Here is a 72,089-nt window from a genome sequence, read left to right on the forward strand (position 1 = left end):
TGTATCTAGGATGAAAATCTCTATGCCTTTGACGATGAAAGAATACAACTTCGGCATAGCTTGAGTGAACTCCTGAAATAGAAAGTAATTGATAGTAGAGGAACGAAATAATTCACTCATAATTGTTGGTTATCATCAATCTTTGCCCTACCTCAACATTTTAAACATGGAAGCAGCATCTATAAAAGCAGGACGAACAAAGGAATACAGAGATATTTATGCCGGTTACTTGGGATTTCGATATTCCAAATTGTAGAGGCGGGATTTCGATATTCCAAATTCCAAAGTTTTTGATTTGAAAGAATACAATCAGATATCCAACATATCCCTCGAAAGAGGTATACCATTTGAAAGAGGTATACCAGTTGAAAGGAAAATAGAATGGTTTTTTCAAAGTAGTGGAAATATGTATTTAGTGATATATTTTGATGGAGGATTCCCAAGAAATACGAGCAATGATAGAATAAAGTAATTGATATATCTGGTGAGGTCCCTCAAGTAATACAAACAAATTTAGAAGCAGTGGTGGAACCTTAGTTATATCCACCTAAATTCAACCATTTCTTTTGCTACACCAGAAGTCGAAGCCTTCACCTATGTAATATGCGTGGTGACATTTTGACCACATTTGAAGGCCATCCGATCCGTCTGCCCGTCTCTGACAAGTTTCAGAGACGATGTAGTGAATTTGTTTGATTATTGTACGATCAATATTAGCAGCATTGTTATGTGATAATGTCTGGCCAAGATTACGACTGAGGGTCGTTCTCAGATCAGAGGAAGTTCTTCTCTTTATTTTGGCAAGGGAAAAAGGAGAGAGGGAGTCAGACGAATGAGGGAAGAGGGAAATGGTATACAGACATAGGATTTTATGCATGTGAACAATGTATTGTTGTTATGAGGATATTCCCAAGCTGGACTTGGCCCAGTGACACTATGCATGTGAACAATGTACCGTTGTTACGAGGATATTCCCAAACTGGAATTGGGCTAGTGGAATCCTCAATACATCCTCACAAGTTGGGTCTCTCAACTGGACTGGGGCTCTTGAGGTTTGGCGATTAGATGAATTGAGAGTTGAATCTATACTTTTGGAAGAGTGAAATATTGGGGGACACTCGGACGTCATTGTCGATCTGAAGGTTGGGACGAGAGACTTCCAGTTCTGGTTGGTATAGTTGATGCACTTACGTTACCATAATTTTCCTTACTGCATTATTGTGTTTTTGTATTATAGACTGATGCTTCTAACTGAAAACAGAAGAAATAAAAAGAAATAGTTGTGCATATTTCTTGTTAGGAATATATAGAAGTACCCATTTCTGTAATGGTGTCACAAAAATATGTACGTTCTTTTAAAATAAACTTAGAAATATAGATTATAAATAGTAAGCTTTTTTTCATTAAAATACCTGAGAAGGAGCAATGCAAGATGATAATAACCCAAGTGAACACATAAAATAATAATAAGTAAATAGCATACATTTCATTGTGAACAGTCAATAGTTTGAAAAAAATTGGAAATTCAGACATGTAGATAACATGTGAAGGAACAACAATGTTGGAACAAGAGCTTCAATGGTGTTTAATCAAATTGAATCTGGTCCCCACACATTATGACCTCCTCCCAAGGTATCAATAGAGGGCTCCTCAAGACCTTATGTCGGTGTCTACTAAACTAAGCAGTAATTCGGAAGGCCAACAGAGTCAGGGGACTCTATTTTCCACGACCATATTTGCATTAAACCCAAAAGGAAAATTAAAATTAAAATTGTACATTTGAACCCAAAAGGAAAATTAAAATTGTACATTTGAACGAAAAAATGATTGTACCAAATTAATTATTAAAGAAAATAAATCTGTGTGTGTAAAGCTATAAAACATAGCAGTCCTGTGATTTAACAATAAATAGAGCCATCGCTGGAAGTAATTCACTCATAAATTAGAACAGAGAATCACTACTGTAAGAAACAATAGACATTTTCTCCAAGAACTTAGATGAACTACAAGGGGTTTGTATGGTCCTGGTAGTAAGGACCCCATTTAGAAAATACAAAAGAAAAAATGGTAGGGTAATGTGATCGAGTTGTCTCTTTAAAAAAAATAATAACAGAGCATAAGGAGGTTTGTAGAGTAATTTTGCACCGTACATTGGTAGGATAATTTACATCTCTCGTGCTACAGAGAAAACCTAGCAGCAAGAGGATGACAAGGCTTAGACAAATCCGCTAGTAAACAAACATTTAAAAACCTTGGTAGAAAAAAAGCATTAGAGGGGAAACAAAAGATTTGGAATTCTTAATTGTTGCAGAATTAGTTTGAACCCATCACCTAGGTGAGTTAAATGGTTGGAACCGGTGGAGGAAGAGAACCTTCAGATTCAATGAGAAACAGAATTAGCAACAAGAGGAGTATCATGACGATTTACGAAAAACACATAAGGAAAAATATTATGAGTGCTGGAATGGAAAGACGAATCTGGGGAATAATCGTTGAGCAAAAGATGACTGGGTTGTAGGGATCATGCCTAAGGAATTAAGGTAGCCATATTGCGAGGAAATAAAGATCGAGAGAAGAAGTATGGAGGTTATTTTTCCATGCTAACCAAACATGAATGGATCCCCCTAGATCCAAAAACACCCATGACCAATCACCATTGCCCACACCCCATGGCTCTATGTTTTCCCTTTCTCTGTTCATAAACATTGCTCCACCAAACGAATACCAACTCATCACCTCTCTCAAATCCAACCTTGGCATAAACTAAGTTCAATCCTATTATGTTGATGTTGTGCTCAAATTTTGATGAGTGGAAAACCTACACCCTGTTGCCAACTGGATCATGTAGTATCCCAAACATATAAGGGCTCCTGAAGTACTATGCTCTTCTCTAAAATTGATGCACCATCAATATGATACCAACTCATGATATTCCACCAATATTTCCCGTGAGAAGAATCGAATGCATGAACACCTATATATGGAACACGAATATTATGTTTTCATTGGTTCAAGCTCAAATCATGCTACTATTTTTGGTGCCTTAGTTGGATTTGTCTAAGAAATCCTGCCCCTCTTCCTATAATGGGCCTAAGTGGGAAATTTGTGTTGCAAGCCCTGTCTATGTACCCCTAGAGGGAGCTGCTCCCTTAAAGTACTTAAACTTTGTCAACTTCCAGTGTGTCCACTTGCACCTCATGATAAGGTAGGCCCAAATATAGATGCATCAACATCTCAAAAATATCCTCCCTCATCTGACTGGAAACTCCAAGCTCCTTTGATCTACTAACCTTCTATGGAACTATGATGTCACGCTCTAACACCTCATGATGACAAGTGTCTGCAAATACTACCACCCCACTAGTTATCTATACAACTATATGCTTCTTGGCAATGGTTGAGCTAATGGACTGTTGCTCATCCTCCCTCAGCATCAGCTCATCATGGGTCACAAAATGGCTCTCCAAAAATGCCCAATAATTCATATTGTGCATATCATCCTCCTAGTATGACTCATGCCCCACCATTTTCTATTGACGTTGAATCCTCACTAGTGACTCATTCACTTGAATGTCTCCCATAGGGTCCGCTAGCTACTCACCATACACACTGCAATATATATCCAACTTGCTATCAAGAACTCCTCATAACTTCTGATGCTCCTCAAAGGCATCCTCATATGAACCTATGGACTCATACAAAGAAGAATCCCCGTATTGTAAGTTAGAAGGAACTTCCTCCTACTCCAACTCTCCCATCTCCTTTGAATTGCTCAATATTTAGTGGTTTAGGTCCCCAAGATTCCTTGTAAATTAAGTAAATACCCTTCCTCCTCAAATCATTCTTTTTGTGTGGGTGGTCACCACTAATCCCTTGTAAATCCTCTTGGGTAAAGTATCGCATGAATAGACCAATGTTTTTTCTTAAACAACCTTTAATCTAATTCATAAGAAAAATGTGAGACCAATTTGTCTCTCCTCTAAATGGCCAACAATCTAGATTTCAACTTCCTCGAAATGGTGTCATGGCCTCCCATACATGAAGACAAAAGGGATTGCATGTGTGTTATGACTATGTTATAATGATGTTTCCTAATATTGAATAAGCGTTGGAACATCTCTAGCATCAAGTCATCGCACTCACACTCAAACATGAACTCATAAGGTCTGACTAAGGAAGTGACATCTAGAATATCTAACTTCTTCTAAAAGGTAGGGACCTCAATGTTATCGAAATCCTAAAAGGTCTCCATTATCAATATGAAGGCTCTCCTCATAATCTAGTCACTATAAAGGGGTATATATAAAGTCAACATCATGACACTACTGAGACATGAGGAAACTATAAGTTTGACTCCTATACAAGGGTTCTTCAAATACTTGTGTTGTGCTAAGGAAATCATGACTAGTTTTAAATCCCAAATCTAACTCTTCCAATCTAATTGATCCACCTTAGAGAGGAGTGAAGAATTATTTTCTAAGTTTAAAATGGATTTTACTGTAACAGCCATGTATTGAAAATTTGTTGCAAGTGAAACAATTTTCAGTCCCAAATCATGCTCTTCTTAAGGTTGCTCTTGTTTTAGCATAGAAAGTATTCCCTTGCAAAGTGATCTATTAATTTTTGTTGTTATTTTAATAAGGGAGTTGATGAATGTTTCATCCATGTTTTACATCAATTTGTTTTTACTATCACTCTCCCTACTTACAACATAACAATGCAATGATTAGGGATAATCATGAAAACTCAAAACTCTAACTCATTCAAGACTTGATAAAAAAAATATCACATACCTCTTCTTATGCATTAACCAACACTAGGATACAAGATATGGACCGTTTTACAAAGAAGCAACAAGTGAACACCGCTAAAGTTGATTTGAAGGAGCAAATGTAAATCATTCCTATGAACAGACCATTTATAATAGTATCATATTCCTATAGGAAACATTGTATAGAAGAGAGGCTCTATACGCCCTACTGTAAGAAACTTTACCTCGGCAACTCTGTATAAATATCTATTTGTGCCAAACACTTCGACCACATATAGTTTATATTTTCCCCATAAATACATACTTTCTCTACGCGAATCTTCATAATGATTGTAGAGGATATGTTATGGTAATAATAAGGTGTTCTTTATATATCTTCAAAATGTTCAAAAAGGAATTAAACTATTACATTGAGTTTCATTTCACATAATAAGTGGGTGCACGGTCTGTTGTATGTGCATTCTTTAAAACATATGATAGCACAGAAACCGAAATTTCAACTAGTTCATGATATGATTCACAAACACAATATGATATTTAAGAAAAACATAATAGTAGTGGAAATTGGAATAGAGACATAACATCAAGCTCGAGATGTGTGACAAATGGATTAATAAATATGCCAAGAGTGACAAGCCTTTCATTTTACTACATAAATTGAAAATCTTAAGTTGACATTGATTCATTCTTTGGCAAACAAAATTCATGATCAACTAAGAATGAAGGAAAACTAAGTCGAAGGTTTTGTCAAACACTTGTTAGCATAATCCTCTCTTTTACCTTTGGAATACATTCACATTTAGTTTTTAGATAACCTCAACACCAAATATATAATGGAATGATTTGGCCTACTTATTCACTATCACTTCGATATGAAAACGTTTCTTAATACCCCACTCTCCTAGTTGAGAAAATAGCAGAGAAAATTACAAACTCAAGTTGTAAGAATTAGCGAACATTCTAGGAAATATTTTATCTCTAGATGGTGATTGAAGTTTGATCTGATTTATTTATATTGGTTCAAGAAATAAACTACTCTACCCACATCCACCCTGAATGACAATTTCAACTCCTTTTTGGCACATAAATTTTGACTTCTATACCCTCTAGATCCCACATAGAATTCATCTTCCTTTAGGACAGAGATAAAGTTCGACCCTCGTACACCAATGTTACTTCAATAGAATTCTAATTTTTCTTACACTTCTACAATTAAAATCCTATTGGGTTCAACCTATTATTGCTCCATATTTCTACCTCTGTCCCAACTACAACAATGCCATAATGATAAGCTTAACTCAAGGTGTGGATGCACAATTAACCGAATTATTTGATTCTCATTTGGAACTCATACTTCAATTACTAGAACGAATTACACGGTAACCATAGGATGAATGGAATTAGTTTGATGCAAGTTAGCTTAGTCTCACTTCAAAGAGTACCTAACAACACACAGTGACTTCATAAAGGAGTAATCAATCTTCCAGAGAATAATTGGATTCAATCTCTAGGTCTGAAATATAGATGGATACTCAGCCTCAATAATAGATAAGAGCATGCACCAAAAAAATAAAGAGATAAGCTCAACCTGAGACTGATTGTATTTCTTCCTCTCAGCTCGCAATATACGATGGTATCCACAAACGAAAAAATGGACAATTTTAATCTCGTGAAGGTTAAATTTATAACATTGAACACCCACGACCTTCACAAATAAATATTGGGTCATAATTTCTTCCTCCCAAGATTATTTGACTCCTTTTGTTATTTATTTTCCCCTGGCCTTACAAAATAATTTGGGTTTGAAGCAATATTTACATCCTCAACAAATAATTTGGCCCCTTTTTTCAAATTGATTTTTAATTCTTCTCAGGACTTTTAACAATAAATTATTCTAAGGCTTTTGAATGGATACAAAACATGCTAAAGAGAATGTGACATCTCTATTGATATAATAAAAGAATATTTTTTTTATTTTGTTCCTAGAGAATTAACATGACCTTGCCCCCCCCGCTGCCCCCTTATAATATTCCTTTAGTTTTAGGTCCCATATGAACAATGAATAAGTGTAGGGGAATCACCCATTTAAGTAGCTAAAGTTTATATGCTAGTAATGCTTGCAATGTCATAATTATTCCATTTGTTGAGTTCTGACTTAAACGCACTTCTTAATAGCTATATAATACCTTATGATGTATTATCTTTATGGACTTTACGATGCACTACCATTCCAATCAATGCCTGAATTCTACGAAGGCGCAATTCTTATACCACTTCACCAACTCATATGTTGTCTTTGCGGCCAAACTAGTGCATGATTTCTACTTTTCCAGTTTATACCATACTAATACACGTATTTTTATTCAATACTTACCTTTGGTGTAAGTATGGTATATCTTAGATTATCATTTGGGTAAAGCTATAGAATAAGGGTATAAGCAAGGCTCTCTATCGAACTCTATTGTAAATTTATTGAACTTTACATCTATGTCACACTATTTGTACAAATTAGTAAGAATATGCCCTTACCTATCATTGCTCACATTTAAACTATCTTTGGATGTTCATCTTACTATAAAATTTTGTGGCTTGATGTTGACAGTTGGTAGTTTATTTCTCTAATGTAAAAATACATAAGCATTTATAAAGTATGTTACTCTTTTGAATTATCCATGTACTTTCCACACTGTGCTAAAATCACGGTACTGAGGCATTAATTCATGTATTTATGATATCTAAATCAATTCCTAATCTCCATTAAGCTTTCTCGAGTTTGGTGTAACTTTCGACTAGTAGGATCGTGTGGCATTAAATTACTTTTAAATTGCACCTATTTAGGTGTTGGGTGCCCCTTGTAGAGGGTAATGTTATTAATTATTGTTTGGCCTTTCAATAAAGCTTCAGGCATCCTAGACTTACGAGAGAGGTGATATTACAATATTTGTGCATTTCCTTTGGTGCTATTGATGCTCTCCATCTTGAACTTTGAAGGTCCATTCTACTGTTGCCACACTTGCATTCTTCACGTGAGAGCATGTGATCACTTGTCATTTCCAACAGTGGCAATGCGCTCTAGATAATCAAGGTTGCGATACTTGCTTAACCCTGACCCTTCAATACAATGAACTTGTGATCATTGTGCCACTTTTCCATGATTCCTTCCATGTATACTATCCCTATAACTCTTTTCCGGGATCGCCCCTAGATACAGAGCCTCTCGATGACATACAGAGGCGATGGAGGCAATGAAAATTTCACCTCCCTCTAACTCGACATTTTTCTTTACCTTCTTGTACATAGATGTTCAGGGTATTTTCGTGACATGCACCTTATGAGGTGTCTTCAAAAAGTGTCCATCAATTTTCTTACGACACTTTGTTTCTAATTCATATTCTAGTTCATTAATTTTCACTACCTATGGCACTGTATTTTCGCTAGTCATTGGTAGCCTAGTCCTTTATTCAACAATGCAAGGGTTACATATTCCAATGGAATCTTCTTGATCATTTCTAGTAATGGTCTTCACTATGATAAAGTTAATTTATCTTTATATCTTCGCACTTTATCTTGTCCCTTATTCGACCGAATTGCTATGTTTTTTTATCAAAGCTTCATCTACTTACAAGATTCCTTCAATTGTGTAGAAATTTGGAAGATGGTCAATATCGAATCGCTGAACTCTTTGTATGTTTACCCTCAGCACCATAGTCTCTTAGGTAATACGTAAATAGGTTTTTTGGTGATAGATTAAGGGATTTCCCTGATTCATTTCTCATACAATTTTTGTCTAACATTTGGTTCTTTTTTTTGCTTAAATGGATCTAATGATTCTAGTTTTATTATTGGGATAGGTTATACGAACAACTCTTGGCCTCTCTAACTCCTATGTCAAAAGCTAGATTCGGCACACTCCATGGTGATCTCTTTTGCATCATGATTCTTAGGTGAAAGTCATGTTTCCGTGGCGACGTTTCTTCATACTCGGGCGGCACCAGTATTGGACCACCATTGTTAAATATTTGCGAATCATACGTATAGTCTTTCTTAAGTGAGAAGGTTGACTAACAAGCCCATGAATCAGAGGAAATTAACTGTAGGAACTAAGAAATATTATTTATACAATAATTTTCTAGTGAGCAATGCATAAAGTCAACAACCATATAATGCGGGTTAAATTCTATGGTAAATGTAGGCAAGCCAAGGACTATTACATCTAACACAAAGATCAAATAGTAATTATTTATTGGTTGGATAATGGATAGGAGTTAGAAAAAGAAAGGTGTGAGCATAATACTTGTCTCATGAACAAATATATATATATAACTAAATTTATTAAACAAAATTATAAAAACTAACTAAGCTATATATTTATTTTAAATTATTATTGAATAATAAATTAATACAGGAGTTAAACATATATGCATTTTAAAAAATCATGGAGAAAATTTTTAACGTTGAACATTCACTCCAGCTTACCATAGACATGTTGAACTTGTAAATAGCTTTTGTTACAATATGTTATATGTCATTTTCTTTAATTAATCAATTTGAAATAAACCAGCATAGATCTATTTCAAATAAAGATATATCATGAGCCCATCACGATCCAATTTCTTCACCTACAATTTTTTTTATGAGCAAACATTATTTAAATGTTTTGTATAGTTATTTAATATTTCTTAGTTTTGAGATTTTCAAAATTTTTATTTTAGCCGACATGAGCAAAATTTCACCTTTGATGAGGGTCGACAGACTTACAGATCATACTCAGGTGTAGAATGAGGCTGTGGGCTCAATTAATTAAAAGACCATAATTAACTTGGAGACAAATCCAAAATATTTATTTGTGAATACAGCTGTGGATATCATGCCATATTCCATAGAGGTTTAATATCTGGCATTTACCTAATAATTAATTATAAATAAATTATAACAATAGAAATTCTATCTCTAGAAAAATAGTAGAAAAGTAATGTCGACTCAATTAACAATAATAATAACAACATATATCCATATGTCTAGTTATATTATATTACCCGGATTCATTTGGTAAAGTATGAATGTAAGATGAAAATCTCTCTACCTTCGATGAGCAAAGAATAAAACAACTTTGTTATAACTTGTAGGAACATATGAAATAAAAAGTGATTGAGAGTGAAAGAAAGAAATATACTTTATTGTTTACATCTACATTAACGCTCAGGCATCCACATCAATACATAGCAGGGTGAAGAGTAGATACCCACCATCAGATATCCACCATATCACTCGAAAGAGGTATACCATTTGAAGGAGGTATACAAGTTGAAAGGAAAATAGAATGGTTTTTTCAAAGTCGTGGAAATATGTACGTAGCAATATATTTCGATGGAGGATTCCCAAGAAATACGGGCGATGTATCATTCAAAATTTATTCGAAACGGGATGGAGAACTGTGTCAGGAAGGTATCCTCCATCTCAACCATGAAACTATGTTACAGTTCGCTACGCTCTGCGGCGATGATAGAATATGTCTGTAGCAACATGGCCGGAATATGCAAGTGATTGATATATCTGGTGAGGTCCCTCAAGTAATACCAACAAATTTAGAAGCAATGGTGTGTTGAAAATTAATTTCACCTGTCGTACAACCCGCATTAACTCCAACAAAACCACTTCCGAAAACCACCTATCTTTATCGCACCGCCTTTTGGCAAAGGTTGTTTTTCCCTGGAGGCCTCCGACACAATCCGCTGCTGCCATGCGTCTGCTGTACGAACCCATTACTGCCCTTCTCCCGAACGTTAAAAATAGTTTGGTTTGTGTGATTTAGGTGTGTGAAAATCGTCCGATCAGGTCAACGCATATGGATTCGCTCCAACCTACTAGAATGTTATTTTTACTTTTACCGCCGGCTTTTATTTAATGCATTTAATGCATAGTCATAGTTTTAGGTAGAAACTTTAAATTTTAATGTTTTTATTGCTTACGGAGGTATGGGTAAGTACTTTTTATTTATTATTTGGTTGCATATTTATCATACACGATATATATGTTTTGGTGTGTGTTGACTTCATTTTTTTTTTGGGAAAAAGCACACGGGAAGAAGAAAAGAGGGCTCGCGGCAGCGAATGAAAAACAGGGGATTCACACAACAGTGAAAACAACGAGGATTGTTCAAAGAATATGTAATGCAAAGTGGAATGCACAACAGTGCTAATGTATGTGAGGTGCAGTAAATGTTTTTTTTGTAATTTCAATATATGAAATGTAAAATGTAATATGCCCAGCAGCACAAGAAGAAGAAGTTTTTTTTTAGAGTGAAAAATATTGGCCGTGAATGAAAAGAGTAGAAAATATTTTTATAGCAGTAAACCCAAGTAAGGAATTTTTATTCTTACAGCAGTAAATGTAAAAGCCCTTTTTACAGCAGTAAATGTGAATGAAGATTTTACACAACAGTTTAAAAATCATTTGTAAAAAAGACAAAGTATTTAGTTTTGGTGAATCCCTCTGAGAGAGAGGAAGAAAATTGTATTAAGCAGTTTATAAATTAATACAATTTTGTTTTTGCTGAGAAACTCTGCCTTGCTCAGAAATTTTTTTTTGGGGCTTCCCTGTGCAAAAGATCTTGTGGCAGAAACAAAGCATTTCCTCTGTTCAATATTTGTTTGAAATTACCAGAAATTTCCAACATAGTACCGGAGCTGATCCAGGCTCTTTGAAGGTGTCAAAGAAGCTAAAGGAAGGTCCTTTTGTTGTAGCAGTAAATCCTCTCCAGCAAAGTGAAGTCTCAGGCAAAAGGATCCAGGTATTTCTCAGAACAGTTTTTGTGTTACTGCTGAAGAAACAGTCAGTTTTTTTTAATATACAGTCAAGGATTTAGAAGCATAGCTGAGAATGCAAGGAATGGATAGCACAAGCATTAGCATGGGCATGTTTAATACTCAACTCCTACTGTTTAATGGGAAAAACTATGACTACTGGGCTATAACCATGAGAGCCCTGTTTGTCTCACAAGATCTATGGGAACTGGTTGAGGATGGTTTTGAAGAACCAACAGATGAAGAAGAGTTTAACAGTTTGACATAGGCAGAGAAGGATCTATTGAAGAGTAATAGGAAGAAGGATTCAAAAGCCCGTGTGTTTTTGTATCAAGCAGTGGACCAAAGTGTGTTTCCAAGGATAGCAGCACCTAAGACATCCAAAGAAGCATGGCAAACCCTCAAGACAGCCTATCAAGGCACGGAGAAAGTGAAGAAAACAAAACCACAGTTGCTGAGGAAAGATTTTGAGAACCTGTGCATGAAGGAGTCAGACAATATTGACTCATTCTTCACACATGTGATTGGTCTAGTCACACAGATACGGACTCGTGGAGAAACTCTTGAAGAAAGGAGGATTGTGGAGAAAATATTGAGGGTCCTACCCTCAAAGTTTGATGTGATTGTCACCACCATAGAAGAGACAAAGGATCTCTCAAACTTTTCAGTGGATGAGCTACATGCATCACTGATAACACATGAGCAGAGGTTGAGTAGAAATGAAAACTCATCTCTAGAGCAAGCCTTCAAGACCTAGATGTCTTTTGGAAGAGGAAGAGGTCAAGGCAGAGGAAACAAGAGAGGAAGAGGAAGAAGCCAAAACAGAGGTGGAAGAAACAATCCAGCAAATGCTCAAGGAAGGGGTAGCAATCCAAATCAGAACCAAGGCCAAGGCAGTGGCCAACAAAGAGGACAACATCATGCTCAAGGACAAAGGTATTAAAAATCCAATGTCCAATGTTATTACTGTAAAAAATATGGGCATTATGCAAATGAATGTAGGAAGAAGCAGCACGATATGAGTAATAAACCAAATGCAAATGTCACTAGAGAAAACATCAGTCAAGATAATGTGTTGTTAGCTTGTAACATGGCTGAAACAAACAGTGAAGACATATGGTTTTTAGACTCAGGTTGCAGCAACCATATGACAGGAAACTTAGCCCTGTTTTCTGCCCTAGATAAAAATGTGAAATCAGAAGTCACACTTGGGATTGATAGCAAAATTTCTGTTATGGGAAAAGAAGAGGTAAAAATATTTACAAAGAAAGGTGAGAAGAAAACCATAGCAGATGTCTACTATGTTCTTGGAATGAGATGTAACCTCTTGAGTATTGGACAACTTGTCCATAAGGGTTACAATGTTTTCTTTGAGAATGATGTATGCACCATCATGGATAGAGCACCTAGCAAAAGATGTATTGCTGAAGTAAAGATGACAAGGAATAGGATGTTCCCTCTCAGAATAAGGGCAGATTTGAAAAACAAAGAAGTAATTGCAGCAGTTACCCAAGAGGCTTTCCAAAGCGCACCAAAGGATGAAAATTGGTTGTGGCATTTGAGATTTGGACATCTCAACTTTGGAGGTCTTAACTTGTTGAGCAGAAAAGGAATGGTAAGAGGATTACCATTGATAGAGAAACCAGACAGCCTTTGTGAAGGTTGCATATTGGGTAAACAACACAGAGAAAGTTTTCCATCAGGGAAAAGCATAAGGGCAAAGGCACCCTTAGAGATTGTCCACTCAGATTTATGTGGACCGATGCAAACTCCATCACTAGTAGGCAACCAATATTTTCTAACATTCATTGATGATTTTACAAGAAAAACTTGGGTTTATTTCCAAAAGAACAAAAGTGAAGTGTTTGAAAAATTCCGAACCTTCAAGGCACCTGTAGAAAATCAAAGTGGGCTGCATATCAAAGTTTTGAGAACTGACAGAGGAGGTGAGTATATCTCCAAGGAATTCCTATGGTTTTGTAGAGAAAATGGAATACACAAACAATTTACAGCTAGGTACACCCGCAACAAAATGGAGTTGCTGAAAGGAAGAACAGGACCATCATGGATATGGCGAGGAGCATGTTGAAGGCAAAGCATTTGCCAAATGATTATTGGGCTGAAGCTGTACACTGTGCAGTTTATATTTTAAACAAGTATCCTACAAAAGCAGTGATGAACAAAGTGCCGGAAGTGTTAGCGCTTGAAATTTCACCTCAGGCTGAGAAAGGTAAACCTCAAGGCAACATCAAACCATTTAGCCTCGTAGCTAGCTCTACGGGGCAGGAGAAGGCTCTCTCCGGTCTATCTCGTAAAATCTTTAATAGATGAGATGACCAATAAGGTAACACTGATATTAGGCTAGTAAACTGATCAAAGAGTTTGGTTTTGGTTTTTTGGGGTTTTTGGTGGCAAATTGAGGAGAGGGAAATTTTGGGTGCAGGGATTGGACACAGTTTCTGCAGGGGGTTCCTTGGGGCGAGGTAGAAGATAGTGTTGATGCCTTTAACTGAAGTGGATGGTCAGGAAAGAAAGATGAAGAGCTAAAGAGAGCAAAAAATAACTTTGAATTCTCTTTAGACAGTAGAAAACATTGAAATTAAACAAACTTAAAAGCAGAGCATGGCAGGCATGAATTCTTACTTTAACACTTCATTTGTTTAATGTGCAGAAGTAAAAGAAAGGAAATGAGTCACATAACAAGCTTACAAGTACATTGGGAAACACACCATCAACACATGAGTCCACAAGAATCCCAAAGAAGACTGCAAAACCCTGGTCTTCCTTAGCCAAAAATTGCAGAGATACAGTGAATAATACAATGATAGCTTCTCCCTCAAGAGTCCAACCTTCCAACCCTCTGAAAATGATTAAGAAAATACATAATATAGGCAAGAAAACCTCTTCCCTTGCCTCTAGGGGTCGAGCTCATCCTTCTAGGATTTGTTTCAACTAATTCTAAACTGAGCACTAAAATCTAGGCAGTCAAAACAACTTGCCTCTATAAGCTAGGAAACCAATTCATTCATTTAATTTTCACCTTTATCATGAATGAATCTTCTAGAAGAGGTACATAAGAGTAAAAGTGTCATAAAAGAAAATTAATTACATCAAAGAGAATCACATTTCATCCCAAAAAGTCAAATTGAGTCAAATCTGCGTTTTCTGGGCTGTACAGTGCATTTCTGGACAAAACTGCCTGACAAGTCGCGCGCCCCTGCCTGACGTGTCGCGCGCCTTTGGAGCCATGTTTGGGGCACTTTTAGGTGGCCAAATTGAGCAAAAGTGGGCTTGTTAGAAAGGTCTGTGAGTCTACTTTCCAACCCAACTGGAAGTTTTAAATTTCGAGTTCATTTGCCCTGTCAAAAATCAAATCTCCCAAGACTGCTTTCTGCAATTCAAAAATGTGGCAGAAAGTCATTTTTTGCTCCTTTTTTGACTTTCTGGAGGCCCAAAACGTCATAAAATCTCAAGTCCATTGATGAGCATATGTAAATTCTCATGAAAAATCTGGAAATGCTGAGTTTTTGCAAAATGGAGTTGCCGAGATGAAGGGTCGCGCGGGGGGTGAGACCCGTTAATGGAGAAAACCTGTAAATTGCACAAAAAATTCACAAATGACAAACGTTTCTCCAAATTTCTTGAAATTTGGGCTGGGAGTCCCCAATCAAGTACCATGCTCAGTCAAAGAGGCTTTGACCAAAATTTGGAGTGGATCGGGCCTTTTCCGTCGTTTTAGTGCCTTGGCCAACCTCCTTGGATCCTACGATTGTAATTTTGACATTTCTCTAAAACCATGACACCTATGCAAAAAATGAAGGAGGTTTTTCTTCTTTGGCATGTTTTGGAAAAAAACCTCTCTCAGGTTTGCAAGATTCATCTTTGATTGCTCTGGAACATCATTTGAGTGCAACATGTCCCGATGTGTGAAACAAGGAATTTTGTCGAAATGGAGCGAAATGAAGGGAATAGGGGGTGTCTAAATTCTTGGGGAAATTTTTGGAAGTAGGGAGGGATGTTAGGAAGCAGGGGAAAGTGGAATCTCAGAGATTGAGTGAGGGGAAGGGGTCCAAAAGGGAAAAACACAGGCCCAACCTAGAAAATTGCCAGGTTGTAGCTAGAAACTAGGGTTTGTGCAAAAATGAGGAATTTGGCGGATCTAAGGGATGGGAAGTGTTTGATAAGGTACTTTAAGGATAGGGGAAGGTGTACGAACATCAGGAAACAAGTTTTTCCGGTGATTTGACCATCCAAGAGAAATTGCCTTCAAAACCCTAGGAGAGGGAAATGACCTTGCCTAGGCACAAGTGAAGCATGAATAAGGTGTAACATGACCCAATGGAACCTAATATGATGATGACAACCCTCTGAATGATGATACACTCAGCTGAATGATGACATGAATTGGAATTTTGACAACTTTAAGCCCAAAAGCACAATGGAGACTTTTACTTGCAAATGAAGACCTTTAAAAATACAATCATGATCTTCTTGAACTGTAGCAAGCAATAATTTTTCATGATGGAGGGCCTACCTTGCAAAATTTGGCAATTTGTGGCTCCTTGGCGAGTTTGCAGGCGGCTTTACAAAGAGGGCGCTGACGGGTCGCGTGCCCCACCCAACGGGTCGCGCGCCTCTGACGGGTCGCGCCCGTTATAATTTTGCACTGGCGGAGGGCGCCTGACGGGTCGCGCGCCTCTGACGGGTCGCGCGCCTGGTTCAACGGGTCGCGCGCCTGTTCAGCTCACAAATTTCACTCAAACTCTCTTGCAATCAGTTGCTCTATCACTTGGATGCATAATGAGGCTTGATAGAGGGAGATTAGGGCTTTTATAGCCTTGTTTGAATTAATTTCATGTCACAACCCACATGGTTTCCTTTTATCCTGAAATTGGTTGATTTGATGCTTTTCTTTGATAATTTTTGCAGGGACATCATCTGAGGGATCTTGGCAAGGGAGCGAGGGTTTCATACTGTCCTTGGAAGCTTTTTGAAATTTCATCACTTTTTACAAAAATTTGAAAAATGACCTTGGCTTTAAAAACAGAGTTTTTAAATCCAAGGTGAAAATTTACTGTACAAGATAGAAGTTTGTGAAGAAACACTTTGAAAAACATCCCTCTGGCTTGCTAGGCACCATTTGACCTTCAGAGACATGACCTTGTAAACCATTTTGACCAAAACCCTAGACCTAGGAATTTGACCTCAAGACGAGACAAGATAAGCTTGAAAGTGACTAAGGACTGAAATGACATGATCCAGCAATGCCAATAGGGGGACAAAGACACCAGCTCCTCCATCAGGGTTATGGCATGCAAAAATTGACACTGATGAGACACCTACTAATGCAAATGCAAAGAGCTTTGATCGCTGATGGAGGGCAACAAGACCGACTCTAACAGGAAGAAGCATGGAGTGGGAGAAGGCAAGGAGTCACCCACATGAAAATTTTTGGATGTGTGGCCTATGCACACATTCTAGATCAGCTAAGGAGGAAGTTGAACAACAAAGGGGAGAAATGTATTTTCATTGGATACAGTGAGGAATCCAAAGCTTACAGGTTGTATATCTCATCCACCAAGAAGTTTTTTGTCAGTAGAGATGTTCAGTTCATTGAGGAGGAAGCTTGGGATGAAAGCATAGAGAAAACAATGAATGTTAAAAATTGTTTCTCTCATGATGAAGATGATGAGGAGGTGGCTGAAATATATCCCCAAACAGCAGCGCCAACACAAGGACAGCAAGGAACACCCTTGAGGATAAATGAAAGTGCTTCTCCAAGCACACCACAAGGAGGAAATTCAAGTGCATCTTCAAGCACTTGCACACCAAATGAAAGAGGTAAGAAATTCAGAAACTTAAGTGATATTTATGATGAAGAAATGAATTCCTTGTTTGCTTTGTATTGTCATGTTGATGACCTTATTCATTTTGAAGATGCAATTAAGGATAAGAAATGGATAGAAGCTATGGATGAGGAGATCAATGCCATAGAGAAAAACAAGACATGGGATTTGGTAGAACTACCAAAAGGTAAAGAGGTCATAGGAGTTAAATGGGTCTACAAGACCAACTGTAATGCTGAAGGCAAGATAGAAAGGCACAAGTCAAGGCTTGTTGTCAAAGGATACAAGCAGCAGTATGGGAGAGATTATGAGGAGACTTTCACACCGGTTGCAAGAATGGAAACCGTGAGAGCAGTGCTATCCATAGCAGCTCAAAACAAGTGGAAAGTTTATCAAATGGACGTGAAGTCAACATTCCTAAATGGAGTGTTAAAGGAGGAGGTTTACATTGAACAACCTCTAGGCTATGAGAAGAAAGGCCAAGAGCACAAAGTGTGCCGATTGAAGAAAGCTCTTTATGGGCTGAAGCAAGCGCCAAGAGCATGGTACAGTAGGATAGATTCCTATCTATTGGAGAATGGATTTGACAAATGTGAGGGAGAACCCACTGTCTACATCAAAGAAAAGGATGGTAAATTGCTAATTGTTGTGTTATATGTTGATGATGTGATTTTTACAGGTAATGATGACTACCTCATTGAACAGTTCAAAACAGTCATGAAAGAAGAATTTGAAATGACTGACATGGGTTTGTTGAGATACTTCTTAGGAATAGAAGTAGATCAAAATGAAAATGGAATTTTTATCTCACAGGAAAAATATGTAAATGAAGTGTTGGAAAGATTCCATATGCAAGAGTGCAAGGCAGCAATCACTCCCACAATAATGCGATTAAAACCTAGCAAAGAGGACAACAGCAAGGACTTTGATCCTAGTTTGTACAAGAGTATAGTTGGCAGCCTAATGTATTTGACTGCAACTAGGCCTAACATAATGTTTGCTGTTAGTTTAATTTCCAGATTCATGGAGAGGCCAAAGGAAGCACATTGGCAGGCAACAAAAAGAATTTTGAGGTATGTTAAAGGTACTAAAAGTTTTGGCATCTTATATAATGTCTCAGAACATTCAGATTTGGTTGGATACACTGATAGTGATTGGGCTGGAAGTGTAGATGATCAGAAAAGCACTTCCGGTTATGTTTTTCACATGGGTTCAGGTGCCATTTCATGGGCTTCTAGGAAGCAGTCCATTGTGGCATTGTCTACAACAAAGGCTGAATATGTGGCAGCTACAGCAGCAACATGTCAAGTAGTTTGGATGAGAAGGATGTTGAGGAGCTTAGGCCAAGAGTAGGAAAAAGAAACGGTGATTTTTTGTGACAATAGCTCAGCTATTGCATTATCCAAGAATTCGGTGTTTCATAAGAGAACGAAACACATCGACACAAGGTTTCACTACATCAGAGAATTGGTGAGCAATGGAGAAATTGTTCTACAACATTGCAGGACTCAGGAACAGGTTGCAGACATTTTGACAAAGCCACTGGATCAGAAAAGCTTCGAATTTTTGAGGAAGTGTTTGGGTATGACTAAATGCCCATCAGCTGAAATTAAAGGGGAGTGTTGAAACATTAATTTCACCTGTCGTACAGCCCGCATTAACTCCAGCGAAACCACTTCCGAAAACCACCTATCTTTATCGCACCGCCTTTTGGCAAAGGCTGTTTTTCCTTGGAGGCCTCCGACATAATCCGCTGTTGCCACTGTTGGGTCTCAGGACACCACATATCTCCACAATGGTATGATATTGTCCAATTTGGGCCTAAGCCCTTATGGGTTTGTTTTTGGGCTTTACCCCAAAAGGCCTCATTCCAATGGAGATATTTGTTCATCCTTATATACCCATGATCCTTCCCACTTCTACCACTTCTAATAAATGTGGGACTTTGTTCGTATACCCAACAATCCTCCCCTCGAACAAAGGACCATCGAGCCTCCCCTCAAACCATACGCAGGATTCTCTCCTCTCTACCAACCAGGATTCTCCGCTCCAATGCGTTGGTGGCTCACGCCTTACATGGTAGCACCACCTGTCTCGAGAGCTTGCTCCATCCCAGGTCAACTCCTCTTCACCGTGTGTTCCCCAACACGTCCATGAAGAATCCGGAGCACACCGCCTGTTTAACCGAGCTCATCCTCAAGCTTACGGGGGCTCACCATCTTTGTTTTGGCATTCCGAGGATTCATCCACTTTGGTAACCTCGAACTTGGCTCTGATACCACTTGTTGGGTTCAAGAGAAATAAAGATAACAATCAAGAAATACACATTCAAACCAAGTACACCATGAGGGGAAAAAACCAACCAACAATAGATCTATTATTGTCCTTGGCTACAACATAGCCAAGCCGGCCAACAACCTGAGCTTTCACCGCTCAAAAAACAAGAAGTGGTATCGGAGCAAGAATCCACAGTGGAAGCGTGTGTGGACCAAGAACGAGAGGGTTGGTATGAGCTCCAGCGGGGCCACGAAGACGAGGAGTACCCTTTGCTGCGTGAAGGTGCAGTGTATTCTATGAAGGAAGGCCAAACCCCATCTCTGCGTGAAGTGCTGCATGAGCAGAGCATAAAGAGTTTGCTAAATCTCTGTTGAAGGTGAAAATTTCCATGTAAATGGGTATACGACTGTAAGACCTGGTAAGGCATGCGTACCCCAGTAAATCACTGGTAAAGTCTTGGGTGATATGGGGATGCATGTGGTGGTATGATGAAGCATACTGAACTAGGACAGTGTGTGAGATTATCAAATACCTTAACATTGACTGGGTAGGGCCTGGAGGTGAGAGGTTGCTGGCTCACTTGGCAGATTTGGCTAGATTTGGTCAAGGAAAACCCAAAGTCAAGTTTAAAGGGGGGATTGTTAGATAAACTTGACCCTAAGGTGGAGTTGAGGTTATGTCAACAGTTATGGTTAACAGTTGTGGTTTTGGGCACCAAGTATTGGTGACTCATGGTATTGAGCCCATGGTATTACATGTAGTTGAAGCCCTTAAAAGGCTTGTGTACTGGCCATTGTGGATAGCCATGGTTGAGCGGTGAAAGCTCAGGTTGTTGGCCGGCTTGGCTATGTTGTAGCCAAGGACAATAATAGATCTATTGTTGGTTGGTTTTTTCCCCTCATGGTGTACTTGGTTTGAATGTGTATTTCTTGATTGTTATCTTTATTTCTCTTGAACCCAACACCACATATCTCCACAATGGTATGATATTGTCCACTTTGGGCCTAAGACCTTATGGGTTTGTTTTTGCTGATACCACTTGTTGGGACTCAGGACACCACATATCTCCACAATGGTATGATATTGTCCAATTTGGGCCTAAGCCCTTATGGGTTTGTTTTTGGGCTTTACCCCAAAAGGCCTCATACCAATGGAGATATTTGTTCATCCTTATATACCCATGATCCTTCCCACTTCTACCACTTCTAATAAATGTGGGACTTTGTTCGTATACCCAACAGCCACGCGTCTGCTGTACGAACCCAATACTGCCCTTCTCCCGGACGTTAAAAATCGTTTGGTTTGTGTGATTTAGGTGTGCGAAAATCGTCCGATCAAGTCAACGCATATGGATTCGCTCCAACCTACCAGAACGTTATTTTTACTTTTACCGCCGGCTTTTATTTAATGCATTTAATGCATAGTCATAGTTTTAGGTAGAAACTTTAAATTTTAATGTTTTTATTGCTTACGGAGGTATGGGTAAGTCCTTTTTATTTATTATTTGGTTGCATATTTATCATACACGATATATATGTTTTGGTGTGTGTTGACTTCATTTTTTTTTTGGGAAAAAGCACACGGGAAGAAGAAAAGAGGGCTGGCAGCAGCGAATGAAAAACAGGGGATTCACACAGTAGTGAAAACCGCGAGGATTGTTCAAAGAATATGTAATGCAAAGTGGAATGCACAGCAATGCTAATGTATGTGAGGTGCAGTAAATGTTTTTTTTTTGTAATTTCAATATATGAAATGTAAAATGTAATATGCCTAGCAGCACAAGAAGAAGAAGTTTTTTTTTGAGAGTGAAAAATATTGGCCGTGAATGAAAAGAGTAGAAAATATTTTTAAAGCAGTAAACCCAAGTAAGGAATTTTTATTCTTACAGCAGTAAATGTAAAAGCCCTTTTCTTTTTTTGGGTTCCTAGAGAATTTCCATCACCTCCCCCTCCCCATAATATTCACTTATTTTTTGGTCCCATCTAAACAATGAACAAGTGTAGGGGAATCACCCATTTAACTAGCTAAAGTTTATATGCTAGTAATGCTTGCAATGTCATCATTATTCCATCTATTGAGTTCTGAATTAAATGCACTTCTTAATAGCTGTATAATACCTTATGATGTATTATCTTTATGGACTTTATGATGCACTACCATTCCAATCAATTCTTGAATTCTACGAAGGCGCAATTCTTATACCCCTTCACCAAATCATATGTTGTCTTTGCTACCCAACAAGTGCATCAATTCTACTTTTCCAGTTTATACCATATTAATACATGTATTCTTATTCAATACTTACCTTTGGTGTAAGTATGGTATATCTTGGATTATCATGTGGGTAAAACTATAGAATAGGGGTATAAGCAAGGCTCTGTATCAAACTCTATTGTAAATTTATTGAACTTTACATCTATGTCACACTATGTGTACAAATTAGTAAGAACATGCCCTTACCTATCATTGCTCACATTTAAACTATCTTTGGACCTTCATCCTACTATAACATTTTGTGGCTTGATGTTGACAGTTGGTGGTTTATTTCTCTAATGTAAAAATCCATAAACATTTATATAGTATGTTACTCGTTTGAATTATCAATGTACTTTCCCCACTACGCTAAAATCGTGGTACTTAGGCATTACTTCGTGTATTTATGATATCTAAATCAATTCCTAATCTCCATTAAGATTTCTTGGGTCTGGTCTAACATTCGACTAGTAGGAGCGTGTGGCATTAATTTATTTTTAAATTGTGCCTATTTAGGTGTTGGGTGCCACATTATAGAGGGTAAGGTTATTAATTATTGTTTGGCCTTTCAATAAAGCTTCAGGCATCCTAGACTTACGAGATAGGTGACATTACGAGCTCTGTGCATTTCCTTTCGTGCTATTTGATGTGCTGCACCTTGAACTTTGAAGGTCCATTCTATTGTTGCCACACTTGCATTCTTCACGTGAGCGCATGTGATCACTTGTCGTTTCCAACAGTGGCAATGCGCTCTAGATAATCAAGGATGCAATACTTGGCTTAACCCTGACCCTTCAATATAATGAACCTATGATCATTGTGCCACTTTGCCATGATTCCTTCCATGTATACTATCACTGTAACTGTTTTCCGGAATCGTCCCTAGATACACGGCCTCCCAATGACATACCGAGATGATGGAGGCAATGAAAATTTCACCTCCCTCTAACTCGACATTTTTCTTTACATTATTGTACATAGATGTTCAGGGTATTGTCATGACATGCACCTTATGAGGCGTCTTCAAAAAATGTCCATCAATTCTCTTAAGACACTTTGTTTCTAATTCATATTCTGGTTCATTAATTTTCACTATCTATGGCACTGTATTCTCATTAGTCGTTGGTAGCCTAGTTCTTTATTCGACAATGAAAGGGTTACATATTCCAATGGAATCTTCTTTCTCATTTCTGGTAATGGTCTTCACTACGATAATGTTAATTTATCTTTATATCTTCGCACTTTATCTTGTCCCTTATTCATTTGAATTGCTGCGTTTTTTAATCAAAGCTTCATCTCCTTACAAGATTCCTTCAATTGCGTAGAAATTTGAAAGATGGTCAATATCCAATCATTGAGCTCTTTCTATGTTTACCCTCAACACCATAGTCTCTCAGGTAATATGTAAGTAGGTGTTTTGGTGATAGATTAGGGGATTTCCCACCCATTACGACGATTTATTTCTCTTACAATTTTTGTCTAACATTTGGCGCTATTGCTTTTTTTCTTAAATGGATCTAATGTTTATAGTTTTATTATTGGGATAAGTTATACGAACAACTCTTGGCCTCTCTGACTCCTAAGTCGAAAGCTAGATTCGGCACACTCAACGGTGATCTCTTTTGCATCATGATCCTTAGGTGAAAGTCCATATTTTGGTAATGGTTTTGAATACTAACATTATATTCCATTGTAACCTTACATTCTCCTCTAATTTCTTTGGTTGGGTTTCTTGTTTTTTCATTTTTGGCTTACAGGTGTAGGGAAAACACAATTTCACCAAATTGAGAGGTATATTCTGTCTCTGTTTTGTCGAATTTTATGTTTACATCCTTCTTTCAAAAACCTAGTCCCAATCTGATTCTCATTCCTTTACTATTACACTATGCAGGTATTATTGTCATTCCCCCATCGCTACTGTTAATTGAGCTCCAATTTAATTTTGACATTGTTCATAATGTTTCTCATCTGTTCAAGGTGGGTACTTCAGGTACCTCCCTACAAGGGTTATTATTGATTGTGTGTTTGGTGACACTAAGTGCAAGGGTATCAAATTTGAATTGAATGATGCATTGGAAGAGTATTTCTGGTTTAAATTTACCACATGGTTTTTCCCTATGGATAATATTCTGTGTGAAGATATAAGAATTATGTATCTTCTTTTCTATGGCTTGTAGCATCAACTTTCGTATGGGGTGTGCAACCTCAACTTGCAAAGTTGGTTGCGGTTTTAGCTATTTCTGCTAGGAAATCATATTATTCTCATTTGTAATGTAGTCCTCCTCGAGACATACTGTGATATATTTTATTTTCTATTGATTTTTCTGGTTTGTTCTATAGTTTGGTGTATATTCATGTCTCATGACACACTTTATTCATTTATCCATGGTAAAGAATTTGCTTTATTTGCTTGCGTATGTAAATGATTATTCTGCCTTGTTTATGGTTGGACATCCTATTGCCTTCTGCCAGTCATGACATGGTTACCACCAAAACCTCTCCGCGAGGATTTCTTATTCTAAGATGACCAAAGAGTGAAACCATCAAAGTGAAAGACCCTAGATTCATGATGCTCCCAAGTTTCAACTAAAATAATAATATGAATATCACTAGGGATCCAACTTAAGATAGGACCTTTACACTATGGGAAACCATGACTATTCCAAACGAGGATCTAGAGTGATGCAAGTCCCTATTTATCACTCATCATTGAGACTTTATTTCTAATAATAGTTTTCCTATTCCTAATGATTGCCCATTTCGCTACCTTTCTTTCCTTCTTGACCTTTTGGACATCTTTCTTAAGTTCACCTTGGTCCTCTCGGATAAGATCTTCATTTACAAAGATTCTTGTTCATTTATATATATACTTTTGAAATATAAAATGAAAATTAATTATATTAATGTCTTTTTATTATGTTTAATATTTGATATATTATTTTTATTACTTTATTAAATTTATTTCGATTAATTTCAATTTCAAATTTATTAAATATTGAGAAAGATTGAATTTTTCAAATGATTTTTTTTATGCAAAACTAGAAAAGAGCTTTATAGTTGGAGATATTTGATTTTGATATGAAACTAATGAATCTAAAGCTACATTAAATCCATATTAGTTTTTAATAATATTTATATTTATATGAATTTAGTATGTCTATTTTTAGTTTAATTATATATATATATATATATGAAATATGAAATATAATGATTATAAATGTGAATTATTATTTTAATTTGTATAGTAATATGAGTATACAATTTGTTTATTGATTAAATTTATTAAACTCTATATATTTATTAATAGCATATTTGTTGTAAGTTCTTATGATATGTGTATTGTGATATTTCTTATAACAGTTTGTTTATAATTTTATTAATAAAAAAATACAATATAATGAACGAAATCAAATTAATTTATTACTTTTATATTCTATTGTATTTTTTAACTAAACTGACAAGAAGTTTTTTATATTATTGTACCATTATAACATTTCATTGTATTAGATTAGATGGTGTATTGTCTAAATACAAATGCTATCTACAATTATAGTTATTCGGAAAAGAAGGCTCTACTACCCAACATGAAAGAGGTATTGTCACTTCAATGTTAGTGTTGGTGTTATCTAAAGTTACACTAGACGGCCATATAAATGAAATGGTGATCAATATCAATTCATGATAAGAAGCATAATACCTGTCTCGTTAAGATATATATAACTAACTTTATTAAAAAAACTATAAAAACTAACTAAGCTATATTTTTATTTTAAATTATTATTAAATAAAAAATTAATATAGGAGTTAAACATATATACATTTTAAAAAAACATAGACAAATTTTTTAACCCTGAACATTTACTCTAGCTTACCATAGACATGTCGAACTTGTAAATAGCTTTTGTTACAATATGTTATATGATATTTTCTTTAATTAATCAATTTGAAATAAACTAGCATAGATCTATTTCAAATAAAGATATACCATGAGCCCATTAGGATCCAATTTCTTCACCTACAATTTTTTTTATGAGCCTATCATGCCACATTCCCTAAAAGTTTAATCTCTAGCATTTACCTAATAATTAATTATACTTAAATTATAACAATGGAGAATCTATCTCTAGACAAATGATAGAAAAATAATGTCGAACAATAAAAAAGTAAGGATCCAATTTCTTCACCTACAATTTTTTTTATGAGCCTATCATGCTATATTCCATAAAGGTTTAATCTCTAGCATTTACCTAATAATTAATTATAATTAAATTATAACAATAAAGAATCTATCTCTAGACAAATGATAGAAAAATAATGTCGAACAATAGAAAAATAATGTCGACTCAACTAAAAATAAAATAATAACATATATCCATATTTGTACTTATATTATATTACCTGGATTCATTTAGTAAAGTATGAATCTAAGATGAAAATCTCTCTACCTTTGACGAAGAAAGAATAAAACAACTTTGTTATAACTTGCATGAACCTATGAAATAAAAAGCGATTGAGAGTGAAAGAACGAAATATACATTATTGTTTGAATACTATTTAAGTATATAGGTTACATCTACATTGAGGCTCCGACATCAACATCAATACATAGCAGGGTGAATAGTGGATACCCAAAGTGACTTTTCACAGAAGATCGAAAATGTCAAGGCACCGGGATAAGTGTTTGTCTAGGAATTCCTTCCACCGCCCCCAGAGTTGAACAGAAAACTGCTGACACAAAAGGGACACACAATTGGTTATAGATGACATAATATGCCTTTTTTACAATGGCCATCTCATTCCATTTGCACGAGAGGGGAAAATCTTGCCTTTGAAGGACGAATATGGTAGACCCATAATATTGAATTGTCAGATGGTGCCTACTACAATTCTAACAAGGAGCCAGGAGCCACTGCCATGGCAGTAGTAGTCCCTGCCGGGTCTGCAGGGGACTGAAATGTAGAATTTGGAAAAAAAGTTGTTGTTGCTGTTGTGATTCAGCATTTATCTTAGAGCTGTCAAATCAACGGTGATGTACGGATTTTGATATGCAATTGGGTTTTATTCGAAACCTATGGTTTTGTTTTAGTTATAGACCCACTGATTAGTTGAAACAGAGATTATGAAGGGTGCAATTTTTCCTTTTCCTTTTGCTTTTGCGGTCACAGATTGTATTTCCATTAATATGCATGTACTGCAATATAAGCTTAGGGTTGTTATTGGAAAGAAGTGGTGATCATTTTTGGAAATCATGCACTGTTTTAGTTAGACCTAATGATTAGTTGAAATAGAGCTTATGAAGGATGCAGTTTTTTCTTTTCCTTTTCCTTTTGCTTTTGCCATCACAGATTGTATTTCCATTAATATGCACATACTGCAATATAAGCTTAGGGTTGCTTATTGAAAAGAAGCGGTAACCATTTTTGAAAATCATGCACTAAAAGATATAGCACCCATTTTTTGAAAATTGAAAATTTTACTATTACAAACAAAACTGAATACAGCTGAATACAGTAATGGCCGTGCAAGGAATGATCCAGAATTGAAGCATTCGGGATCAAAAACAATAATTCCTTACTCATAGCAAAAACGCTGGCATGGAGTAATGCTTAACAGACACCAAAAGTAACTTGTAATTGAGTGTGTATATTGAGGAAAAGTCAAGTGGAAAAATAGAGATGGGGTTTTTACCACTCTGAATATACAGGAAAGAATTGGATGCATCTTCTTTAGAGCAACCTGTGCCAACAAGTAATAGGGGATTTTACCATTCTGTACCAGCCGAGGTCACTCTCACCATACACTAGCATAGGTCTTGAAATTGTTGATACACAAACTAAAGAGCACATTTTAATGATTGAGATCACAGAAAAAGTCAAGAGTGAAACCTTGGTAAACATAATATTTAAATGTCCAGTAAAAATCCAGTAACCAGTTGCTAAATAACAGTCATTGAACAATGTGAGGTTAAAAAATAAAACCAAATGGACCTTTTATTAGGCGTTTTCAAACTATAAATGAGAAGAAAGAGCAAATAAATTTATAACAGGAAACTGGAAAGAGTTCTCACATTTGGAAGGACATGACAAAAAGTGGTACATGTAAAATCCTGTTTTCTTTCTTAGTCAAGCTACTTGATAGCCATCGTGAAACACTCCTTTACACATAGCCAAAGTATCACGAAATAACTGTCAACAATAATATTATCAGGACTGAGTTTCTTGTTGGTGCTAGTAGTAATGTAAAGCATAATTACTGAGAACGGTAGGCAGATGATAAGTTGAAGAAGAGAAGGTTCCTCTGGCATATTGCCCAAGAAGTGAAGTGGTTCCGGTTGATATCAAAAACCTGACTTCTGACATTAAACAGAAGAACAAAGTTTCAACCTGCCTTCGTCGAAGAAACTTGGTACGTTCCTTGAAAAGAAGAAACTTGGTACGTTCCATGAAAGATCTTGCTGCCTTCATGGTGCATAATATCTATTAGTTATGACTTAGATGTATATTGGAAGTTTTTGGATCTCGAGGATTACCCTTTTGCATTTTGAGATTTGAAATGAAGAAATTTGAGGATTGGAGGTTAAAACTACAACAAGTTTGAAACTGTAGATGCAAAAATTAATATGGTTGCAACCAAAATCCTAAAATCATTCCCCAAATCAAAAATGACATTATGAATAAACTGCTTTTAGTTTTTTAGAGTTATAAATAGAACTTATTTGAAACCTTATACTTAATTCTCGTCGCTGATCAAATTGTATTATTAAAGTCACATAGATAATTACTTTACATCAGGCTAATTTGTCTCACAAAATGAAGTGCAATCGGTCTGTTTAATTCCCACGAATAACTCTCCCACGAATAACTCTCAGTTGATAATTAATAGATTTATAACACTTTCAAGAAATGTGGTAAATTAAGAAAAACTACATGATGCTGTTTCAAAGTAGGTAAATTTAGGAAATCTACATGATATTGGTTTCTGTGCTGGTTTGTGAATACTGTGTAATTGAGTTGAGTTGTCTTGACACAAAATAATTTCATAATAATATCTCACTAATACTTAAAACAAGAATATAATAGTTAAAAATTAAAATATTATAATAACAATTTACTACTAATAATTATTAATTTTGAAAAGATATGATTAGGGTAAATGACAACTTTAATGATTTTTATACTCAAATAAAAAATTACATAAGTGAAAATTAATAAAAGTATTGAGAAAATTGGAGTTAGGGAAGGTGTAACCGTTAATGACTGAAAAAAAAATAAAAATAATGTAGGAAAAATTGTTAATATTAATGAAATAATGATTAATTTACTATATTAAAAGAATATCACTAAATTATTAAATTAATTAAAAAAATTACAATAATAATTAAGCAATTATTATTAATAATTAAAATTTAATAAAATTTAGAAAGGGGGAAGTTCAACCAATTTTAACTCGAATTCGGTTGATCAATAAGGAGAAAAAGGAAATTGTAAATGATTTAAATAATAAAGGTGAATGGTTAAATATTGGGGTATAAATGTGCTCAAATAGAATGAGATAGTAATAATTAGAATTTAACTAATATGAATTTCAATTATAGAATTAATAATCAACTTAAATTCATCATAATTTTAAGAGATCAAATCTTTTTTGAATTGCATTTTAATAGATTTGATCCTCCTTGATGTTTGGTAAATTAAAAATTAAAATTGATCTAGGACTACTTTATTATTATTTATAATAAATTATAATTAAATAATTATCATTATTATTATAAATATAAATATAATTATCCATTTTTTATTTTCTTTTCTTTTTAGTTTAAGTTTTATATAAAACATCCCATCATATTGAAATAAAAATCACTACTCCATAAATAATTTTTAGCTTTTTATTATTCTTCATTCCATACATTCAACATCTCCTAATATCAGAAAATTCCTTGGCGTTCATAAAAAGTAATAATATTTACTTATACCATCATTAATCCAGAATTGGTTGCGAAAAGTAATGCTTTCAGTTGGTTATGAATTAGGAAATTAGTTGCAAAACTAGTTTAAAACTTTAAACATCGAAGAAACTGGAAAGACGAGAAAAGAGAAGATTCGGAGGAAAATTTTCTTCGTCTTTTGAAAAAAAGAAATGCGATTAAGAGAGAGATGGGCTAACTGTTTTACATGCCCTAGTTTTCTGGCCAGAACGCAATGAGGATGGTTGATCTTTTTAAATGGAAGGACGGGCTAGGTGCATAAAAACTGGCCGAAACCAAATCAAAGAAATGGCATGAACAAAAACAACCACTGTGCTGTAATCGTGGAAAGTAATTTAAGTCATTGTAAAATGGAATTTACAAGTTGTAAAGGTGAAACTTTGCTCGACGCTTTCTGTTTCTCAAACTAGGTGCTCGACACTCTCTTCTCTGAACTTACTCCGGACAAGGCGGCAATATTATCTCCGAAAACTTTGGCTATCTTGTTTTTACCTCGAACATAATGTCTTGAAACCCCCAACTTTGTTGTCCAATAAAAAATTACATGAAAAATTTTATATTATTTTCTAATATGAAAATTTTGGTTAAAGTTGTGATCCACAACAATATTTTTTGATCAAACAAGAGATTAATACGCCGTCAACACACAATCGATCGCTAAAAATCCCACACCAGAAATATGAATTATAATTAAATATTATTATTATAAATATAAATATAATTTTCAATTTTTTATTTTATTTTCTTTCTAGTTTAAGTTTTATGTATCTATAAAATATTAAAACATCCCATCATATGAAAATAAAAATCACCACTCCATAAATAACTTTTAACTTTTTATTATTGCTTCATTCCTTACATTCAACATCTCATAATATCAGAGAATTCCTTGGCGTTCATAAAAAGTAATAATATTTACTTATAACATTATCAATCCAGAATTGGTTGCGAAAAGTAATGCCTTCAGTTGGTTACGAATTAGGAAATTAGTTGCAAAACTGTTTAAAACTTTAAACATTGATGAAACTGGAAAGACGAGAAAACAGAAGATTCGGAGGAAAATTTTCTTCGTCTTTTGAAGAAAAGAAATGCGATTAAGAGAGAGATAGGCTAACTGTTATACATGCCTTAGTTTTCTGGCCAGAACGCAATGAGGATGGTTGATCTTTTTAAATGGAAGGACGGGCTAGCTCCACAAAGGACGGGCTAGCTGCACAAAAACTGGCGAAAGCCAAACCAAAGAAATGACATGAACAAAAACAATTATTGTAATAGTGGAACTGCTGTAATTGTGAAAAGTAATATTAAGTCATTGTAAAATGGAACTTACAAGTTCTAAAGGTCTGCTACTCAAACTAGCTGCTTCACACTCTTTACTCTGAACTTACTTCGGAGAATTAGCTGCTCGACCTCTGAACTTACTCCGGACTCCGGACAAGGCACTCTTTACTCTGAACTTACTCCGAAGAATTAGCTGCCCGACCTCTAAACTTATTCCGGACTCCGGACAAGGCATTTGTACACCAACGTGGACGCATATGCAAACAGCTGGCACTTTGCAGGACACTGCATGCAGGACACGTTGATAAAATGTTCAACTCGGCAATATGAAGAACATTTGGATAACAAAAACTTTTCATCTCCGAAAACTTCAAAAACTCTTCATCTTCGAAAACTTTGGCTATCTTATTTTTACCCCGAACATAATGTCTCGAACATAATGTCTTGAAAGCTGCTAAGCCCGCAATAAGACCCCAACTTTGTTGTCCAATAAAAAATTACATAATAAATTTTATATTATTTTCTAATATGAAAACTTTGGTTAAAGTTGTGATGCACAACAATATTTTTTGGTCAAACAAGAGATTAATAAGCCGTCAACACACAATCAATCGCTAAGAGTCCATGTAATTATGAAATTTATTTTTTGCATCCTTGGATGCCATTTAAAATATGCTTGGTTATTTATAATTATTTATTTCACATATTCACATTGATGTTAAAATAGGAAATAAATTTCCTAAACCTTGAGGATCAACCATATTTCTTCCGCTTACTAATGGTAAAAATAATGGATAGAAAAAGATCAACTATTATCATCAAATGTATACATATACAATAAATTCTCATTTTGCATAATAATTGAGAGATATATTAGTTTGGTCCTATAGCACCAAAAATATATTGAGATTTAAGTGATTCTTGAAAATCACCACAATTTATAAAAGTGATGCTCCAAACATAAAATTATGTCAATTAGAGAAGAACAACACCTAAAAATAAAATAATAATGAATGGTATTTTAATTTACTTCAAGACTTGATTTGCAATTAAACACTATAGAATAACATGGCATATATGTTAAATCACACTATCTTAAAATTTATGTAATTATAGAATTTGCCATTTAAAGCATGTTTGGTTATTTATAATTGTTTATTTCACATATACACATTAATATTAAATTAGGGAAAAATGGAAAAGTTTATTACTAAAGAAATAATGAATAAGAAAAATTCAACTATTATCATCAAATATACTTATATACAATAAATTTTCATTTTTAATAAAAAGGAATAAAACACATTTTCAAAATTTTATAATTATTAAAGACATAGTTTAACAAATATATAACAACAATGTAAAACTAGAACTTGACACTACGAATTTTCTTACGTTTATATAACTTTCATTATCTTCGTCTATAAAATACTTATTAGCAAACTACTTATATAAATTACTCCATCTTTATCTGTAAATTACTTATTGGTAAACTACTCATTTATGACACGCACCCTAAATAATTGGACCTCAAATTTAAAGTAATTTTTTTTCACTCTCAAATACGTTTGAGAATAAAAAATTGTTCTACAAAACGTCAAATTTCCGCAACCCGGACTCCAATTTTCACCCACACTCCAATTTTCATATTCCACCGAGTATTCCGGTCCACCGATATGGCTCTGATGTACATTGCGCATTGCCTCAATAAGTCTATACCCGTATATGATTTTCATGGAAAACGTTTTTTCTTCCACTATTGATATTGATAGCACGAAGCACAATGTATGTAAAATTTTGGATAACAAAAACTTTTCATCTATGAAAACTTTGGATATCTTATATTTACCCCGAACATAATGTCTTGAAATCTGCGAAGCGCGCAATAAGACCCCCAACATTATTATCCAATAAAAAATTACATAAAAATTTTTATATTATTTTGTAATATGAAAACTTTGGTTAAAGTTGTGATGTACATCAATATTTTTTGGTCAAACAAGAGATTAATATGCAGTCAACGCACAATCGATTGCTAAAAGTCCCAGGCAGGGACTAATAATAATTCAGTCATAATAGTTGGTTATCATCAATCTTTGCCCTCTAAAAACATCTATAAAAGCAGGACGAACAAACGAATATGGTAGACCCATAACATTGAATTGTGAGATGGAGATTTCATCTGCCTGCCTACTACAATTCTAATAATAATTCAGTCATAATAGTTGGTTATCATCAATCGTTGCCCTACCTCAATATTTTAAGCGTGGACATAGTTACTTGGGATTTCGATATTCCAAATTGCGGAGGCGTGATTTACAATAAAAGGGAGAGAGTGTTCAAAGATTTTGATTTGAAAGAATACAATCAGATATCCACCATATCACTCGAAAGAGGTATACCAGTTGAAAGGAAAATAGAATGTTTTTTTTAAAGTCGTGGAAATATGTACGTAGTGATATATTTCGATGGAGGATTCCCAAGAAATACGAGCGATGTACCGTTCAAAATTTATTCGAAAGGTCAGGAAGGTATCCTCCATCTCAACCATGAAACTATGTTCGCTACGCTCTGCGGCAACGATAGAATATGTCTGCAACAACATGGTCGGAATATGCAAGTGATTATATTTGGTGAGGTCCCTCAAGTAATACCAACAAATTTAGAAGCAATGGTGGAACCTTACTACCTACCTAAATTGGACCGTTTCTTGTGCTACACCAGAAGTCGAAGCCATCACCTGTGTGATATGCGAGGTGACATTTTGATCAAATTTGAAGACCATCCGATCTGTATGCCCGTCTTTGACAAGTTTCAGAGGGGAACATACATTTTAAACGAGCAGGATATTATCATTTCCGTCTGCGATGGAGTGAAGCTGTTTGATTATTGTACGATCAATATTAGCGGCATTATTACAGGAGAATGTCTCGCAAAGATTACCACTGAGATTCGTTCTCATATCAGAGACGCTGCATTGTCAGATCAAATCGTGGCACTTGCATACGACGAAAGAACTAGAGAAATTTTCACAGCTAATGAAGAGGGAATTTGTTGTGTGTGGTCAAAGAATTTTCTCTCTGATATGAGTGAATAGAGTTTAATCAATATTAGCAGCATTATTACATGAGAATGTCTCGCAAAGATTAAGACTGAGGGTCGTTCTCAGATCAGAGAGGCTGCATTGTCAGAGGGAATTTGTTGTGTGTGGTCAAAGAATTTTCTCTCTGATAGTATGAGGATATGAGTGAATACAGTTTAATGCATCGTCAAAAAAACATTTACCTCTTACAGTATCACACATCGTTTGGTTATTTGTCACACTGTTATTGTCCATTCTCGATGATCACATTATAATTCTAATTCTTATTTCTTGTTCTTATCAATCTGCAATCGTTACATTGTAATATTCTTTTGTTTATTAGACTCTCTTATTATTTATTGTTTGTCATCACTGGTTGTCAGCCACATTATCACACCATTTCTTTGTTGGGATTGTAAGGTTATCACACCATTTCTTTGTTGGTATTGTAACGTTATTTGTTATTTAACACATGGTTAATTATAACTGCCTGAGTTTATTTTAACTCTGGATTTAATCAGAATGAAGAATAATCAAATCTGTGTGTCTCAAGAATTAGACCTGATCTAAGCTTGTTTAATTATTATTTATTAATTATGATTATAAGTATAAATATAATTGTTAATTTTTTATTTTTATTTTTTTACTAAGTTAGAACGTTACTAATAAAATGTAAATAGGTGAGGGAAATTTTTGGATAAAATAATATCATAATATTATATGTTACCAAGTATTTATTGTCACCCCACCCATTAAAAGCAAAGAGAGTAGGGAGATATAAATTTAAATGTAATATTATTATGTTTTACATAATATTTCCCATCACATTTCAATCTAAATATTACATTTTACTCTATATTTCTCAATCCTTGTTAATTCCATATTTGGGTTTGTTTGCTTTCAAACTTTAAATATAAAGAAATATTGCAATACCAAACTGACCAATTGAGAGGAAATATAGGGTAAAACATAATAGTATAGTATTATATTTTACCTAATATAATCTAATAAAACATGGATGGAGGTCAGCAAAAATATTAGATACAATATATCAATTACATCTTCCCTTCTATTTACAACTAATTATGTATCTAAATGTAAAATTGTGACACCCACAACATTGTTCATGAATTTATGTTTTAACTTTTATAAACTTTGAAACTGATTTCAGTCTAAATTGAAGAACTAAAAAGTTAAGTCCACGAGTATTAAGAGAAAATTTTATATATGCTTAACTGAATAAAAGAAAAAACTCTCTAGATAGTTAGGTCAGTTGAGTCTCTTTTCCTCCTACAAAAAGGTAGTTCCAAGGAAGGTTTTGTTAGGTCAGTTGAGTCTCTTTTCCTCCTACAAAAAGGTAGTTCCAAGGAAGGTTTTCTCTTATTTTTGCTGAGGGAAAAAGGAAAGAGGGAGATGGAGGGACGAGGGAATATCAAAAAGATACGTAGACCTAACACAAGAGGATCCACAAGTGAACAATGTATTCTTGTTCTAAGGAGGTTCCCGAGCTAGACTTGGGCGAGTGGAATCCTCAGTAGATCCTTACAGGTTGGGACTCTAAACTAGACAAGGGGTCTTGAGGTTTGGAGAATAGACGAATTGATAATTGAATCTATATTGTTTGGACGAGTGGAAGCTTGGGTGTAGACCTCGACGTCATTGTCAGTTTGAAGGATGGGAGGAGAGACTTACAATTCTGGTTGGTATGGTTAATGCATTTACGTTAGTCCATATTTCTTGTTAGGAATATATAGAAGTACCCAATGTCAAGAAATGAATTAGATGACCAGGAAAGAACTGTGTAATGGTGTCACAACAGTATGTACATTCTTTTAAAATAAATTCAGAAATACAGATTATAAACAGTAAGATTTTGTTCATTAAAAAACCAAAGAAGGCGCATAAATTCCATGGAAACAACTCAGTTTATTTTCCCTAATAAGAAAATAACGAATTTGTAGTGTAATAAGTAGAGAAATGCAAGATGATACTAACCCAAGTAAACGAATAAAAGAATAATAAGTAAATTGCATATATCTCCTTGTGAACAGTCAATAGTTTGCAAAAAAATGGAAATTCACACATGCAGATAACTGGCAAAAGGAACAATAAAGCTGGAACAAGAGCTTCAACAATTTTTAATCAAACTAAATTGGGTCCCCAGACATTATGACCCTGTCCCAAGGTATCAACAGAGGGCTCCTCAAGACCTTGGGTCGGTGTCTACTAAAATAAGCCGCAATTCGCAAGGCGAACAAAGTGTCGCAACTCTATTTTCCATGACCATATTTTCTAGGCTATTGGGTAACCAATTAGCCTAGAACACCTACAGACATTAGCAGAGACCATGAAGATCCTGGTCAAATGGAAAAAAAGAAGGAAATAAAACCCAAAAGGAAAAAGAAAATTTTACATTCGAATGAAAGAATGACTGTACCAAATTAATTATTAAAGAAAATCAATCTGTGTGTGTAAATCTATGAAAACGTTGTAGTCCTATGATTTAACAATAAATAGAGCCATCGTTGGAAGCAATTCACTCATAAATCAGAATAGAGAAACGCTATTGTAAGAAACAAGAGACATTTTTCTAAGAAATTAGATGAAATGCAAGGGGTTTGGTATGGTCTTGGTAGCAGGAACCCCATTTCAAAAACATAAAAGAAAAATGTAGTAGGGAAATGTGACATATTTGTCTCTTTAAAAAAAATAATAAAGGCATTATCCAAACGACTAGTAAGTCATCCCTTCTATTACCAGGTGTACTATGAAAGAAATTCCTAGACTAATTTACAAGGCAAACCCTTTTTCTATATAAACCAACTAATAAACCATGTGAACCCTGAGCCAGCATAAGGAGGTTTGTAGAGTAGCCTCACACCGTATATCAGAAGGAGAATTGGCATCTCTATGGCTACAAAGAAAACCTGGAAGTAAGAGGATAACAAGGGTTACATTAACCCGCTAGTAAACAAACTTTTAAAAACCTTTGTAAACAAAAATCATTGGAGGGGAAAAAAAGATTTGGAATACTTAACTGTTGCAGATTCAGGTCGAACTCGTCACTTAGGTGAGTTAAATGACTGGAATCTATGGAGGAAAAGAACCTACAGATTCAATGAACAACGTAATTAGCAACCGTCAGAGTATCATGAAGATTTACGAAAAACACAAGGAAAAATATTATGAATGCTGGAAGGGAAAGATGAATCTGGTTAATAATCGTGGAGCAAGAGATGGCTGGGTAGGAGGGATCGTGCCCAAGGAACGAAGTTGGCCCTACTACCCCGAGATAAAACTCGAGAGAAGACATATGGTGGCCAGCCATGGTGGTGGATTGGATAACTTACCCTTGAAGCAGTCTCCTCCTTGAATTTTCCATAAACCCTAACTACATCAGAGTTGCAAAGTAGCAAAACTCTAGAATGATCTCTAATGTTTGTGACGACCTTTCGAGATTGTTATTCTAGATCTTGGCACAATAACCTAGCAAAGAATTCGGGAGAGTTCGTCATGTTTCTGTGACGACGTTTCTTCATACTCAGGCGGCACCAATATCAAACCACCATTGTTAAATATTTGTGAATCATACCTATAGTCTTGCTTAAGTGAGAAAGTTTACTAACAAGCCCATGAATCAGAGGAAATTAACTATAGGAACTAAGAAATATTATATATACAATAATTTTCTAGTGAGAAATGCATAAAGTCAACAACCATATAATGCAGGTTAAATTCTATGGTAAATGTAGGCAGGCCAAGGACTATTATGTCTAACATAAAGATCAAATAGTAATTATTTATTGGTTAGATAATTGATAGGAGTTAAAAAAAATGTGTGAGTGACATGTTGTTTGCACGTTACAAGTGGTATCAGAACCAAGTGTTCAACACTGTGGCCAAGCAAGGTAAACTAATTATCAACATTTCTATTATGCACAAAAAACAAGAGACAAGATGCGGAGTGGAACCAAACCATGAGGAGAATGTCACGTACTGTGTATAGAAACCAACCCAAAAATGTGGGTGTAGTTGGGACAAGAGTCTCGACATGAAAATGTAACATTTTTGGAGATGGTGCGACAACTATGAGCAGAAATGATGAACCTTAGAGTTGAGGATTCTAAAATGTCTATCAAATCGACAAAATCATTGCGTACCAAACACTAGTGCAGGAAATGGGGAATGCACAGAGACATTTCGTCAGGGGAGTGTCATGAGGAGTACCATGAGGAAAGAAAAGGGGGACATAATGATGAGGAAAGAAGTTCTGATAATGCCACCTTTGGCAGAGGTCCCAAGAAGCAGAAAATTGAGCTACAAGGCAAATTTAAGAAGATAGGACTTCCGGTAGAATGAGCCTCTTGGCTCAATTAATTAGAAGACCACAATTAACTTGGGGACAAATCCAAAAAATTTATTTGTGGATACAACTATGAATATTATGCCATATTCCATGTAAGTTAAATCTCGAGCATCTATGTAATAAATAATTATAATTAATTTATAATTATAGAGAGTCTATCTCTAGACAAATAATAGAAAAGTAATGTCAGCTCAATTAAAAAATAATAATAATAACACATATCCCTATGTGCACTTATATTAACTGACTTCATTTAGTAAAGTATGAATCTAAGATGAGAATCTATTTGCCTTTGACGATGAAAAAATAGAACAACTTTGGTATAACTTGCGTGAACCCATGAAATATTAAGCAATTGAAACTAGAGGAACGAAATATAGTTTTATATATATTGACCTAATTGTTTGAATGTTATCTAAGTATATGTCTTACATATACTTTACACCCGTTAACTCTCTCACATAGTAAAGAGCACCTAGGCTCAGATATCAACATCAATACATAGTAGGGTGAGGGAGGGCTGCCAAGATGGATTGTGAAATTATGGAGCCCAGTAGGATTACACAATTTCTTGAGGGAAGGTGGGTTCCCTTCTAGAATTGCGCACATTTTCAAGGGGTGCAACTCAACAATAAAATTTCCTATGTCTGGAGTGATAGCCTGCAGGTGAATGGCAAACAAGTTGACATCCACAGGCTGTCGGGCCACTAAAACTCAGCTAAATCCTATGCACTTGATAGTGCAAGACATGCTACTAAAGATGGTTGATAGGGAGGCTCCAAAACAAAGCTTAGGAAAAATTTTGGAGGCTGGTTGTAGCCGCTACAACACATCCCTATCTGGTATCCTTGTAACTCAGTTCTAGAATCACCCAAGATACATGTCATCTTGACAACATACTGAGGTGATGTAGGAAATGATACATTCTCCTCCCTCTGACTTGAGATTCCTCTTTACCTTACTGTACATATATATTCAAGGTATAGTCATGACATGCAAATTATGAGGCATCTCCAAAAAGTATCCATCACTTTTCTTAAGAGACTTTCTTTGTTATTCATATTATGGTTCATTTCTTTTCACTATCTATGGCACTCTCTTCTCACTAGCCATTGGTAGCCTAGTTCTCTATTCGATGGTGCAAGGGTTACATCTTCCGATGGAATATTCTTGTTAATTTTAGGTAATGGTATAAACTATGAGAATGTAAACATATCTTTATATACTCTCACTTTATCTTTATATAATCTTTGCCCTACCTCAACATTTTAAACGTGGAAGCAGCATCTATAAAAGCAGGACGAACAAAGGAATACAGAGATATATATGCCGGTTACTTGGGATTTCGATATTCCAAATTGCAGAGGCGAGATTTCGATATTCCAAATTCCAACATTTTTGATTTGAAAGAATACAATCAGATATCCAACATATCCCTCGAAAGAGGTATACCATTTGAAAGAGGTATACCAGTTGAAAGGAAAATCGAATGGTTTTTTCAAAGTAGTGGAAATACGTATTTAGTGATATATTTCGATGGAGGATTCCCAAGAAATACGAGCGATGATAGAATAAAGTGATTGATATATCTGGTGAGGTCCCTCAAGTAATACAAACAAATTTAGAAGCAGTGGTGGAACCTTAGTTATATCCACCTAAATTCAACCATTTCTTTTGCTACACCAGAAGTCAAAGCCTTCACCTGTGTAATATGCAGTGGTGGAACCTTAGTTATATGCGTGGTGAAATTTTGACCACATTTGAAGGCCATCCGATCTGTCTGCCCGTCTCTGACAAGTTTCAGAGACGATGCAGTGAAGTTGTTTGATTATTGTACGATCAGTATTAGCAGCATTGTTATGTGATAATGTCTGGCCAAGATTACGACTGAGGATCATTCTCAGACCAGAGGAGCTGCACTGTCACATCAAAATCGTGGCACTTGCATATGATGGACACTTGCATATAAAGAACTTTTTTTTTTAGTAAAAAGTAAATTAGGTGAGGCAAAATCTTGGATAAAATATAATTTACAATATTATATGTTACCAGGTATCTATTATCACCCCACCAATAAAAGGGAGGAGTAGAGGGAAATACTAATTTAAATGTAATATTATTACATTTTACTGGGTATTTCCCAACCTTAGTTAATTTTATAGTTCGGTTGGTTTACTTTCAAACTTTAAACATAAAAATATATTAAAATAAGAAATGGACCAATTGAGGGGAAATATATTGTTAAACATAATATTATAGTATCATATTTTAGCTAATATAATCTAATAAAACATGGATAAAGGTCGACGAAAATATCAGATACAATGTAATAATTACATTTTCCCTTATATTTAAAACTAATTATGTATCTAAATATAACATTGTGACACTCATAAGATTGTTCATGAAGTTATGTTTTAACTTTGACGTTATTTACTTTTACAAACTTTGGAACTGATTTGGGTCTAAGTTGAAGACCAAATAAATGTAGTGACTCAGACTTGGTTAAGTCTTTGAGTATTAAAAGAAAATTTTATATATGATTAACTGAATAAAAAAAAATCTCTCGAGACAATTAGGTCACTTGATTCTCTTTTCCTCCATAGAAAAGGGTAGTTCCAAGGAAGTTTTTCTCTTTATTTTGGCAAGGGAAAAAGGAGAGAGGGAGTCGGACGAACGAGGGAAGAGGGAAATGGTATACAGACATAGGACGGTATGCATGTGAACAATGTATTGTTGTTATGAGGATATTCCCAAGCTGGACTTGGGCCAGTGACGCTATGCATGTGAACAATGTACTGTTGTTATGATGATATTCCCAAACTGGAATTGGGCTAGTGGAATCCTCAGTACATCCTCACAAGTTGGGTCTCTAAACTGGACCGGGGGTCTTGAGGTTTGGCGATTAGAGGAATTGAGAGTTGAATCTATACTTTTTGGAAGAGTGAAATCTTGGGGGACACTCGGACGTCATTGTCGATCTGAAGGTTGGGACGAGAGACTTCCAGTCTTGGTTGGTATAGTTGATGCACTTATGTTACCATAATTTTCCTTAGTGCATTATTGTGTTTTTGTTTTATAGACTGGTGCTTCTAACTGAAAACAGAAGAAATAAAAAGATAAATTGTGCATATTTCTTATTAGGAATATATAGAAGTACCCATTTCTGTAATTCAATCAAGAACCGAATTAGTTAAGCAGGAAAGAAATGTGTAATGGTGTCACAAAAATATGTACGTTCTTTTAAAATGAACTTAGAAATATAGATTATAAACAGTAAGATTTTTTTCATTAAAACACCTAATAAGGAGCAATGCAAGATGATACTAACCCAAGTGAACACATAAAAGAATAATAAGTAAATTGCGTACATTTCGTTGTGAACAGTCAATAGTTTGAAAAAAAATTGGAAATTCACACATGTAGATAACAGGCGAAGGAACAACAATGTTGGAACAAGAGCTTCAACGGTGTTTAATCAAATTGAATCTGGTCCCCACACATTATGACCTCCTCCCAAGGTATCAACAGAGGGCTCCTCAAGACCTTATGTCGGTGTCTACTAAACTAAGCTGCAATTCGGAAGGCCAACAGAGTCAGGCGACTCTATTTTCCATGACCATATTTGCATTAAACCCAAAAGGAAAATTAAAATTAAAATTGTACATTTGAACCCAAAAGGAAAATTAAAATTTTACATTTGAACGAAAAAATGATTGTACCAAATTAATTATTAAAGAAAATAAATCTGTGTATGTAAAGCTATGAAAACATATCAGTCCTGTGATTTAACAATAAATAGAGCCATCGCTGGAAGTAATTCACTCATAAATCGGAATAGAGAAACACTATTGTAAGAAACAATAGACATTTTCTCCAAGAACTTAGATGAACTGCAAGGGGTTTGTATGGTCCTGGTAGTAAGGACCCCATTTAGAAAATACAAAAGAGATAATGGTAGGGCAATGTGACAGAGTTGTCTCTTTAAAAAAATAATAACAGAGCATAAGGAGGTTTGTAGAGTAACTTGGCACCGTATATTGGTAGGAGAATTGACATCTCTCGTGCTGCAAAGAAAACCTAGCAACAAGAGGATGACAAGGCTTAGACAAATCCGCTAGTAAACAAGCATTTGAAAACCTTGGTAAAAAAAAGCATTAGAGGGGAAACAAAAGATTTGGAATTCTTAACTGTTGCAGAATTAGTTTGAACCCATCACCTAGGTGAGTTAAATGGTTGGAACCAGTGGAGGAAGAGAACCTTCAGATTCAATGAGCAATGGAATTACCAACAAGAGGAGTATCATGACGATTTACGAAAGACACATAAGGAAAAATATTATGAGTGCTGGAAGGGTAAGACGAATCTGGTGAATAATCGTTGAGCAAAAGATGACTGGGTTGTAGGGATCATGCCTAAGGAATGAAGGTAGCCATATTGCGAGGAAATAAAGATCGAGAGAAGAAGTATGGAGGTTAGTTTTCCATGCTAACCAAACATGAATGGATCCCCCTAGATCCAAAAACACCCATGACCACTCACCATTGGCCATACCCCATGGCTCTATGTTTCCCCTTTATCTGTTCATAAACATTTCTCCACCAAACGAATACAAACTCATCACCTCTCTCAAATCCAACCTTGGTATAAACTAAGTTCAATCCTATTATGTTGATGTTGTACTCAACTTTTGATCAGTGGAAAACCTACACCCTGTTGCCAACTAGATCATGTAGTATCCCAAACATACAAGGGCTCCGGAAGTACTACATGTTGTTCTCTAAAACTGATGCACCATCAGTATGATACCAACTCATGATATTCCACCAATATTTCCCGTGAGAAGAATCGAATGCATGAACACCTATGAATGGAACACGAATATTATGTTTTCATTGGTTTAAGCTCAAATCATGCTACTATATTTGGTGCCTTAGTTGGATTTGTCTAAGAAATCCTACCCCTCTTCCTATAATGGGACTAAGTGGGAAATTTTTGTTGCAAGCCTTGTCTATGTACCCCTGGAGGGAGCTGCTCCCTTAAAGTACTTCAACTTTGTCAACTTCCAGTGTGTCCACCCGCACCTCATGATAAGGTAGGCCCAAATATAGATGCATCAACATCTCAAAAATATCCTCCCTCATCTGACTGGAAACTCTAAGCTCCTTTGATCTACTAACCTTCTATGGAACTATGATGTCACGCTCTAACACCTCATGATGACGAGTGTCTGTAAATACTACCACCCCACTAGTTATCTATACAACTATATGCTTCTTGCCAATGGTTGAGCTAATGGGCTGTTGCTCATCCTCCCTCAGCATCGGCTCATCATGGGTCACAAAATGGCTCTCCAAAAATTCCCAATCATTCATACTGTGCATATCATCCTCCTAGTATGACTCATGCCCCACCATTTTCTATTGACGTTGAATCCTCACTAGTGACTCATTCACTTGAATGCCTCCCATAGGGTCCGCTAGCTACTCACCATACACACTGCAATATATATCCAACTTGCTATCAAGAACTCCTCATAACTTCTGATGCTCCTCAGAGGCATCCTCATATGAACCTATGGACTCATACAAAGAAGAATCCCCGTATTATAAGTTAGAATGAACTTCCTCCTACTCCAAATCTCCCATCTCCTTTGAATTGCTCAATATTTAGTGGTTTAGGTCCCCAAGATTCCTTGTAAGTTAAGTAAATACCCTTCCTCCTCAAATCATTCTTTTTGTGTGGGTGGTCATGACTAATCCCTTGTAAATCCTCTTGGGTAAAGTATCACATGAATAGACCAATGTTTTTTCTTAACCAACCTTTAATCTAATTCATAACAAAAATATGAGACCAATTTGTCTCTCCTCTAAATGGCCAACAATCTAGATTTCAACTTCCTGGAAATGGCATCATGGCCTCCCGTATATGAAGACAAAAGGGATTGCATGTGTGTTATGACTATGTTATAATGATGTTTCCTAATATTGAATAAGCGTTAGAACATCTCTAGCATCAAGTCATCGCACTCACACTCAAACATGAACTCATAAGGTCTAACTAAGGACGTGACATCCAGAATATCTAACTTCTTGTAAAAGGTAGGGCCCTCAATGTTGTTGAAATCCTGAAAGGTCTCCATTATCAATATGAAGGCTCTCCTCATAATCTAATCACTATAAAGGGGTATATATAAAGTCAACATCATGATACTACTAAGACATGAGGAAACTAGAAGTTTGACTCCTATACAAGGGTTCTTCAAATACTTGTGTTGTGCTAAGGAAATCATGACTAGTTTTAAATCCCAAATCTAACTCTTCCAATCTAATTGATCCACCTTAGAGAGGAGTGAAGAATTATTTTCTAAGTTTAAAATGGATTTTACTATAACAGCCATGTATTGAAAATTTGTTGCAATTGAAACAATTTTCGGTCCCAAATCATGCTCTTCCTAAGGTTGCTCTTGTTTTAGCATAGAAAGTATTCCCTTGCAAAGTGATCTGTTAATTTTTGTTGTTATTTTAGTAAGGGAGTTGATGAATATTTCATCCATGTTTTACATCAATTTGTTTTGACTATCACTCTCCCTACTTACAACATAACAATGCAATGATTAGGGATAATCATGAAAACTCAAGACTCTAACTCATTCAAGACTTGATAAAAAAAATATCACATACCTCTTCTTATGCATTAACCAACACTAGGATACAAGATATGGAATGTTTTTCAAAGAAGCAACAAGTGGAAACCCCTAAAGTTGATTTGAAGGAGCAAACGTAAAGGATTCCTATGAACAGACCATTTATAATAGTATCATATTCCTATAGGAAACATTGTATAGAAGAGAGGGTCTATACGCACTACTGTAAGCAACTTTACCTCAGCAACTCTGTACAAATATCTATTTGTGCCAAACACTTTGACCACATATAGTTTATATTTTTCCCATAAATACATACCTTCTCTACGTGAATCTTCATAATGATTGTAGAGGATATGTTATGGTAATAATAAGATGTTCTTTATATATCTTCAAAATGTTCAAAAAGGAATTAAACTATTGCATTGAGTTTCATTTCACATAATAAGTGGGTGCACGGTCGGTGGTATGTGCATTCTTTAAAACATATGATAGCACATAAACCGAAATTTCAACTAGTTCATGATATGATTCACAAACACAATATGATATTTAAGAAAAACATAATAGTAGTGGAAATTGGAATAGAGACATAACATCAAGCTCGAGATGTGTGACAAATGGATTAATAAATATGCCAATCTCAATTTGAAAATCTTAAGTTGACATTGATTCATTCTCTGGCAATAAAATTCATGATCAACTAGGAATGAAGGAAAACTAAGTCGAAGGTTTTGTCAAACACTTGTTAGCATAATACTCTCTTTTCCCTTTGGAATACATTCACATTTAGTTTGTAGATAACCTCAACACTAGATATATAATGGAATGATTTGGCCTGCTTATTCACAATCACTTTGATATGAAAACGTTTCTTAATTCCCCACTCTCCTAGTTGAGAAAATAGCAGAGAAAATGACCAACTCAAGTTGTAAGAATTAGCGAAAATTCTAGGAAATATTTTATTTCTAGATGGTGATTGAAGTTTGATCCGATTTATTTATATTGGTTCAAGAAATAAACTACTCTACACATATCCACCCTGAATGACAATTTCAACTCCTTTTTGGCACATAAATTTTGACTTCTATACCCTCTAGATCCCACATAGAATTCATCTTCCTTTAGGACAGAGATAAAGTTCGAACCTCGTACACCAATGTTAATTCAATAGACTTTTAATTTTTCTTACACTTCTACAATTAAAATCCTATTGGGTTCAACCCATTATTCCTCCATATTTCTACCTTTGTCCCAACTACAACAACACCATAATGATAAGCTTAACTCAAGGTGTGGATGCACAATTAACTGAATTATTTGATTCTCATTTGGAACTCATACTTCAATTACTAAAACGGATTACATGGTAACCATAGGATGAATGGAATTATTTTGATGCAAGTTAACTTAGTCTCACTTCAAAGAGTACCTAAAAACACACTGTGACTTCATAAAGGAGTAATCAATCTTCCAGAGAATAATTGGATTCAATCTCTAGGTCTGAAATATAGATGGATACTCAACCTCAATAACAGATAAGAACATGCACCCAAAAAATAAAGAGATAAGCTCAACCTGAGACTGATTGGATTTCTTCCTCTCAGCTCGCAATATACGATGGTCTCCACAAACCCAAAAGTGGACAATTTTAATCTGGTGAAGGTTAAATTTATAACATCCAACACCCACGACCTTCAAAAATAAATATTGGGTCATAATTTCTTCCTCCCAAGATTATTTGACTCCTTTTGTTAATTATTTTCCCCTGGCCTTACAAAATAATTTGGGTCTCAAGCAATATTTACATCCTCAACAAATAATTTGGCCCCTTTTTTCAAATTGATTTTTAATTCTTCTCAGGCCTTTTAACAATAAATTATTCTCAGGCTTTTGAATGGATACAAAACATGCTAAAGAGAATGTGACATCTCTATTGATATAATAAAAGAATATTTTTTTTATTTGGTTCTTAGAGAATTAACATGACCTTGCCCCCCCCGCCCCCTTATAATATTGCTTTAATTTTAGGTCCCATTTGAACAATGAATAAGTGTAGGGGAATCACCCATTTAAGTAGCTAAAGTTTTTATGCTAGTAATGCTTGCAATGTCATAATTATTCCATCTGTTGAGTTCTGACTTAAACGCACTTCTTAATAGCTATATAATACCTTATGATGTATTATCTTTATGGACTTTACAATGCACTACCGTTCCAATCAATGCATGAATTCTACGAAGGCGCAATTCTTTTACCCCTTAACCAACTCAAATGTTGTCTTTGCGAGCCAACTAGTGCATGCGTTCTACTTTTCCAGTTTATACCATATTAATACATGTATTTTTATTCAATACATACCTTTGGTGTAAGTATGGTATATCTTGGATTATCATTTGGGTAAAGCTATAAAATAGGGGTATAAGCAAGGCTCTCTATCGAACTATATTGTAAATTTATTGAACTTTACATCTATGTCACACTATTTGTACAAATTAGTAAGAACATGCCCTTACCTATCATTGCTCACATTTAAACTATCTTTGGATGTTCATCTTACTATAACATTTTGTGGCTTGATGTTGACAGTTGGTAGTTTATTTCTCTAATGTAAAAATACATAAGCATTTATAAAGTATGTTACTCATTTGAATTATCCATGTACTTCCACACTGTGCTAAAATCACGGTACTCAGGCATTAATTCGTGTATTTATGATATCTAAATCAATTCCTAATCTCCATTAAGATTTCTTGGGTAGGATCGTGTGGCATTAAATTACTTTTAAATTGCACCTATTTAGGTGTTGGGTGCCACCTTGTAGAGGGTAATGTTATTAATTATTGTTTGGCCTTTCAATAAAGCTTTAGGCATCCTAGACTTACGAGAGAGGTGATATAACAATATTTGTGCATTTCCTTTGGTGCTATTGATGCGCTCCATCTTGAACTTTGAAGGTCCATTCTACTGTTGCCACACTTGCATTCTTCACATGAGCGCATGTGATCACTTGTCATTTCCAATAGTGGCAATGCGCTCTAGATAATCAAGGTTGCGATACTTGCCTTAACCCTGATCCTTCAATACAATGAACTTGTGATCATTGTGCCACTTTTCCATGATTCCTTCCATGTATACTATCCCTATAACTCTTTTCTGGGATCGCCCCTAGATAAAGAGCCTCCCGATGACATACACAGGTGATGGAGGCAATGAAAATTTCACCTCCCTCTAACTCGACATTTTTCTTTACCTTCTTGTACATAGATGTTCAGGGTATTTTCGTGACATGCACCTTATGAGGTGTCTTCAAAAAGTTTCCATCAATTTTCTTACGACACTTTGTTTCTAATTCATATTCTAGTTCATTAATTTTCACTATCTATGGCACTGTATTCTCACTAGTCATTGGTAGCCTAGTTCTTTATTCGACAATGCAAGGGTTACATATTCCAATGGAATCTTTTTGATCATTTCTAGTAATGGTCTTCACTATGATAAAGTTAATTTATCTTTATATCTTCGCACTTTATCTTGTCCCTTATTCGACCGAATTGCTATGTTTTTTTATCAAAGCTTCATCTACTTACAAGATTCCTCCAATTGTGTAGAAATTTGGAAGATGGTCAATATCGAATCACTGAACTCTTTGTATGTTTACCCTCAACACCATAGTCTCTTAGCTAATATGTAAATAGGTTTTTTGGTGATAGATTAAGGGATTTCCCACCCATTACGATGATTCATTTCTCATACAATTTTTGTCTAACATTTGGCACTATTGTTTTTTTTTCTTAAATGGATCTAATGCTTCTAGTTTTATTATTGGGATAGGTTATACGAACAACTCTTGGCCTCTCTAACTCCTATGTCAAAAGCTAGATTCGGCACACTCCGTGGTGAACTCTTTTGCATCATGATTCTTAGGTGAAAGTCATGTTTCCGTGGCGATGTTTCTTCATACTCGGGCGGCACCAGTATTGGACCACCATTGTTAAATATTTGCGAATCATACGTATAGTCTTTCTTAAGTGAGAAGGTTGACTAACAAGCCCATGAATCAGAGGAAATTAACTGTAGGAACTAAGAAATATTATATATACAATAATTTTGTATTGAGCAATGCATAAAGTCAACAACCATATAATGCGGGTTAAATTCTATGGTAAATGTAGGCAAGCCAAGGACTATTACATCTAACACAAAGATCAAATAGTAATTATTTATTGGTTGGATAATGGATAGGAGTTAAAAAAAGAAACGTGTGAGCATAATACTTGTCTCATGAACAAATAAATATATATATATATATATATATATATATATATATAACTAAATTTATTAAACAAAATTATAAAACCTAACTAAGCTATATCTTTATTTTAAATTATTATTAAATAATAAATTAATATAGGAGTTAAACATATATGCATTTTAAAAAAGCATGGAGAAAATTTTTAACCTTGAACATTCACTCCAGCTTACCATAGACATGTTGAACTTGTAAATAGCTTTTGTTACAATATGTTATATGACATTTTCGTTAATTAATCAATTTGAAATAAACAAGCATAGATCTATTTCAAATAAAGATATATCATGAGCCCATCACCATCCAATTTCTTTACCTACAATTTTTTTATGAGCAAACATTATTTAAATGTTTTGTATAGTTATTTAATATTTCTTAGTTTTGAGATTTTCAAAATTTTTATTTTAGGCGACATGAGCAAAATTTCACCTTTGATGAGGGTCGACAGACTTACACATCATACCCAGGTGTAGAATGAGGTTGTGGGCTCAATTAATTAAAAGACCATAATTAACTTGGAGACAAATCCAAAATATTTATTTGTGAATACAGCTGTGAATATCATGCCATATTCCATAGAGGTTTAATACCTGGCGTTTACCTAATAATTAATTATAAATAAATTATAACAATAGAAATTCTATCTCTAGACAAATAGTAGAAAGGTAACGTCGACTCAATTAATAATAATAATAATAACAACATATATCCATATGTCTACTTATATTATATTCTATCTCTAGACAAATAGTAGAAAGGTAACTTCGACTCAATTAATAATAATAATAATAACAACATATATCCATATGTCTACTTATATTATATTACCCGGATTCATTTGGTAAAGTATGAATCTAAGATGAAAATCTCTCTACCTTCGCGAGCAAAAAATAAAACAACTTTGTTATAACTTGCATGAATGTATGAGATAAAAAGCGATTGAGAGTGAAAGAAAGGAATATACTTTATTGTTTACATCTACATTAACGGTCAGGCGTCACATCAATACATAGCAGGGTGAATAGTAGCAGGGTGAACAGTGGATACCTACAGTGACTTTTCACAGAAGATAGAAAATGTCCACACACGGGGATAAGTGTTTGTATAGGAATTCCTTCCACCGCCTGCAACACCGAGAGTTAAACGCGAAACGGCTAAATAGTTTCTGGGATTACCATTTACATGTCTTCTACCTACACGAAATGGTCACACACTTGGTTATAGCAGATGACATAATATGCCTTTTTTGCAATGGCCATCTGATTCCATTCAGACGAGAGGGGAAAATCTTGCCTTTGAAGGACGAATATGATAGACCCATAATACTAAATTGTCTGAGGGAGATGGAGATTGTATCTGCCTACTACAATTCTAATAATAATTTAGTCATAATAGTTGGTTATCATCAATCTTTGCCCTACCTCAAGATTTTAAGCGTGGAAATAGCATCTAGAAAAGCAGGACGAACAAACGAATACAGATAAATTTATGCCGAAGAAGCGGACACAGTTACTTGGGATTTCGATATTGCAAATTGTAGAGGCATGATTTACAATAAAAAAGAGAGAGTGTTCAAAGTTTTTGATTTGGAAGAATACAATCAGATATCCACCATATCACTCGAAAGAGGTATACCATTTGAAAGAGGTATACAAGTTGAGAGGAAAATAGAATGTTTTTTTCAAAGTCGTGGAAATATGTACGTAGCAATATATTTCAATGGAGGATTCCCAAGAAATACGAGCGATGTATCGTTCAAAATTTATTCGAAACGGGATGGAGAACTGTGTCAGGAAGGTATCCTCCATCTCAACCATGAAACTATGTTACAGTTCGCTACGCTCTGCGGTGATGATAGAATATGTCTGCAGCAACATGGCCGGAATATGCAAGTGATTGATATATCTGGTGAGGTCCCTCAAGTAATACCAACAAATTTAGAAGCAATGGTGGAACCTTACTATCTACCTAAATTGGACCGTTTCTTGTGCTACACCAGAAGTCGAAGCCTTCACCTGTGTGATACGCGAGGTGACATTTTGATCACATTTGAAGACCATCTGTCTGTGATGGAGTGAAGCTGTTTGATTATTGTACGATCAATATTAGCAACATTATTACAGGAGAATGTCTCGCAAAGATTACGACTGAGGGTCGTTCTCAGATCAGAGAGGCTGCATTGTCAGAGCAAATCGTGGCACTTGACGAAAGAACTGGAGAAATTTTCACAGCTAATGAAGAGGGAATTTGTTGTGTGTGGTCAAAGAATTTTCCCTATGATGCTTGGATAGAGTATGAGGATTTATTTATATTGGTTCAAGAAATAAACTACTCTACCCACATCCACCCTGAATGACGATTTCAACTCCTTTTTGGCGGAGAAATTTTGGCTTTTATACCCTATAGATCCCACATATATTTTGGCTTTTATACCCTATAGATCCCACATATAATTCATCCTCCTTTAGGACAGAGATAAATTTCTACCCTCGTACACCATTGTTACTTCAATAGACTTCTAATTTTTCTTACACGTCTACAATTAAAATCCTATAGGGTCCAACCTATTATTCCTCCATATTTCTACCTCTGTCACAGCTACAACAATGCCATAATGATAAGCTTAACTCAAGGTGTGGATGCACAATTAACCGAATTATTTGACTCTCATCTGGAACTCATACTTCAATTACTAGAACGGATTACATGGTAACCATAGGATGAATAGAATTAGTTTGATGCAAGTTAGCTTAGTCTCACTTCAAAGAGTCCCTAATAGCACTAGTTTGATGCAAGTTAGCTTAGTCTCACTTCAAAGAGTCCCTAATAGCACACCATGACTTCATAAATGAGTAACCAATCTTCCAAACAATAATTGGATTGAATCTCTAAGTCTGAAATATAGATGGATACTCAGCCTCAATAATAGATAAGAACATGCAACCAAAACATAAAGAGATAAGCTCAACCTGAGACTGATTGGATTTCTTCCTCTCAACTCGCAATATACAATGGTCTCCACAAACCCAAAATGGACAATTTCAATCTGGTGAAGGTTAAATTCTTAACATCCAACACTCACGAGCTTCACAAATAAATATTGGGTCATAATTTATTCCTCCCAAGATTATTTGACTCCTTTTCTTAATTATTTTCCCTTGGCCTTATAGAATAATTTGGGTCTCAAGCAGTATTTACATCCTCAACAAACAATTTGGCCCCTTTTTTCAAATTGATTTTTAATTCTTCTCAGACCTTTTAACAATAAAATATTCTCAGGCTTTTGAATGGAAACTAAACATGGTAAAGAGAATGTGACATCTCTATTCATATAGTAAAAGTTTTTTTTTTCTTTTTTTGGGTTCCTAGAGAATTTCCATCACCTCCCCCTCCCCATAATATTCACTTATTTTTAGGTCCCATCTAAACAATGAATAAGTGTAGGGGAATCACCCATTTAACTAGCTAAAGTTTATATGCTAGTAATGCTTGCAATGTCATCATTATTCCATCTATTGAGTTCTGACTTAAATGCACTTCTTAATAGCTATATAATACCTTATGATGTATTATCTTTATGGACTTTACGATGCACTACCATTCCAATCGATGCTTGAATTCTACGAAGGCGCAATTCTTATACCCCTTCACCAACTCATATGTTGTCTTGCTACCCAACTAGTGCATCAATTCTACTTTTCCAGTTTATACCATATTAATACATGCATTCTTATTCAATACTTACCTTTGGTGTAAGTATGGTATATCTTGGATTATCATTTGGGTAAAACTATAGAATAGGTGTATAAGCAACGCTCTGTATCAAACTCTATTGTAAATTTATTGAACTTTACATCTATGTCACACTATGTGTACAAATTGGTAAGAACATGCCCTTACCTATCATTGCTCACATTTAAACTATCTTTGGACCTTCATCCTACTATAACATTTTGTGGCTTGATGTTGACAGTTGGTGGTTTATTTCTCTAATGTAAAAATCCATAAACATTTATATAGTATGTTACTCGTTTGAATTATCATTGTACTTTCCCCACTACGCTAAAATCATGGTACTCAGGCATTACTTTGTGTATTTATGATATCTAAATCAATTCCTAATCTCCATTAAGATTTCTTGGGTCTGGTGTAACATTCGACTAGTAGGAGAGTGTGGCATTAATTTATTTTTAAATTGTGCCTATTTAGGTGTTGGGTGCCACCTTGTAGAGGGTAAGGTTATTAATTATTGTTTGGCCTTTCAATAAAGCTTCAGGCATCCTAGACTTACGAGATAGGTGACATTACGAGCTCTGTGCATTTCCTTTCGTGCTATTTGATGTGCTGCACCTTGAACTTTGAAGGTCCATTCTATTGTTGCCACACTTATATTATTCACGTGAGCACATGTGATCACTTGTCATTTCCAACAGTGGCAATGCGCTCTAGATAATCAAGGTTGCAATACTTGGCTTAACCCTGACCCTTCAATACAATGAACCTATGATCATTGTGCCACTTTGCCATGATTCCTTCCACGTATACTATCCCTGTAATTGTTTTCCGGAATCGCCCCTAGATACACGGCTTCCCAATGACATACCGAGGTGATGGAGGCAATGAAAATTTCACCTCGCTCTAACTCGACATTTTTCTTTACCTTATTGTACATAGATGTTTAGGGTATTGTCATGACATGCACCTTATGAGGCGTCTGTTGGATACCTATACCAATAGGTTTCATATTTCATGATTGGCAAGAGAAAGTCCAAATATGCTCTGCTTTGAGTTCACAAAGATCCCATATTTCCTAGAGAACAAGAAGGTGTGTAAAGTGTTTCAATGTTGATGACCTTATTTCAAATTTTGATGGATGATCCAACAGTTTAATCTGGATCATGCCATGTGTTCAATTTTGTGCTATAGACTAGAGAAAGAAGTCTGTCCAAACTGCTTAATCTTGGCAGACAACTAGTTTAGGTAGAGAAGAAAAGGATCCCAACAGCCTAATCTGGGACCTTGGAAGAGATAAGGGTAGAAGTAGATAGAAAAAGCAAAAGAAAAAGCCAAAGAAAAGAAAAGGCAAGTAAGGGTTTGCAAGTCCAAATGCACCCTCCAAGAAGAAATAAAAATGCTAGGTAAGTAGCTGGGTAGGTAGTTGGGGTTGCAGAAAGGTTATCCCTACTATTGCAAGGACGGTGATGGTGGGCAGCAAGGCAAAAGATTACAGCAGAAAGCATGACTAATTTCCCTCACTCCCCTCCAATTTCATTTCTAACATTCCCACTAGCCTGAGATTCATGGAAAAGACTAAGGTTTCATGGTGGTTCTTAATCTTTAAAAAGCCACATTTCTTGTCTAAAGATCTTTTCATTTTGATCTACTCTTAAAACCAAGTTTGTTTCATATAAACTCAATGGTTTCTCCCTCCACTTACCCTCTCCTCCATACTAACACTAACCCTACTATATAAATCCCTTATATCACCTTTTTCCCTAATATTACTAACACCAAGGTGTATAAATCCCAAAATCTTATAAATACCCACCCCCTTGGCATTATAGCCAATAAAGTCTCGAGTCAGGGATCAAATGACACCAGGTCATGTTGATGAACCTATGCCAGCTACCCCTTCCCCTTCATGAGCTAATTCCCCTATTTTTACCCCTTTTGCACATAAAAAACCCATAAAAAGCCCTAAATCCCCACCTTTACCCGCTTCAAAGGGCAAAAAGCATCAAAAACCCACTTTCCGCCATATAACCAAGGTTAAGCGCATATAATTGTTTTCAAAATACATTGGAAAATCGTTCAAAACCCCAAATTTTATGCCCCCGCCCGCTTCCGTATGTGCCGCCCATGTCACCTCCCCGACGACCGTTAGATCAGGCCCTCCAAGATCTGAAGGCCCTGATCGAGTCGGAGCCTGTCCGACGCCTGACAGTTAGGCGTACTATCCCCCTGTCATCTCAGCCATCCAACCACCGTCCGATTATCCGCTGCAGATCCAACGGTCACCCTGACGTTGGACCTCATCCGCTGTACGAGGCTTATCTCCCGACGTCCGTATTTTGAGGACGTCACTCCGCTGCCACGCGCCCTCATCACAATGCGTCGGAGGTACAATTGCCATATACCGCCCCCGTACAAGAGGCGGTGCGATACGAAACCACTGTTGGTTTCCGGTTTTCCTATCCCGCCTGCTCACGTCATCACCGGGTCAGCGACATGTCAGCGCCCCGTCACCCAGGTACGCTGTCCCGTCAGTCCCTTGCCCTGCCATTGGTCCACCTGTCCTGCCATGTCACTGCCCCTGTGGACCAACCAGATCCCGCCACGTCACCCGATGACGTCAGCATGACGTCATTCGACCTTGACCCCACCAATGACATCATGCTGACGTCAGCACAGATTCACGCTAAAAGCACCAAAAGGTCTATTTTAGCCAAAAATTCGCGTTTTTTGCCATTTTTGTGCATTTGTCGTCGTTTTACTCTGCATGCAAGCTACGTCTAAACCTGCACCAGCCGCGGAAAATTGTTTCCTGACCACCAGAGCGTCCATTTCTTCAGCGCCAACAAGCTCTAACCGATCCAAATCTACAGGTATTCTTCATCCGAGCTCTGAAAACTCCATTTTCGATGCATTTCGCATATAAATGAGTAGCAGACCTTAAGAGCCGAAATTCACAGTTAAAAAACCACCGAATTGCCATTTAAACTTAACCAGAGCCGCCACTAAGCCTCTGTAGAAACAATGTAGGCAATTAGAAGGAAAAACTGTCACTGGTTCGCGCAATCGTGAACCCGTCACCTGCAGGAGACAAATACACCGCAAAAGAGTATTTTCTGAACATTTCCGCCACCCACATAATCACACAGAGGCAGTATTTCAATTGCTGCAGCCTTACTTCCACCTTTCACTTACAAAACCATCATTCTCTGCAAAGAAACCTTGTTGCTGTCACTCTGCATAAAAACACAGTCCCTAAACAGGCAGAAAATCCTAAAGAAGAGTCATGGACCCCCTGTAGCTCCTATAGCCCTCAATGTGGCTCCCCTAAATGTCCCTAATAGAACATTTGACACCAGAGCATTGGCAGACTTGGACTACAAGATAACAGAGGAAATGTTGAGCAGAAGCAGGTTCCATTTGCAAATACTAAATGAGATAAAGATCAAACATGAGAGGGGGACAGACATACTGGGAATTTGGGATTCATTCCTCCCAATATTCAAGCTTCCTCAGGTTAATCAATTCCCTGAGCTTGTGCACATAGTTGCTGAACACTATGATGCATCCCAGAGGGCAGTGCTAGACTCTGCAGGCTCAATTCTGTTCCTCATTACCCCTGAAGCCATCAGGGAGATGTTGCAGTTCCAGACAGATCAAAAGTTGGTCCCTCTGTCACTAGCTGATTTAATAGTACAGGGAGCCAGAACCACAGAGGCCCAAATCACTAAGATCAATCAGCTGTTCATCAAGGCTGACACTTTACAAATTCCTCCTATCAACTGTGTTTACCTCAACCAATTGGGCCAAGACCTGGTTGACATGATCAGTCCCATCCTGGGATATGATTCAATAGAACATGTGGATGAAACAGTTATACAAATGATGCTTATGTTTTCCCCAGGAAAGAAACCAATCCACTATGATTATGCCACATACATATCAGACAAGATGCATGATCAGTTGATGAATTTGTCAAGAGAAAGGGTGTTTAGATACACCTCTTACCTATATCATCTGCTCCTTTACTTCCAGCATGATAAGTTCTCCTTCCCAAAGAAGAGAGTAGATGCACAGGGCAATCTGAGATCAGTTGTGTATTGGACATCCGTTTTTCACATAGTAAGCTGCTCTCCATACACCTACTGCGAATTTATTGATCTTTTCATCCATCCAGCCTTGACTTTACTGTTGGGTTCACCTCCTCCCAGACTGACAGATGAAATGCAAAGATGCCTACATTTATCAAAAGTATACAGTATTGGGGATTGGTATTTCTACCAACACCACACCGTCATTAGAATATATGGGTGTGAGTTGCCCCCATTCAGATTACCCAAATTTGTGCCAATGAGGCTATTTGCCTTAGAATACTTCAGGCAGTTTGGCTTTGTGGATATGTTCCACTTCTCAGGCAGAGGCAAGAAGGCACAGCTGAAGGTCAAGAGTCAACTTGGCCATTTCATTTACAATGAAAGGGATGAAGGGTGGAAGGAAGCAGATACAATACTGGGGGGATTTGGTCTCAAGTACAGTTTCATATGGAAACCCTATGACCCCAACAACTTCATCACAATGAGGAGACTCAAATACAAACTGTCTGCTTATGGTCATTATAGTCTCCCTCAAATAGAAAAATATGCCAACCAAAGCAAGTGGAAAAGAGGAACTTTAGAAGAAAATGTGACTCAAGAAGAGCTTAATCAAAGAGCTCTAAACAACCAAAAGAAGATGGCTGACCTTGAGTTTTATGCACAGGTCCCCTCACTGCCAAGCACACAAATTGGAGCAGCAGCCTCCTCTTCAACCACCCCACAGCAGACTACAAGAGTTGCTGGAAAAGTATCAGAAAAGGGAAAGGAAAAGGAAATGGAGGCAGAGAAAGAGATGGAGCAGGAACAGCAACAAAAACAACAGCAGCAAGCAGAAGGGCTGCAGCAAGGGCAGCAAGAAGAATCAGGGCAGCAAGAAGAATCAGGGCAGCAAGAAGAATCAGGGCAGCAAAAAGAATCAGGACAGCAAGAGCAACAACAGCAAGAAGAGCAAGGGCAGGAGCAGCCGGCCCAGCAAAAGAAAACAGTGGAGACTCCTCAGACCACTGAAAGAACATTGCCTACAAGACAAGACACCACATTTGATGCCTCGGTCCTCCAAACCCCGCAAAAGGAGGATACATTTGTCTTTAGGAAAAGGGAAAGAGAAACTCCCTTGACATCCTCTATAGACCAAGGAGAGAAAAGGCAAAGACTCAATGATTTTCCAGAGGATGATATAGCAATCAGAGAGGCATTGGGCATGGGCCCACCCAGCAGGGAAACTTCAGCAAGTTCCTTCCAGCAAGAACAGGACATGACCATGGGAGGGGAGGTCAGCTCCTCTAGCCAGCAGAAAGAAGGGCAAGTAAGTATCAAGCAGCAGTTTATAGACATTAAGAGGAGTGACCCTATTAAAGTACAATTGTATAATCACTTACTGAACATGGCTCCTTCCAATCAGCAGAGACTTATGTCTGCTTTTGATGTAAGTGAAGGCAAATTGACAATGAGTCACTTTATGCCTACAACACTCCGGCCACAGTCTTCTGCTGACTACCTTAGGACCAACCTAGAGGTCCTTGCCAAAGACATACACCCCATGGACAAAATTGAGCTGCATAAACAAACTGGAGAAATGGTGTATGCTTCATTGGCCGATAAGACTTTGGACAACTATAAATTAACAAGCAGTCTGAATGCCACAGCTTCCCAGCTAGAGCTAGAGAGGGCCTCTTCTCAGGCCAAAGACAACAGGATCAAATCCCTGGAGGAAATCATTATAGAAATTGGGCACAATCCCAATGATATCAAAGGGATACAAGAGATCCTGAAACTTAGAGATGCTGACATGGTTGCACTAAGAAAGAAGATCAAGATTCCAGCCACTATCCATCCACAAACTGATGAGGTAGCAAAGCAAAGGTATGAGCAGGATTCTACTGCCCTGCTAATTTCCATTTACAAAGAGCTTATCAAGGCACAAGAAAAATTGGGGCAATATGAAGCTGCACAAGCACCTCCACAAACATCATCAAAACAAGCACAAGAAGGACAGACATCTCAGCCCCCTCCACAGGTCATAAATCTTGAGGAGACTGTTCCTACTACTGTACCTCCACCTCAGCAGGCTGAACAACCAGCCACATCTACTGCAGCAGCACCCACCAGCACAGATCAGAGCCTAGACATGCAAAAGCTAAAGAATGAAATACAAGTGTTGGAAGCCCAGATGACACAGCTGAATGAAACTAAGGAACAGCTGGCCAAGGTAAATGAAAGGCATGATAAAACAAAAAGAGAAGTGGGAGAGAAGGCCAGGGAAATCAAAGCCCTTAAAGACAAAATCAAGGAGCTTGAGAATGAGCTCAAGCTAGATAAAATCATAGCTGAGATCAGAGCAATGATATGGTCCAATATTGGTAAATCCATCAACAACCAATGGCCATACATTGAGACAATCCATGAGCAACTAGAGCTCATTCCAAAGGCACAGAGGGAAATCACAACATCAAGGGCCTTATTGGGAAACATGCCTGAAATTGCTACAAGAATGATCAATGTGCTCAATCACAAGACAAGTTCTCAGTTGGCCATCATGGGGATTGCAAATAGAACTGAGACTATCCAAATGATCAAAAGGGTTCTTACTCTTAGAAATCTGGTGCAGACATTGGACAGAAGAACCCAGGATATGCAAACAGAGGTAAACAGGTTCATGGAGAGATTCCAGGTATTGGAAAGTAAAGGACTCCCTAGCTTGTTGAACAGCGGAGGGAGATTATTCACCCATGAAAAGTATGCCAAAAGAGTGAATGTTTTTTCCTCAACACAAGTAAATGAGAAGGCCAGCACTTCAGAAGACACAGGGCCTATTACAGGACAGATTTTCTATAGTAAAATAGAAAATCTACTTTTTGTAATGAATGAAATTAATCACTTGTTTGATGTAGCCCCAAATTTTTTCAAATATACAGAAGCTGAAGAGACAATGGAGGCCATCCTCAGGCATCAACTCCCTACACAGGAATGGTGGACAGATGCAATCCAGAGAATTTTGTAAGCAGTATCTCAGTCACCAACTTCTGTTTCTTCTACAAATTTTGATGAAAAGAACAGTCAATAAAGTCAGCAGGCATCATAAATTCAAAGCTGAGCCAACTCAGCAGATGAAGCGGCCAACAAAGCAGAAAAAGGAGAACCACAGCTGGCAAAGCTGAGAACTCATTACGCAGGCAAAAGTAAATGCGTACCTACGGGATTAATGCAGAGTAATGCAACCGACTCAGTGACTCCTCAAAGTCAAATAATCCCCTGACAGATATAAATGGCATTTACGCTGCATTTAACATTGTAATAACTTCTTGCCTACTTTCTGAACACTACTGAAGATATTTTCTCTCTCTCAGATGACTCAATACCTGAGATATTTTGTATACATATTACTATATAAACCCCTTCGCATGATATAGCAAGGGTTGTTGGAAATTTCTCCTGAACGGTCTCTTATGCTGTAATTGTTTTCTGAAAGTCAATAAAGGAAAGCAATGGAATTTCGTGGATGCTATGATGTGTTGAAGATGTTCTGTGCCTGTTCATGACTGCTGGATCCCTGCGTATCTTACCATGCAATAAGTCTCTGTAACTCTCTCCATGTTCAGTTTGTTTTGTTATAAATCCATATACGCTATCTGATTTCCAATATTGAGCAACAGAGAAAAAGAATAACTCCCAGGATTTGCTCACTGAGCACCCTGAGTTCAGTCTGTGTTGTTTATAAATGTTTTCTTCAGGTGTAATCTATATAAAGTGTGATTCTTAATCTGCTGCACTTTCAGAATACATCTTTCACATTGGCCACTGTCACAGGAATTCATAACTTTGCTCCTGTGCTCTGCGTTCATTTTCATTTCACCAACATAACAGAAAATTCTTAACAGATTTCTGCTGGTTGACACACATCATCACTCAAATTTAAACTTGTCTGTTAAGTACACAATAGGCCTTGCAGTTATAACACTACTCAACATTTAAGATCATCTCACAGCATCTAGACTCCATTGCCCAATGGAAATTCATCATCAAAGTATTACATCATAAGAACTGAAAGAGATCCTTCAACCAAAATACAAACAAAACCTGAGCATCATAGCTAGCCTAAAAACACAACTATAACAAAGATAAATCATAAAGAGAGAGCCCTCTCTGGTTGCAGTTAGGCTAGGAACTGTAACCCAAAGATTGGTTAGTGGTTACCCCGGCCGTATTCCCTTGGGAGTCATAGGGAACAACCTGGGTGTTAACATAATTGGCGACTCCACTGGGGACTTCTTAAAATTTTTTCAATTACTATCTATCTTCCAAAGCTACCAGCAAGCCTGAAACCAGCCAAGAGGCCTTAGAACTGTCTCTGTGATACAGGGACAGCTTTAGGGAAGAGCTAGTTAGGGAATCTTCATCCTAGCTTTGAAACATATATAGCCATTCCAAAACTTTAATCCAGTCCTTGCATGTATAGAGCTTCCTGCACAAGTTCTAAAGAAAAATTAGAAGCTGGCTCCCAAAAGAAACCCAAGGCACACTAGGGCAAACCCTGACCCTAATCAACCCATTATTGTTGATAATCCAAATACCATTCCAAAAAACATTAGGAGACAGCAAAAGCAGGAGAAGCCTGCTGATTCAGATATAAGTTCAGATCAACCCATCCTCATTCCCACTCCCTGCAAAGTTCTTTTCCGATCCACCCCTAGTTCCCCTAGTTCATCATCAACACCTCAAAGTCCTCCTCTCACATCTTCACCCACTGCACATACCCTTTCAACCACTTCCCCATTTGTCACTCATCCCATTAACCCTGTTACACCAGTAATCCCTGTTGTCCCATTTGTTCCTGTCAACCCTATAAATCCCATAAACATGGCTAACAGGTATGCACCTCTGCAGATACCAGCTAATGCTGCAGCTTTACCTCAAGATTATCAAAGTAAAATCTCATATTTTGACTCAAATGGCTCCCTAACAGCTATCCAGCATGCCAAGAAGATGCAAGACCACTTTGAGACCTATGAAATAGATGATGACACTGTCAAAATGAGAATTTTTGTTCAAAGCTTAACTGGGGATGTTAGAACTTGGTTCAGATCCCTCAATGCAAACTCCATTACAACACCTGATCAGCTTTACGAAGCTTTTACTGAGAGATGGGAAAAGAAGAAAGATCCTCTCCACGTACTTGGTGAATATGACACTACTAAGAGAGGTCCTCAGGAGACAGTTTTGGAATATTGTGCTAGGTTTAACAATGTATATAATGCTATTCCACAGAACTTAAGGCCTCCTCCTGATTTAGCCTTATATAAATTCCCTGATGGTTTTGACCCTGATATGGCCTATCAACTGAAAGAAAGAGATCCTCCAACCCTTGCAGAAGCTCAAAGGGTTGCTGTCACGGTAGAGGCTAACCTAATTGCTAAAAGAAACAGGGCAAAGGTGGAGAAAAGGACTACCTTCAAAGAAGAACCCTCGGGTTTTGATCAAAAGCTAGATGCAATACTAAACAGCATGAAGAGATTGGGTGAAAGAGTGGAATCAGTTGAAAGAAAATCATCATGGGAAGCATCACAAAGCAACCCTCCTAGAAACCCAAATTTTAGGAGAACTCAAAACCCAAACATAGGAAAGACAAGTGCTGACCAAGACATTAGACCCCCTTTTCAAGAAAATTATGCAGAAACTTCCACATCCAATGAACTTAACCAAGATCCGGAGATTAACTTAATGGGTCTGGATGGTAAAAGCCATGTCTTCTTAACACAAGAGGACCATGAGGAGGATGAAATCAAAACATTCCAAACTAAATCAGGAGAATCCTTCGATTTTAAACAAGGATATGATACTGCTGTCTATGAAGTCCATAAACAGTACAAACTAAGGAGTAGGACTGTAAATGTAAATCAACCTGAAAAGATAAAAGATAAACAGCAGTCTAAAGAAACCACAGTCACAGAATCTAATGACAAAACAAACTTGCCTACAAAAGAAGTAGTGGTTGAAGAGGTTACTGAACTACTGTCACCACTACAACAGCCCATGGCAACTTCGTCCTCTCACCCTTATTTAAAAACTACCCCTCAAAACATGGATGAAAAGGGCAGGTCCCGAAGTCAAGATGAAATCCAACAAGAAGATTTAATGAACAAAGAAAGGTCTGCTATCCGTGACTCCAAAGCCCAAGCTGACAAACCTTTTGACCTAGCCACAGAGATTGGCAAGCTAAAAATAGCAATTCCCCTCTCAGAGTTAGCCAAGCATGACATCTATAAATAGCAGATCAAGAAATCCCTTCAACTCACTAATAGCAAAGATGATGTAAATGTGCTAGATGACACTCCAGAATTACTGTTTGGCCCAGAGGTAGATGGAAAAACAATAGTCACAGGGGTTTTACCTTTTTATGTCAGCCTGCATGTTCATGATAAAATACTGCATAATGCAATGTTCGACTCAGGCGCCTCTCACAACCTTATGCCAAAAGCAGTCATGGAAAGATTGAACTTGGATATAACAAGACCATACAAAGACCTGTTTTCTTTTGATTCTAGCCAAGTCAAATGTTTAGGCCTAATAAAAGATTTATGTGTGTCTCTGGTTCAATATCCCAACAAAACCATTCTAATGGATGTTGTAGTCGCTGATATCCCACCTAAATATGGGATGCTGTTATCAAGATCATGGGGAGCCAAGCTCCAAGGCTCCCTGCAATTAGATATGTCATATGCCACTATCTCTGTCTTTGGGCAACCAAAAAGACTTTACAGGGAGACACTCATGAAGTATATGGTCAGCAGTGAAGAAAAGCCTCAAAATTTTCCAATATATGCTGTCCATTCGGACATAGACTCCTTCATCCTCTTCAATGACAGCACAAGCCTCTCAAACAATGACATTAGGACCGAAACACTCACGCAAGAAAAAAACATTGATCAAACAAGTAACACCTGCCAAACATCAATCAACCCAACAATACACATTATCCCTCCTCTAGTTGTCAAAGACGGTCAAACAAGTGATGAAATTTTCCTAGAAAATAAATGGGAGAAGAAACCCCAACTCTGGCTTACATGGCCATCCCATGAACAGATTGTTAAATCTCCTGTTCAGCAAGACATCCTGTGGGTCCTAGAATTTGATGGCTCAGTTAACAAGTTAGGGGCAGGAGCTGGAATCTGGATACATAACAAAGAGAAAGGTTATGCAGAAGGCAGGGCTTACAGATTAAATTTTAGATGCACTAATAACATGGCAGAATACGAAGCTCTGTTACTAGGTCTCAAACTAGCAAGGTTATTACAAGCACCTAGGCTCTCCATCATGGGAGACTCTGATCTAGTAATTCAACAAGTAAAAGGAAGTTTTGTCACCAATGACAAAAGATTGAGGTCCTACAGGTCTGCTGTAATTGAAATATTGGAGACCTTCTCTGAGTTTGTTATCACAAAAATTTCAAGGGGCCACAATCTCCATGCACACAGTTTGGCAACATTTGCCAGCACCTTCAAATTCCCATTAGAACCCAATAACTGTTTCACAGCCGAAGTCAAATACAGACCCTCTATTCCAAACAATGTCAAAGAATGGCAAGTATTTGAGGATGACATGCAAATAAACAATTTTTTAACCTTGCAACAAGAGTTCACAGGATTAAATATTGACATTGATGGAGCAAGTCAATCACAAATACTTGAATCAGCAAATCAATCACAAATACTTGATGGAGCAAGTCCATCACAAATACAGTTTCAACAATCTGCTCACCCAATGTCACCTAGAACAGCAAAGCAATTACTGAGTCCAACCATTTTCAACAATGAAAACATTCAGCAAATTCACCAAATTGACTGTGAAGAGATGAGCAGTGCTGAAGCTGAAATCATACAACTCAAAGACAATTTTCTTCCAGTAGGCCTTACCCCATTAGAAGACATTTTTGATTCAAATGACATCCCTAGGAAGCCAAAGATGCAGCCATTAGATGCAGCAGTTGAAGAATGCAACATTGGTACTATTGACAAGCCTAAAATAATAAAACTATCTGCTTCTTTGCCCCCTGATCAAAAACCCAAATATATTGACCTCTTTAAAGAGTTTCAAGATGTTTTTGCTTGGGGTTATGAGGATCTAAAGTCCTATGATACTTCTGTCATCCAGCACACCATTCCCCTCAAGCCTAATCAAAAACCATTCAAACAGAAATTGAGAAGGATCAATCCTGTGCTCCTTCCTTCCATTGAAAAAGAATTACATAAAATGTTCAAAGCCGGTATCATAGCACCAATCAGATTCTCTGAATGGATTTCCAACTTGGTGCCTACAAGAAAGAAAACTGGTGAGATTAGACTTTGTGTAGACTTAAGGAATCTGAATCAAGTATCACTCAAAGATAACTACCCTTTACCCAAAATGGATCACATTCTTCAAAGAGTAGTAGGGGCTTCAAGGATATCATTGCTTGATGGATTCTCAGGCTTCAATCAAATCCTAGTACACCCTGATGATCAAGACAAAACTGCATTTACAACCCCATGGGGAACTTTCAAGTATGTAAAAATGCCCTTTGGATTGAAAAACGCAGGGGCAACGTTTCAAAGAGCAATGGACATTGCTTTTGCAAAAGAGATTCATGACTTCTTGGTCATTTACTTAGATGATCTTACACCCTTTTCAAAATCTGACCAAGAACACTTGAAACATTTGAGACAGATTTTCATAACATGCAGGAAATATGGTATCTCCTTAAACCCCAAGAAGTCATTATTTGGCTTGGAAGAAGGGAAACTCTTAGGGCACATTATTTCAAAAGATGGCATAAGAATTGATCCAGACAGGATACAAGCTATCCTACAAATGCCTCACCCAAGGAATGTCAAGGAGTTGCAGGGATTCTTAGGAAAAATTAACTTTTTAAGAAGGTTTATCCCAAACTTAGCAGAACTAATCAGATTATTAAACAATATGCTAAAGAAAGATTCAAAGGTAAAATGGACTGTTGAAGCAAAACAAGCCTTTGAAAGTATAAAATTGGCCTTGACTCGAACCCCAGTGTTAACCAATCCTCAGTTTGACAGAGACTTTATCATTTTCTCTTTTGCCTCCCAACATACTATTGCTGCTGTTTTATTGCAGAAAGATGACCAAGGGAATGAGAAGCCTATTGCCTTCTTCAGCAGAGCTCTTAGAGATGCCCCTCTAAAGTACCAAATTATGGAGAAACAAGCCTATGCTTTGATCAAAGCTATTAAAGACTTTAGGATTTACATCCTTTACTCCCATGTTGTGGCTTATGTACCAAGTCCTATTGTCAAAGACATTCTCACCCAAGAAAACTTAGAGGGCAGGAGAGGAAAATGGATTGCCAATATATTAGAATTTGACATTGAAATAAAACCTACAAAGCTGATAAAAGGGCAAGGTTTGGCCAAATTAATGACAGAAGCAAATTTCCAAGCCTTAGATATCAATCAACTGGACAGTGAAATAGAGCTGGCGACTCCAAAGATTAATGTAGCCTTTGAACAATCTCCTTGGTACTCTGATATCTGCTATGTGTTACAAAACCTGTGTGCTCCCCCAGGACTGTCCAGAACTAAGTGTAGGTTCCTAAAAATGAAAACATCTAGATTTTGTGTGGTGGATGGAAATTTACTTTGGAAAAACCATGAAGGTATATTGCTGCACTGTCTAATAGAGAATGAAACTAACAATATCATGCAAGATTTCCATGCTGGAGACTGTGGTGGACATTTGTACTGGAAGTCCACTGTGGACAAGATATTGAGGGCTGGTTATTACTGGCCCACCATGTTCTCTGATGTTAAGAAATTCACAGCCTCATGCCACAAATGCCAACTGTTTGAAGGCAAAAGACAGTTGCTGCCACTTCCTTTGAAGCCCATTGCAACAGAGAGACCTTTCCAACAATGGGGCTTGGATTTCATTGGGGAAATTCATCCCTCATCTTCAGGGCAACACAGATGGATTTTAACAGCAACAGACTACTTCACCAAGTGGATTGAAGCTGCCCCATGCAGACAAGCAAATGATTCAGTAATTATTCAATTTTTGGAAAACAATATACTGGCTAGATTTGGCTGTCCAGACAAGATAATAACAGACAATGCTGCTGCCTTCAGATCCAAGAAAATGGTGAACTTCTGCCATAAATTTCACATTACTTTGGGCCATTCTACTGCTTACTATCCTCAAGGAAATGGCCTTGCTGAATCATCAAACAAAAGTTTAATAAATATCATAAAGAAAGTGTTGGAAGAGAACAAAAAGAATTGGCATAAGAAACTGGTCAATGCTTTATGGGCAGATAGACTAACAACAAAAAGATCAATTGGGACCAGCCCATATGAGTTAGTCTATGGATTAGAAGCCAGATTTCCTTCATCACTAGGAGTACCGGTTATGAAGCTTCTACAAGAGAGTCAAGCAGAGCCAAATGATATGCAAAGGAGGATCAATCAGATAATCTGTTTGCAGCAAACTAGAGAACAAGTTTTCAGCAGAGTGCAGACATTACAAGAGAAACTGAAAAGGGCCTTTGATAGAAGAGCCAAAGCTGAAGATTTCAATGTGGGTGACAAAGTCTTAAAGTGGGATGCAAGAAGAGAAGAGAAAGGAAAACATGGGAAATTTGATTCTTTATGGAGAGGACCATTTGCTGTCCAAGCAGTACAAGGTAACAACACCTACTTCCTTAAAAGTCTGACTGAAACTGACTTGGATGAAGGTCCTGTCAATGGCAGGATGCTGAAGCACTACTTTGACTATTCCCCATGAGTGGAATCTAAGGATTCCTTGTATATATGCAGATGTACATATTATTTTCTGTTTTAGATTGTAAAATACAGTTTTCTAAGTGATTCACCAAACAGCAAAAGGCAAATAGAATCAGAGGTCTTCCAAGGAAGAAACACACAATTTTGACACATCAATACAGCAAATTTCAAGATTGGTATGGGCAGCTAAAAAACAAGGCAATCTGACCTGCTGTTCTTGGTCTTTCAAAAGAAAAACCATCCCCATGTGGAGCCACTGTTGGATACCTATACCAATAGGTTTCATATTTCATGATTGGCAAGAGAAAGTCCAAATATGCTCTGCTTTGAGTTCACAAAGATCCCATATTTCCTAGAGAACAAGAAGGTGTGTAAAGTGTTTCAATGTTGATGACCTTATTTCAAATTTTGATGGATGATCCAACAGTTTAATCTGGATCATGCCATGTGTTCAATTTTGTGCTATAGACTAGAGAAAGAAGTCTGTCCAAACTGCTTAATCTTGGCAGACAACTAGTTTAGGTAGAGAAGAAAAGGATCCCAACAGCCTAATCTGGGACCTTGGAAGAGATAAGGGTAGAAGTAGATAGAAAAAGCAAAAGAAAAAGCCAAAGAAAAGAAAAGGAAAGTAAGGGTTTGCAAGTCCAAATGCACCCTCCAAGAAGAAATAAAAATGCTAGGTAAGTAGCTGGGTAGGTAGTTGGGGTTGCAGAAAGGTTATCCCTACTATTGCAAGGACGGTGATGGTGGGCAGCAAGGCAAAAGATTACAGCAGAAAGCATGACTAATTTCCCTCACTCCCCTCCAATTTCATTTCTAACATTCCCACTAGCCTGAGATTCATGGAAAAGACTAAGGTTTCATGGGGGTTCTTAACCTTTAAAAAGCCACATTTCTTGTCTAAAGATCTTTTCATTTTGATCTACTCTTAAAACCAAGTTTGTTTCATATAAACTCAATGGTTTCTCCCTCCACTTACCCTCTCCTCCATACTAACACTAACCCTACTATATAAATCCCTTATATCACCTTTTTCCCTAATATTACTAACACCAAGGTGTATAAATCCCAAAATCTTATAAATATCCACCCCCTTGGCATTATAGCCAATAAAGTCTCGAGTCAGGGATCAAATGACACCAGGTCATGTTGATGAGCCTATGCCAACTACCCCTTCCCCTTCATGAGCTAATTCCCCTATTTTTACCCCTTTTGCACATAAAAAACCCATAAAAAGCCCTAAATCCCCACCTTTACCCGTTTCAAAGGGCAAAAAGCATCAAAAACCCACTTTCCGCCATATAACCAAGGTTAAGCGCATATAATTGTTTTCAAAATACATTGGAAAATCGTTCAAAACCCCAAATTTTATGCCCCCGCCCGCTTCCGTATGTGCCGCCCATGTCACCTCCCCGACGACCGTTAGATCAGGCCCTCCAAGATCTGATGGCCCTGATCGAGTCGGAGCCTGTCCGACGCCTGACAGTTAGGCGTACTATCCCCCTATCATCTCAGCCATCCAACCACCGTCCGATTATCCGCTGCAGATCCAACGGTCACCCTGACGTCGGACCTCATCCGCTGTACGAGGCTTATCTCCCGACGTCCGTATTTTGAGGACGTCACTCCGCTGCCACGCGCCCTCATCACAATGCGTCGGAGGTACAATTGCCATATACCGCCCCCGTACAAGAGGCGGTGCGATACGAAACCACTGTTGGTTTCCGGTTTTCCTATCCCGCCTGCTCACGTCATCACCGCGTCAGCGACATGTCAGCGCCCCGTCACCCAGGTACGCTGTCCCGTCAGTCCCTTGCCCTGCCATTGGTCCACCTGTCCTGCCATGTCACTGCCCCTGTGGACCAACCAGATCCCGCCACGTCACCCGATGACGTCAGCATGACGTCATCCGACCTTGACCCCACCAATGACGTCATGCTGACGTCAGCACAGATTCGTGCCAAAAGCACCAAAAGGTCTATTTTAGCCAAAAATTCACGTTTTTTGCCATTTTTGTGCATTTGTCGTCGTTTTACTCTGCATGCAAGCTACGTCTAAACCTGCACCAGTCGCGGAAAATTGTTTCCTGACCACCAGAGCGTCCATTTCTTCAGCGCCAACAAGCTCTAACCGATCCAAATCTACAGGTATTCTTCATCCGAGCTCTGAAAACTCCATTTTCGATGCATTTCGCATATAAATGAGTAGCAGACCTTAAGAGCCGAAATTCACCATTAAAAAACCACCGAATTGCCATTTAAACTTAACCAGAGCCGCCACTAAGCCTCTGTAGAAACAATGTAGGCAATTCGAAGGACAAACTGTCACTGGTTCGCGCAATCGTGAACCCGTCACCTGCAGGAGACAAATACACCGCAAAAGAGTATTTTCTGAACATTTCCGCCACCCACATAATCACACAGAGGCAGTATTTCAACTGCTGCAGCCTTACTTCCACCTTTCACTTACAAAACCATCATTCTCTGCAAAGAAACCTTGTTGCTGTCACTCTGCATAAAAACACAGTCCCTAAACAGGCAGAAAATCCTAAAGAAGAGTCATGGACCCCCCTGTAGCTCCTATAGCCCTCAATGTGGCTCCCCTAAATGTCCCTAATAGAACATTTGACACCAGAGCATTGGCAGACTTGGACTACAAGATAACAGAGGAAATGTTGAGCAGAAGCAGGTTCCATTTGCAAATACTAAATGAGATAAAGATCAAACATGAGAGGGGGACAGACATACTGGGAATTTGGGATTCATTCCTCCCAATATTCAAGCTTCCTCAGGTTAATCAATTCCCTGAGCTTGTGCACATAGTTGCTGAACACTATGATGCATCCCAGAGGGCAGTGCTAGACTCTGCAGGCTCAATTATGTTCCTCATTACCCCTGAAGCCATCAGGGAGATGTTGCAGTTCCAGACGGATCAAAAGTTGGTCCCTCTGTCACTAGCTGATTTAATAGTACAGGGAGCCAGAACCACAGAGGCCCAAATCACTAAGATCAATCAGCTGTTCATCAAGGCTGACACTTTACAAATTCCTCCTATCAACTGTGTTTACCTCAACCAATTGGGCCAAGACCTGGTTGACATGATCAGCCCCATCCTGGGATATGATTCAATAGAACATGTGGATGAAACAGTTATACAAATGATGCTTATGTTTTCCCCAGGAAAGAAACCAATCCACTATGATTATGCCACATACATATCAGACAAGATGCATGATCAGTTGATGAATTTGTCAAGAGAAAGGGTGTTTAGATACACCTCTTACCTATATCATCTGCTCCTTTACTTCCAGCATGATAAGTTCTCTTTCCCAAAGAAGAGAGTAGATGCACAGGGCAATCGGAGATCAGTTGTGTATTGGACATCCGTGTTTCACATAGTAAGCTGCTCTCCATACACCTACTGCGAATTTATTGATCTTTTCATCCATCCAGCCTTGACTTTACTATTGGGTTCACCTCCTCCCAGACTGACAGATGAAATGCAAAGATGCCTACATTTATCAAAAGTATACAATATTGGGGATTGGTATTTCTACCAACACCACACCGTCATTAGAATATATGGGTGTGAGTTGCCCCCATTCAGATTACCCAAATTTGTGCCAATGAGGCTATTTGCCTTAGAATACTTCAGGCAGTTTGGCTTTGTGGATATGTTCCACTTCTCAGGCAGAGGCAAGAAGGCACAGCTGAAGGTCAAGAGTCAACTTGGCCATTTCATTTACAATGAAAGGGATGAAGGGTGGAAGGAAGCAGATACAATACTGGGGGGATTTGGTCTCAAGTACAGTTTCATATGGAAACCCTATGACCCCAACAACTTCATCACAATGAGGAG

Source organism: Pinus tabuliformis, chromosome 6, assembly GCF_031772625.1.
Source record: "Pinus tabuliformis cultivar Carrire ecotype Pingquan chromosome 6, CPIR1, whole genome shotgun sequence".
NCBI classification, from domain to species: domain Eukaryota; kingdom Viridiplantae; phylum Streptophyta; class Pinopsida; order Pinales; family Pinaceae; genus Pinus; species Pinus tabuliformis.